The sequence below is a fragment of the Oncorhynchus clarkii genome, chromosome 10, assembly GCF_045791955.1.
Source record: "Oncorhynchus clarkii lewisi isolate Uvic-CL-2024 chromosome 10, UVic_Ocla_1.0, whole genome shotgun sequence".
In the NCBI taxonomy this organism is placed as follows: Eukaryota; Metazoa; Chordata; class Actinopteri; order Salmoniformes; family Salmonidae; genus Oncorhynchus; species Oncorhynchus clarkii.
In genome coordinates, this window is record NC_092156.1 from 34291961 (window position 1) to 34363745 (window position 71785).

Genomic DNA, 71785 nt, shown 5'->3' on the forward strand with positions numbered 1-71785 from the left:
CATGCCCATTAGTGGTTAGACTGATCAGTTGGTGAGAAGGTAAAGGGACACAGACATTGCATGCTAAAACAAATCTCATGGGGAGAACCTCAATTTGATTTCCTCGATTCCTTGCATCGTCTCCTCTGTCCTCTCCTTGCCTCCTTTTAAAAAAGGTAAAAAGTAATCGGGGAGAAGAGGCGAGAAGAGGAAATGTAGAAACAAATGCGCTTGTATGAAATGAGACTACTTCGCCACTAGCGCGTCATCAGGCAAATTACATTTACAGAGGTGGAATCCCCAAATATACGTGTAAAGAAATGTATAGTTATGCTAGACATTTTATTGATAAAAAGAAAAGTAGCGTATTTAAATTTAAAAAACAGCTATTTCAAAGGGGGTGTGTGGATTTCAAAACTCTTCCGCGGTATGATACACCTGAGCATCCTCCACTAGAGAAAAAAATGATTGACACTCTCCTACATATGGCAACCACTTATCGGTTTCCGTTTCACTGGAGGAGAGGAGAGGAGGTAGGAGGAGTCGAGGAGAGAACAGACCTTTTCCCAATTAAGAATCTCTGATGGGCTTTGATTGGTTTGGTGTCCCTCCTTGTTCACTCCCCTGTTCTTTAGCTCCGCCCGACCGCCTAACAACTGGATTGGCTGTGAGACATAGCGAAGGGGATTTCCCTTCCTGAAATGGATAAGTATAGCTTCCTTTGTCATCACACCAAATCAATTACTTTAAGATCTTGATTGCATCCTTTTGTTACACTATCACACAGTTTGCCATTTGTTTTATTCATTGTTTACTTAATCTACTGTTCATGTGATGTCTGAGTGCCATTTACAGGTGGTTACAGAATAATGGCAGAGAGGAGACAACTGAGGATGAGAGGGGGGCTTAAGGAAAGAAAAACAGCTTATATGCAAGGTACAGGTAGAGAGCTTTAGTATTGTTTAAGTGGTATTTAGTATGAGAGGATGTTTTGTGAGAATCCTCTCATAATATGCCATTATATATAGAGGACAATGTTCAAGGAGGTGACAGTGATAAAGCTATCAGTAAACAGACATATCTCACTGGGCACAGATGTCAGTTCAACGTCTAGTTTGGATTTACATTTGGTTGAGTTGTCATGAATTCAACGTGAAAAAAATAAAAAAATCACCATGTCATTGGATTTAGGTAAAAACTTGGGTGAAAATAATGTGAAATTCCCTGACGTTGATTAGTTTTCAAATCCAATTAGGGTTGAAATGACATGGAAAAAAATGTTGATTCAACCAGTTTTTGCCCAGTGGGATGGTCCGACCACATAGTGGGCTGAAAATACATGTCATTTTTTTGACACAGGCCAGTCCACAGATGCAGCAATGTACATGGTAGGTACATGGCTACCTGGAAATGGCCTGCTATACAGCTGGATTTCCTGGAAAACCAGAGGGGTGGGGTGAATGGCACCGTTTATTGGACTGTGATTGACTGCTTCTTAGAGAGAAAAAATCTCACACGCACACATACACACACATATCATGAGAATGCTCTCACACAGCTTTCTGATTGTATGATCACAAGTGTCATGTGTCATGTGCTAACCACATGGTCTGTATGACTGTGTGCTCTTCTATCTAGAAATTGATAAGAGTCCAGTTGACCTAATAAGATTAGTCCGATGGGGTCCTGCTAAACTGGGCCACTACCTGCAAGCCTCTTAGCAGTATGTGAGACAGGCTGACAGCACTGACAGAGATCGCCTCAAAGCAAGGTTACACTTAGGGATAGAGCCTCCCACAGATAGCAAAGCCCTGACACTGACCCTTTCGCTATAGCTACCACAGAGAGAGCACCCAGGACCGAAGGGCAAGGAGAGAACACACTATTTTGACACATGAAGAGCCTCTGGTCAAAGTGTAATTTGGTCTTCATACAGTCTCGTAATAGCACTGTAAAGTCAGATCATCGAGGGCAATGAGAGTACCAATGCACTCTACACACATCCATCTACACTCTACACACATCCATCTACACTCTACACACATCCATCTACACTCTACACACATCCATCTAAATCACAAAGTGAAGCAGTAGCAAATAGTGCAAAGTGATATTGGAAGGCAACGCTCTTTAAAATCAGAGAACAGTAAAGGGCTGACGAGCGGTAGTAGCCAAAGGCATGGTCAATTGACAATGGGTTTGGTTACAAAAATCCTTGGATGATCTGTCTTGGACTGCCTTCTCTTTTCGTCTTCTCTCCTTTTCTCTAAGCTTTAAGTCAAATAGAATTAATCAATTGGTTGCTATTAAGCAGACCTGTAGAAGGAAGGAACACGAAAGCAGCTTAGGTACACGGCAGACAGCCCCCATCACCCCCCCCCCCCCCCCCCCCCATATTGATCGGGTGACTCCATCAAAGATCTTAATGAAGTAATAGGAGCTATTCTAGGAGCTATGCATTTTAGGGCAATTCAAATTACAAACTTTAGAATCTTTTTTAAAGCTTGAATAGACTGCAAATTTGCATTTCCTGCTGCAGGAAAATTCCTGCAACAAATGGATGACCAAATTAAGATACGGCATCTGTAGGTTATGAGGAATGACTCAACAACGAATAAGCAGGCTAAAACTACTATGTGATTGTTTGAGTGAGTTTGCGTAATTCATTATGTAGGTTGAACATTATACAGTTAAGTAGCAATGCAATTATATACTGACATGCAATGTTGGAGTAGAACTACAGGGAAATGGTTTAACTGTTAAAGGGTCACAATGAGGGTCTAGGGACCTACATTCATGTTCAAGGCACCATCGGGACACAATTGGCATCTAAAGATTCAGTACTTCTTCGTAAGGTTAAGAGTAAATCAGAGGTCGATACTGATTCCCAGCAAGATTAAATGGGCAGAACCAGTGTATCTGTATTAAGGTCGCCATAAGGTGAGTACAGCCAGGACTTCCAGGGGCCTGTCGCATAAATCCAGATGCGTGTTTCAGGGCAGAGCAGAGTGGAGCAGGCTGCTGAAATCAAGTGGGTCAGCCAGCTGCCTGGTCTCACTCCATAAATATAGGCTTTGTGAAACAAACTTAGAGGGACTTCACAATTAGTAGACTTTGCTCAAAAATACACACATATACACACATATTACTGCAATGTAAACTTGCAAACTTGTCACGTCTCAACCACCACCTCCGGAAGTAGCGCATGACACTCGCTGGACAATTGCCCCCCTCTAAGCAGGACAGTGTAAACAGAATTGTATTGTTGAGCCAACACTCTTACAGTACAAATTGAAACAGCTTAAATGTACATACATTTTCCTTATTGTTAAGATTTGTTTTATTGAGTTTTTACCTGAAATTGTAATAACAGCCTGTAACATTCTGAAATTGTCACCGTACCTTTAAATCTCAACTGTATTTTTGATGTTTCTTTGCTTGACTGCTTGACTAGCAGGAGTTAGCTGTGTATTGTCAGCTAATGCGTACAGAAGAGAAAATAAACCCTTTAATTATCTGCACATGCTTGTGAATTGTGGTATTATTCAAGAGTGAAATATGGTTTGGCTGCATTATTCAATTGTGTAATAGCTATGTTTTAGAAGAAAAGTTGCTTGGATTGGTAAATAGTTTTTGCTTACTGGCTAGAGGCTACTGTGATATTTACACTGCGGTCAAGTGAGCCGACACTCGCAAAAAGCAGTCAAGCCATCAGCGCTTCGTCTGTTCTTTCAAAAAATTGATTGGTCGAAAATGTTAAACGTCTATTTTTCCATATATAGACAATACCCTATGTGTTTTAATAAAATAAACTATTGAGCTTCTCTGACACTTTAAGCTCACTGTTTGATGAAATTACACACACATTACTCAAGAGGGAGCCAGAGATCCCGGCCATTCTCCTCCCACTCCTACTGGCTTTTGTAGATTCTGCCATTACTCTCCTGAAGTTGCCGGTAATAGGCTACACAAGGAGTGGGTAAACTTTCTCATGTGGAATGCCATCCATCTTACCATTTCTACTGATATGTGTGCCAGTTATGGTTTTCATATGCACATTTTCGTGGAACAGATTCATTCAATTTATAATAATGTCTTCGTATCTCAAAATGTCATGTGGTTAATCAAAATTCTGTCCAAATCTAAATGAAAATGATACAAACCTAAAAAGTTACTTCTACTGCAATTGCCAATAACAGTTTGTAAAAAATAGCCTATAAAGCCAATAAATAAAAACATTTCAGCCTGCAGGTAGACAATATCCTGATAAAAATAAATATCACATTGTCTATAAATGGCCTGTCTGCGATGAACTTAAAACATATCAACTATTAACTTGGGTCCAGCCTAAAGCTGCTTGCAACATTGGGATCCCTGGACAGACAAAGCTGTAGGCTATTTGTTCAAGGGGTAAGAAGTAATCAGGTAGGCCTATTTTATGATTTTTCCACTGGATCAGAGCATGACATTTTTCCCTTTCATACTGAGTGGTTATCAAAAGGGAAAAAGAGGACAACAATCAGTCGTATATTGCACAAATCTGGCCTTTATGGAAGAGCGGCAAGAAGAAAGCCATTTCTTAAAGATATCCATAAAAAGTGTCGTTTAAAGTTTGCCACAAGCCACCTGGGAGACACACCAAACATGTGGAAGAAGGTGCTCTGGTCAGATGAAACCAAAATTGAACTTTTTGGCAACAATGCAAAACGTTATGTTTGGTGTAAAAGCAACACAGCTCATCACCCTGAACACACCATCCCCACTGTCAAACATGGTGGTGGCAGCATCATGGTTTGGGCCTGCTTTTCTTCAGCAGGGACAGGGAAGATGGTTAAAATTGATGGGAAGATGGATGGAGCCAAATACAGGACCATTCTGGAAGAAAACCTGATGGAGTCTGCAAAAGACCTGAGACTGGGACGGAGAGTTGTCTTCCAACAAGACAATGATCCAAAACATAAAGCAAAATCTACAATGGAATGGTTCAAAAATAAACATATCCAGGTGTTAGAAAGGCCAAGTCAAAGTCCAGACCTGAATCCAATCGAGAATCTGTGGAAAGAACTGAAAACTGCTGTTCACAAATGCTCTCCATCCAACCTCACTGAGCTCGAGCTGTTTTGCAAGGAGGAATGGGAAAAAATGTGCAAAACTGAATGAGACATACCCCAAGCGACTTACAGCTGTAATCGCAGCAAAAGGTGGTGCTACAAAGTATTAACTTAAGGGGGCTGAATAATTTTGCACGCCCAATTTTTCAGTTTTTGATTTGTTAAAAAAGTTTGAAATATCCAATAAATGTCGTTCCACTTCATGATTGTGTCCCACTTGTTGTTGATTTTTCACAAAAAAATACAGTTTTATATCTTTATGTTTGAAGCCTGAAATGTGGCAAAAGGTCGCAAAGTTCAAGGGGCCAAATACTTTCGCAAGGCACTGTATATAACACTTCATGTTTTGTGGATAATATTTTGATTTACAGTGGGTGAGTGCCATTCCTGACAGGCTAATAAATCAGGATTCTGCCCAAAAATCCTATTTAAAATCCTATCCTATCCTATTAGAATCCAAAAGAAAATCCTAGCAGATTTTGGAACCTATATGATTATAGGAGTCAAATGGGACTGGTTCCAAAATCTGCTAGGATTTTCTTTTGGATTCTAATAGGATTTTTTTATTGGAATCTTATAGGATTTTTAGACTAAGGTCAAATGTGTTTTTATGAGATTAGAATCATTTTTATTGACAGGACGGATGTGAGAACAGGAAGTGTGGTTAAGGGCACAGACAGTCAGCCGAGCCAGGGATCAAACACACGTCATCAAGGAGGTCCAGCGTCAGGAGCTTAGACCGCTACACTAGACTCCTGCACACTGAAAAACTGTCTATTAGATTATGTTATATAAATCATATAGATTATAATCCCATGGGAGTCCAATAGGGCTGCTTCCAAAATCTGATATGATTTTTCTATTGGATTCTAATTGGCTCATTGAATTGAAATACTATAGGATCCTATAGGATTTCAATGTTTTTTTTCTCCTATTGAATTTCTATTTCTAGATTGGAATTGTATAGATATTTACATTACATTTTAAAGGATTTATCCCCAAAACGTGGCTTTAAACTATAGTTATCTTGGCTGCTTAACATGTGGAGCACCCACCCTCCAAACCTCTTAGACAATTACCTAACAAGGTGGGACAGTGGACACATGTGAACTGTAATAACATCATAAGTGACCAATATTGAACTGCCACCCTTGCCACTTGGTGAAACCCCTAGCACAGTAGCCATCTCATGCAGCTCCATCCCCCCGAGGTCCAAGTGACACAACGTGAGTAAACATTTGCATCTGGTGCATCTGCATCACACATTAAAGTTATTGTTCCAACTGCAACAACAATAGCTGTTAAACCTACTGAGATTGTCTGCAAGGTTGTTTACATTTGTGTCAAAAAGCTGTGGCATTACAGCCAAACAGCATAGAGATATAGTATATTAACAAGTTGATGTAATCTTAATGACACAGGTCTACATTTATTGTTTTTACAACACCTGGATCAGGTGTCCCAAGAGGTCACTAGATGGGCACTGGTAGTTACATCCAGGATGGAGGGAGGGAGGGAGGGAGGGGGGTTTCTACAACACTGGGAAAGAAAGAGTTGGTTGGGGGGGTCTCATTATCTTTAGGTTTTTATTTTCCTCTCCCTATCCCAACATAAAGAGAGTAAAGGGAACATTCCATGTATTGTATGCATAGCTGACTATTATATATTAAATGAAAGAAAAGCTCATATCTGTGTGTTCCTGTTCCTAAACATTTATGTCCCTTACAAATATACAAATATCAGTTATGCAAGCTAACAACCAGCATAGATAAAAAGCTATGGGATTTCTTTTGACATGAGGTCATCAAAGGTCACAGTAATATAACAACTTTTCTTAAATTATTATTAAAAAGATAAAGAATGTGGGGATAGGACAAGTCAAATGTTGTTATTCAACTGTCACGCCCTGACCGTAGAGATATTTTTATTCTCTATGTTTGGTTGGTCAGGGTGTGACTCGGGTGGGAAACTCGATGTTCTTTGTTTCTATGTTTTGGCCGGGTATGGTTCTCAATCAGGGACAACTGTCTATCGTTGTCTCTGATTGGGAATCATACTTAGGCAGACTGTTTTGCCACCTTAGTTTTGTGGGATGTTGTTTTTATACAGCTCTGTGTAGCCTACCGAACGTTACATTCGTTTTCCTTTTGTTGTTTTTTAGTTGTTCATTTTTAATAAAGATAAAATGTACGCCTACCACGCTGCACCTTGGTCCGATCATTTCGACGAGCGTAACATCAAAGCTTTAAAAAAATATCTCTTTCATGATATACAAATAAAAACAAAGGAAAACCTATCAAGCTCACTTAGATCTGGCTGTGAAGATGGCTGTCTGTGTACTGTGTCTGTGTACTATGTCTGTCTGTGTCTGTCTGTATACTGTGTTTGTACAGTTGAAGTCGGAAGTTTACATACACTTAGGTTGGAGTCATTAAAACTTGTTTTTCAACCACTCCACAAATGTCTTGTTAACAAACTATAGTTTTGACAAGTCGGTTAAGACATCTATCTACTTTGTGCATGACACAAGTAATTTTTCCAACAATTGTTTACAGACAAATTATTTCACATATAATTCACTGTATCACAATTCCAGTGGGTCAGATGTTTACATATACTAAGTTGACTGTGCCTTTAAACAGCTTGGAAAATTCCAGAAAACAATGTCATGGCTTTAGAAGCTTCTGATAGGCTAATTGACATCATTTGAGTCAATTGGAGGTGTACCTGTGGATGTATTTCAAGGCCTAACTTCAAATGCAGTGCCTCTTTGCTTGACATCATAGGAAAATCAAAAGACATCAGCCAAGACCTCAGGAAAAAAATGGTCTGGTTCATACTTGGGAGCAATTTCCAAACGCCTGAAAGTACCACGTTCATCTGTACAAACAATAGTACACAGGTATAAACACCATGGGACCACGTAGCCGTCATACCGCTCAGGAAGGAGACGCATTCTGTCTCTTAAAGATGAACGTACTTTGGTGTGAAAAGTGCAAATCAATCCTAGAACAACAGCAAAGGACCTTGTGAAGATGCTGGAGGAAACAGGTACAAAAGTATCTATATCTACAGTAAAACGAGTCCTATATCGACACAACCTGAAAGGCCGCTCAGCAAGGAAGAAGCCACTGCTCCAAAACCGCCATAAAAAAGCCAGACTACAGTTTGCAACGGCACATGGGGACAAAGATCGTACTTTTTGGAGAAAGGTCCTCTGGTCTGATGAAACAAAAATCGAACTGTTTGGCCATAATGACCATTGTTATGTTTGGAGGAAAAAGGAGGGATGCTTGCAAGCCGAAGAACACCATCCCAACCATGAAGCATGGTGGTGGCAGCATCATGTTGTGGGGGTGTTTTTCTGCAGGAGGGACTGGTGCACTTCACAAAATAGATGGCATCATGAGGAGATTAATTATGTGGATATATTGAAGCAACATCTCAAGACAGGAAGTCAGGAAGTTAAAGCTTGGTCGCAAATGGGTCTTCCAAATGGACAATGACCCCAAGCATACTTTCAAAGTTGTGGCAAAATGGCTTTAAGGGCAACAAAGTCAAGGTATTGGAGTGGCCATCACAAAGCCCTGACCTCATCCTATAGAACATTTTTGGGCAGAACTGAAAAAGCATGTGCTAGCAAGGATGCCTACAAACCTGACTCAGTTACACTAGCTCTGTCAGGAAGAATGGGCCAAAATTCACCCAACTTATTGTGGAAAGGTTGTGGAAGGCTACCTGAAGCGTTTGACCCAATTAAACAATTTAAAGGCAATGCTACCAAATACTAATTGAGTGCATGCAAACTTCTGACCCACTGGGAATGTGATGAAAGAAATAAAAGCTGAAATAATCAATCTCTCTACTATTATTCTGACATTTCACATTCTTAAGTTAAAGTGGTGATCCTAACTGACCAAAGACAGGGAATTTTTTACTATGATTAAATGTCAGGAATTGTGAAACTGAGTTTAAATGTATTTGGCTAAGATGTATATAAACGTCCGACTTCAACTGTATATGCCATTCAGCAGATGCTTTTGTCCGAAGCGACTTACAGTCATGCATGCATACATTTTACATACGGATGGTCCGGGAATCAAACCCACTATCCTGGTGTTGTCAGTGACATGCTCTGTAACAGCTACAGAGGATCAATGTTATCCATTCTTTTCTTGGCAGATTTTTGTGACATATTTTTCCAGATCTCTGAGTACAAGTCACAGGGAATAACAGTTCAGGTAAAATACTTTAAAAATGTTGTATCACTTGCACTCCTGTTACAGTATCCTTCCTTGCATCTTTGTGTTTCTTCCAATCGCTTGTGCTTTCTTAATTTCCTCTCCTTTAGTGTGTGGCTCCCTTTATGGTGTCCACTAACATGACCCACAACTTGCCCCCGAACCTGTTGTTGAAGAGTGCCAGTGCTTTTGCCCGTGAAGCTCTGAACACAGTGGGTCACTCTAGCTACACCAGCGGCTGTGTCTCTCACGCTCTTCAAGTAGGAACTTCTCTTATCCACTCAAATATCCAAAACAAACTACTCTATAACGTTTTTGTTACCTTAGCCAGAAATGAGCCATGCAGAATATACTATTAGACTATTTTATGTGATTGTAAATATCTCGGTCTCTCTTTGCCATCTCACAGAACATTGCTCTGTCCATTTTCTTCCCTGATTGGCTACGCCTTTCATCCTACTGTGTGAAGCAGACAGAGACATTTGCACAGAGCATGGAGAATAAAATTGATGAAATGACAGAACGTTCTGCAAGCAAAGAGGACTAAGGAGTGCAACGGAGGTTGCTACTGAAACATTTGTGGTGCTTTAAAGAGGTCATATTGGAAATTGATATGAGAAGTTTTACTTCATATGTAGAGAACTAATTGATCAATGTTACTGTTTTTGCATTGACTGCCATTGAAAGGTATTGGTAATAGGAAAGAGATTGTGTAATGTTGATGTGATGTAAACAAGCTGACCCCAAATCCATCATGAACTACACTGCTCAAAAAATAAAGGGAACACTTAAACAACACAATGTAACTCCAAGTCAATCACCCTTCTGTGAAATCAAACTGTCCACTTAGGAAGCACCACTGATTGACAATACATTTCACATGCTGTTGTGCAAATGGAATAGACAACAGGTGGAAATTATAGGCAATTAGCAAGACTCCCCCAATAAAGGAGTGGTTGTGCAGGTGGTGACCACAGACCACTTCTCAGTTCCTATGCTTCCTGGCTGATGTTTTGGTCACTTTTGAATGCTGGCGGTGCTTTCACTCTAGTGGTAGCATGAGACGGAGTCTACAACCCACACAAGTGGCTCAGGTAGTGCAGCTCATCCAGGATGGCACATCAATGCGAGCTGTGGCAAGAAGGTTTGCTCTGTCTGTCAGCGTAGTGTCCAGAGCATGGAGGCGCTACCAGGAGACAGGCCAGTACATCAGGAGATGTGGAGGAGGCCGTAGGAGGGCAACAACCCAGCAGCAGGACCGCTACCTCCGCCTTTGTGCAAGTAGGAGGAGCACTGCCAGAGCCCTGCAAAATGACCTCCAGCAGGCCACAAATGTGCATGTGTCTGCTCAAACAGTCAGAAACAGACTCCATGAGGGTGGTATGAGGGCCCGACGTCCACAGGTGGGGGTTGTGCTTACAGCCCAACACCATGCAGGACGTTTGGCATTTGCAAAAGAACACCAAGATTGGCAAATTCGCCACTGGCGCCCTGTGCTCTTCACAGATGAAAGCAGATTCACACTGAGCACGTGACAGACGTGACAGAGTCTGGAGACGCCGTGGAGAACATTCTGCTGCCTGCAACATCCTCCAGCATGACCGGTTTTGCGGTGGGTCAGTCATGGTGTGGGGTGGCATTTCTTTGTAGGGCCGCACAGCCCTCCATGTGCTCGCCAGAGGTAGCCTGACTGCCATTAGGTACCGAGATGAGATCCTCAGACCCCTTGTGAGACCATATGCTGGTGCGGTTGGCCCTGGGTTCCTCCTAATGCAAGACAATGCTAGACCTCATGTGGCTGGAGTGTGTCAGCAGTTCCTGCAAGAGGAAGGCATTGATGCTATGGACTGGCCCACCCGTTCCCCAGACCTGAATCCAATTGAGCACATGTCATGTCTCGCTCCATCCACCAACGCCACGTTGCACCACAGACTGTCCAGGAGTTGGCGGATGCTTTAGTCCAGGTCTGGGAGGAGATCTCTCAGGAGACCATCCGCCACCTCATCAGGAGCATGCCCAGGCATGGTAGGAAGGTCATACAGGCACGTGGAGGCCACACACACTACTGAGCCTCATTTTGACTTGTTTTAAGGACATTACATCAAAGTTGGATCAGCCTGTAGTGTGGTTTTCCACTTTACTTTTGAGTGCAACTCCAAATCCAGACCTCCATGGGTTGATAAATTTGATTTCCATTGATACATTTTGTGTGATTTTGTTGTCAGCACATTCACCTATGTAAAGAAAAAAGTATTTAATAAGAATATTTAATTCATTCATATCTAGGATGTGTTATTTTAGTGTTCCCTTTATTTTTTTGAGCAGTGTATATAGCCTGAGTGCAGCAGAGTATGATCTGTGGGAGACGGAACTCTCAAACAGGCTTCTATAGTACATATTCTAGCTATATACATATTAGGGATATAGACTACAACATAACTAAACGCTTAAACATGTTCTGGTTGATTTGGACTTTTAACATGGTACAAGTTTTGGTATCAACCATAACGTCATTTTTGTGATCTCGATTTTCTTAGAAATAAATAGAAAGACAATGACTTTTGTTTATTTTATTGCCTTTTGCCAACCCATTCACAAATGACTGTCAAATTGTTGTTACTGAGGAACATATGTGTAAAGGAAACAGTATGTTATAAAAACGCATGTTTAATGTAATTACTTTGGTTTTTGACATTTTCTATTGAGTCATTTGCTTGGACAGAGTCCTTATTAACTCACACGCAGCCTGTCTGTCACTCACTGATCAGTCCACAGACTCAGTCTGTGTGGCACAACCTGAGAACAGTACATTCTGAGCAGAGTCAGAAATATACAGTAACTTCATAGGACTGTAAAGAGGAAACTATTTCTGCTTTAGCACAAACATCCCACCACAAGTTGTGAAATGTGTAAGCTTTCATATAGCGCCAACTACATGCCTCTAAATTAATAAATAGTTTTCATAGATACCAAACTCCTTGCAGTAACATCGTTTCCAAATCTGTACATAAGAAAAGCATAGCAAGACAGCATAAAAATAGAAATAATTTTCCCAAGTAACAAATTAATGGCATGATCCTTAGCATTTGGTAGAAGGGTGATGCATTATAAATTAGACTAAATACATCAGCAATCCATATTTAGTCTGCCTGCCAGTGGCTTAATGCTTGTGTATTATGACAATATTGTCAAGCATTAGGCACTAATGTAGTTCATAGCGGTTTCAGGAAGTTTGAATTCATGTTCCATCATGGACCACATAGAAGTCCGAAGAAGCAGCATTTCAAGTACGACCAATTGGTGAGTGACCCAAAATCCTAAGAGATCATTTGGTCCAAAGACGCTCGTGAGCTCTCCCAAACTGGGTCACAATCTGAAGAGGAATACACTGGGAAAAGGGATCAATGGAAAGCGATTGTACCAGCATCAAATAACAAATAAAAGAACACAAGAAACAGAAAATTCTAGTTTCCATAGCTAGTTAGCATATGTTGCCCTTTCTGTATTTCAGAATCCATTTTCCCTCCATCACCATTCAACCTATCATATGATTCTTCTTTGGTTCTGTGCCGCAGAACAGACCATTTGATCTACTGACATGTAACATTCACTCACACTGAATCAGTGTCACTCTCAGGCCACACGGTCAATTCCAGAGCGGAGGTTTTTTATGAAAACTACATCTGCTATATCAGGCACAGCATAAATGTACTTATATTATTACCCAACCAACACAACGGCATGAGACAAGTACTCCATTAAATTACAGTTAACAAATAAATATATTACAGAAAGTAGGTAGGTACCACTGTGACTGACTAGGTGTTGAATGTGCTCATTTGAGAAATGGGTGGATGTGTCAATGAGTTACAATACAAGGTGTGAAACTACATGCCTAGGGAACAGAGCTATACTTATAGGTCCCGTTGTGTAGTGTGCCTGTGTGTTTATTTTCTAACTAAAAAGTATGTTATGTAAAGTAGCTCATATTGTAAGCATTTAGACTGCCCTTTCTATCATGTTCAGGATGAAGTTAATTACATGACATTTTGATCCCATAAACATACAGTGACACTCAAAGCTCAGTGCACGTGACTGGGGTGAGACCATGAATCAAGAGGGTTGGGCCTAAACCATAAGTCACAGCTTCCAACTGACTGAGATATGTGTGTGATTGGCTGGAGTGAGCAGGGGGGCGTGGTAAATACAGGAAGCGGACAGCAGCCTCAGCACTGTGCTCCATCAGCATCCTGTTGACTGCAGACTGGAAGTCCTCTGAAAGGGCCTGGGCTGGCTTCGTCAGGCCCTCCAGCTCTGGGTCCTGTGTCTGTTTCTGTCCATAGAGCTGCACCACAGAGTCCCAGGGCACTATCTTGATGGAGGCCCTGATCCTCAGCTTCCTCAACAGCTCCCGGTAGGTCTCCTCTTTAACCACCCAACCCTGGTCGCTGGACTCTGCCTCCACACACAGGAATATTCTCATTTTGGCATGGCGCCATCTGCTGGCCATGTTGAGAACACACGCCATCTGCAGCAGAAAGAGACTGCACACGTCCACGGAGGCTGCAGACGTGCTGCTCGGCTGCAGCAGGTTGAGGGGCCACACGTCGATGATCCTCGTGGCCCCGTCCGTCTTGGTCCCCATGCCCTCTCCCTGCAGCTGGAAGAAATAGCGGCCAAGACACACGTTCTTACTCATCTTGATGGCATCCGAGATGATTCCCACATACTCCTCTGACGTGAGCCAGCGTGGGCTCTCCACATGGCGGACCGGGGGGAAGTGGGCTTGCAGAGAGGGCAGATCCACCCCAAAATCATCCCCTCCAGACCTTTTTGACTCACAGAAGGCAGGGTCTTGGAGGAAGTAGTCCTCAGGGGTGCAACTGTCGTAGAACCCCAAGACCAGAGTGTTGGGCTTCATGCCGCCTTGAAGAGAAGAGTGGAGGAGGATAATCAAATGCACTAAAAAGTATATTGCTTGACAGGTAAAACTGTTTTATGTTCCATTTTCCAAAGTAGTAATATTATAATGAATATGTCGTGTCAATACTCTTCCTGACACCGTTGTGTGTGAAGAGGAGAAATCAACAGGACAACAATACGACCCAGAATGGTAAGCAGGAGGATATGTAACTCACCCAGGCCGGTGATACGGAGCAGATGCTGTGTTCCCTGCCTCACAGAGGGGGACAGAGTCAGATCCACGAAGGCCTTCACCCCCAGCTTATCTACCAGACTCAGCCAGAAGTTATACTGCTGCTGGACAGGGTCAGAGGGCAGGGTGTCTGAAACACAGATGAGAGGCTGGCCGAATGACTGGACTGCCTTGATTCCCAAACAAAAGAAGAGCCTGACTAGTTTCCATAAAATGTTCAATGAATTGTCTATGAATAGAAATGTCATATTTCTAGGAATATCACACTTACTGTAGATTACTAATTTTTGTATCAAATAGTAGAAGCTTTAGGTTTCATGTGGTCATAAACATGACAAGCATTTATTGTAAGTCAATCACGATTCCGCTGGCACCAGAACTCCCGTCACCATCCATATAATATTACCCAGATCTCCCAGCTTCACGTGTCCCAGAACAAACAGCCCGCCCTTCTTCAACTGGTTGACAAAGTTGATGAGCTGGCAGGAGGAGCGAGGGTTGGCCACCATCAACAACACCTGGGGCCTCCAAAACTTCACATGGTCCTTCCTCACATCCAGCATCAGCAGATACTTACGCACCTACAAGAGGTGGAATGGGTGGAAACCAGATTCAAAGCATCAAGTATGACAGCAGTGACACACCCCAGTGTCCTGTTAAGTAGGAAACAGCGTAGAAAAACATTTTGCATCAGAAAATGAAAATTGGACAAGTTCAGGTAGTTCTTCCCCATTGCTAAATATTTTCTCTACTGAACACGACCCAGGAACTGGCCCATACAGTGGGGCAAAAAAAGTATTTAGTCAGCCACCAATTGTGCAAGTTCTCCCACTTAAAAAGATGAGAGAGGCCTGTCATTTTCATCATAGGTACACTTCAACTATGACAGACAAAATTAGAAGAAAAAAAATCCAGAAAATCACACTAGGATTTTTTATTAATTTATTTGCAAATTATGGTGGAAAATAAGTATTTGGTCAATAACAAAAATGTATCTCAATACTTTGCTATATACCCTTTGTTGGCAATGACAGAGGTCAAACGTTTTCTGTAAGTCTTCACAAGGTTTTCACACACTGTTGCTGGTATTTTGGCCCATTCCTCCATGCAGATCTCCTCTAGAGCAGTGATGTTTTGGGGCTGTTGCTGGGCCACACGGACTTTAAACTCCCTCCAAAGATTTTCTATGGGGTTGAGATCTGGAGACTGGCTAGGCCACTCCAGAACCTTGAAATGCTTCTTACAAAGCCACTCCTTCGTTGCCCGGGTGGTGTGTTTGGGATCATTGTCATGCTGAAAGACCCAGCCACGTTTCATCTTCAATGCCCTTGCTGATGGAAGGAGGTTTTCACTCAAAATCTCACGATACATGGCCCCATTCATTCTTTCCTTTACACGGATCAGTCGTCCTGGTCCCTTTGCAGAAAAACAGCCCCAATGCATGATGTTTCCACCCCCATGCTTCACAGTAGAGTAGGTATGGTGTTCTTTGGATGCAACTGAGCATTCTTTGTCCTCCAAACATGATGAGTTTTTACCAAAAAGTTATATTTTGGTTTCATCTGACCATATGACATTCTCCCAATCTTCTTCTGGATCATCCAAATGCTCTCTAGCAAACTTCAGATGGGCCTGGACATGTACTGGCTTAAGCAGGGGGACACGTCTGGCACTGCAGGATTTGAGTCCCTGGCGGTGTAGTGTGTTACTGATGGTAGGCTTTGTTACTTTGGTCCCAGCTCTCTGCAGGTCATTCACTAGGTGCCACCCGTGTGGTTCTGGGATTTTTGCTCACCGTTCTTGTGATCATTTTGACCCCACGGGGTGAGATCTTGCATGGAGCCCCAGATCGAGGGAGATTATCAGTGGTCTTGTATGTCTTCCATTTCCTAATAATTGCTCCCACAGTTGATTTCTTCAAACCAAGCTGCTTACTTATTGCAGATTCAGTCTTCCTAGCCTGGTGCAGGTCTACAATTTTGTTTCAGGTGTCCTTTGACAGCTCTTTGGTCTTGGCCATAGTGGAGTTTGGAGTGTGACTGTTTGAGGTTGTGGACAGGTGTCTTTTATACTGATAACAAGTTAAAACAGGTGCCATTAATACAGGTAACGAGTGGAGGACAGAGAAGCCTCTTAAAGAAGAAGTTACAGGTCTATGAGAGCCAGAAATCTTGCTTGTTTGTAGGTGACCAAATACTTATTTTCCACCATAATTTGCAAATAAATTCATAAAAAATCCTACAATGTGATTTTCTGGATTTTTTTTTCTCATTTTGTCTGTCATAGTTGAAGTGTAGCTATGATGACAATTACAGGCCTCTCATCTTTTTAAGTGTGAGAACTTGCACAATTGGTGGCTGACTAAATACTTTTTTGCCCCACTGTAAGTGTGTGTTTGTATGTACTGGCACATGTCTGTGTGTGTGGTGTGGGTACCTGATGAAAGATGAGAGCCTGGCTGATGTATCCCCAGCTGCTGGTTGGTGATCTGTAGTGCAGGAAAAGCAACAGCAGTAAGAGGAGGACGATGCTGGCTGAGGAGTAGACCGGGTTAATGACAAACATCATCACCAGACAGCTTAGGATGCCCAGCAGACACGTGTGCCAGGAGAACACCTGGAAAGTGGGCCTGGTGAAGACAGGGAGACAGGTAAAACAGGTGAAAGACAGGTGAAAACTGGACATTGATGGTCAAAAGTATTCTAGTTAAACACTACTTCACTAAGGACAGCATCATCACACAATAAGGTCAATGTCTTCTTTTTTTATAACAGATTGTACAGCATGATGCTAGTGTTTGATTACCTGAAGTTGGGGGCCGATGCCCACTCCAGAGCAAGACAGGCCAGGTCGACAGCAGCATAGGCCAGCAGGTAGAATACTGTCACCAGGCCAGCTATGGCATTAAGCTGGCCTGCAAACACCACACACTACACAGTCACACCAAAGACACAGTCTCAGAGCCTGTAGAATATTAAAAGTAGTACTGCATAGCTAAATACGACACACCCATCGCTTCTCCTCACCTGTGCCAACCCCCAGGTGTAGAGCACTGCCACCCATGGGTTGCCTGAGCTGGATGTGATAGCAGCAGGAGCCAATGGAAAACCTATGGGTAACAACATCAAAGCATGCTCTTTATTTTATATTAAACAAAAACATGTCCTTTACTCTGTTGCAGAAATAGCCTGTCTTTTAATGTGAAACTTGTTCAACAACATCTTACCAAAGAGTTGGTCCAGTGCGAGGGCGTGGAGGATCCGGGACGCCCCAATCAGAGAGCACATGGCTGCTGACAGGGCAGAACAATAGATCCCGATGGTGACAAATGGAGGCCAGATGTTTATACGCTGGAAGAACCCGTAATCCTGAGCCAACAGGGTCCTTAACAAAAGACATTCATTAGTTGGCTGTGTTAAACTACATTGTTTTCAGTATGATTAATATGCAGGTATTAAATTATGAGAAAATTAGATAGGTGACAGAGTTCCAACCATTCCAAGCCTCAATAACAGCCCATCCATTCAGACCTTTCACATGTGGAGCTGGCCAAGATGAAGAGCAGGACATAGACTATGAAGGTGTAGAGGACTGCAATAATGGTGCCTTTGGGAATGGCAGCACTGGGGTTCTTCAGCTCTCCTACAGACAACAGATTGAGGGGAAGATGGTGGAACATGTCAAGTTTGAGTCTACGTGAAGCTTAAATAAGATGTGAAGTAATGGAGGGCAATTCTATGGTAACACAATTATGCTAAGACTCAGATTTATCACTTTAAAATGTATACCAAACAAAAACACATTGATTTCCAAGTTGAACAAAACACAAGACTACTCTTAACAATTTCCATAGAAAATTGTACAACTGTGCAGATGTAGCAAAATGCTTGTGCTTCTAGTTTGACAATGCAGTAATATCTAACAAATTCACAATAACTCCTTTACATTAGTATGTATAAAGTAATGAATAAGAAGATGTACATATATAAACGTGATCATTGTGTGTAGAGTTGTAAACTTTGAAATCAATGGTTTTTGTTTGGCATACATTTTAAAGTAAAACTAAATCGGAGTCTCAGGGTAATTGGTTACCGTGGATTTTCCCTGGAACTAAAAGATTCCATTACCTTGATTCAGAATGCATATGGAAAGTTGTTAATGACAACTATTTGTAGTTGTAATATCCACCAGCTGGCATGAGTTTTAATGTGTGTGGACAGTACCTGACATGTTGGCTCCGGCCATGATTCCGGTGCAGCTGGTGAACATGACAGCGAACACAGTGGCGAATGACATGACTTTACCAGTGCTGTAGTCCACAGTGTAGCCCGCTAAGGATAAGAAAGAGGAAGAACACTATTTCTACAACAGCTCTCTCAAACCATAAAACTAACGACTTTTTACACATCCAGTTCAACTTCCCCATCAAGGCTTACTATAACTAGAATGCATCTGAAATAGCACCCTTTTCCCTATACAGTGTACCTAAGTACTATCTCACCATCCCCCCCTGACCTTTGACCCCAGGCAGCCAGTACTCACAGCCCAGGTTGTCCTTCAGCGTGGTGCCGTTGAAGCCTGTGTAGCTGGCATTGTAGGTGAGGGTCTGGTTGCCAGGGCCCTGGTGGGTGATGAGGAACTTTAGGGGCGTGGTCAGCGCCAGGGGGCTGATGTAGATGGACAGAAGGGAGATGGTCACCACCAGCAGGATGAGGAAGGAGGTGCGGGCGAAGATGTGGGCACCCACTAGGCACACCATCAGAACCAGCAGGAGAACTATGGAAGAGTATAGCACTGTGTACCAGTAGCCCTGGGGAAGCACTCGAAACGCAGAGGAGGACGCTGAGGTGGGAGTGGGACATAGAAGTTGATAAGATGTCAGATGGACACATGGTGGAATGACTCCTTTGAATGCTTGAGGCACCAACCTTCTAAGAAACATTCAGTAGATTTTTTTTAAGCAGTACCACAAAACATGGCATGCATGCTAGGAATTATAAGTATTGGGCTGTTAATTATAGAATGTCAAAACTAACCTGGATCCTGACCAAATATGTCAAGTAGTGCCTCTACCAGACCAAGCACATACACTCCACATGCACACACTTTGGCCAGGAAGAACATGAGGCCAATGCTTCCTCCAAACTCTGGGCCCAAAGATCGACTAATCATGACTGGCAGACAATAGGTCAAGGGGTTAAATATCACTGATCTGGAGTGAATCATGTGGTTTTAAAACTATGAGCAGGCAAAAGTCAGCATAGCAACCTGCTCAGTTGGTTAAATCATATGATGCACACAGGGCTGGACTAATGCATTCCGGGGCCCGGGGCACCTACCTCCAGGGCCCCCCAAAAAAATATTTTTGGGAAAACACAAAACACCTGGAGGTCGGGGGCCTCAGGGCATGTCCCCTTCGTGTCTGTTAGGTAATCTGGGCCTGGATGCATCAGATGATGTTTCATTTAGTTTATTAGGATCCCCATTAGCTGTTGAACATGCAGTAGCTACTCTTCTTGGGGTCCACCATGTCTTTACCATGTCCAGATGTCATCAGAAACGGTTATCTTTTTGACTACAAAACATAGAATCCCGCCATTTTCACGATGTTGGGTTGGTGTTGGAGATTATGAAAATGATGTTCAAATCGTGGTGAAATGTTCCTTAAAGATAAGGGCTAGAATTACTGTGTCATCAAGATTGAATAGTAAAAGCATAGCTGTTTTAAACTGCATTAATACTTAAGAGGAATAAAAAACACTTGCTAAAAAAAAAATATGTTTTTGGGGGGTGAGAACAAACCGGTGTTAAGGATACAATAGGCCCCACCTCCCTGCACAGCACCGTTGGTGGAAATAGCACAGATGGACAAGATGGTGAGGGAGATAATGGTGTAGGCTACAAGCAGCATCACAAGACCCTGCAAGAGCCCCGCATGACCAACCACAAACCCTATAGGAGACATCATTACACAGTATTAGTCTTGTTACAGGACCACAATATATTAATCTAATGCATTCACATGCATGCACAGTTACACACACTTTTTAAACATAATCTAGCAAAGCTTGAAGCCAACAGCAGTTTCTGACCATCAGCAAGCATCACTGCACATCGCACTGTAAATAAATTCCACATTCACAGCCTATATTTGTAGTTGTCTGACATTTAGATGCTGCACTCACCGGTTCTGAGGAAGAGGACAATGCTAAACATGGAGAGGACAGTGGGCACCATCACCCCGAAGAAGGTGTTGAGCTTTCGAGGTACAGCATTAGGAGTGCTGGCCTCCCCAGTGCCCTCTGACGCCCCTATGCCACACACTGCATTGTCTGCTGACAGACCACATACCCCATGGGCGAGGAGGGGTGTGTGTTCATTAGACATGGCTTTCAGCAGAAGCGTTTTGTTTTTAGATGGTTCAGACGTCCCCTGAACCTTTTGTAACCCTGTTAAATTGAGTCATTATTTGTATAAGTTCGTAGCAACGCTGACAAAAGGACATATTCCTGAAAACACAGTATGGCTTTATGTTTACAACAACAAAAAAATCAGGTTCAAATATAAGGGGCGAGCGGAGGGCTTTAAATAAAACTATGAGCCACCAGAAAAGCATCAGACATTCTACATAAACATGATGCTTCAAGGTCATGCAACGTTAAGAGTTGCGCGATTGTATCGAATTGATGTTTAATTTCATGTATCCACAAAGGGGAAGTGAAACGGCGATACACAGCGGTTCTCAGCGAGGTCATTCTACAATTCAACCTCGCAATTCCGTAAACTTGTAGTTTGACTAATGATAAAACATTTGTTTATTGTGTTGTTTGCTTTGCGATAATGCCGTATGGTAGGTATAGCCAGATGAAAACAGAAACTCACCTCAACTCCGTCAGCAAGAATCAGCGCGCGCACTTCCGCTTGTTAAAAACCTCCTCAGTCGGCCTCTGTATCTAAGACTGCCCGCTTATTAGTTCACAGCTAAATGATGACGTAATTTAACAGCATTAACACATGCGTGTTTTGTTAGTTAATAGTTGATTTTAGTAGATTTGAAAACTACTGGCCATAGGTAGCATAGGCGACATACATATTATCCAATAGCGCATAAGATATTAAACAGAAATGCCTAAATCTAAACAGATGTAATTCAAATGTACATCTGTATTCTACATATGCCTATAGACATTGAGCAGCTTGCAGATATGATGCTGTCTACTTGCCGCCTCTATTTGTTCGGTGCAGGTCACGGGACAGTATAAACTGTTCATGTGACTGTCAAAAAGGGGAGGGTGAAAATACCACAAATATATGTCACGAATGATTAGAGACCTGTGTTTTGCGCAATCATGTGACATGCTTGGATTTTAATCTTTAGTTTTATTAATCACATGGTACCCTTTTTCTTATGTCAGACGGTCCACCACCATCGATAGACAACTGCTTAAATTTTGGGTGTAATTCTCATCTGGGGCCCTGTGTTTAGTCACGATTGTACAAAACACAGGGCCCCAGATGAGCAAAGCCAGACAGCAAAGGTCGGGTGTATAGTTCTCTGCATCTTGTGATCTGTAGAAAATATTGTAATAACTATATTTAAGATTATGAATAAACTTGGTGTCTTGGGTCCCTTTCAGAAGTTGTTTTTCAAAAGGATCTGACCCTTTTCCCTCAATTTTCACCTAAAATGACATACCCAAATCTAACTGCCTGCAGCTCAGGACCCGAAGCAAGGATATGCATATTCTTGATACCATTTGAAAGGAAACACATTGACATTTGTGGAAATGTGAAATTAATGTAGGAGAATAACACATAAGATCTGTTAAAATATCTTGTACCATCATCTTTGAAATGCAAGAGAAAGGTTCTAATGTATTAATCCACCCCATTTAGGTTTTGGCCACTGTGGCAGCAGTGTATGTGTAACGTTTTAGACTGATCCAATGAACCATTGCATATCTGTTCAAAATGTTGTGCCTACTTGGTTTATTATTACATTTTCAAAGTTCATAATGTTGTACTCTTCTCAAACAATTGAATGGTATTATTTCACTGTGATAGCTACTGTAAATTGTACAGGACAGTAAGATTTACAAGATTTTAAGATTTCTGCCCATTTCAGATACAGTTGAAGTCGGAAGTTTACATACACTTAGGTTGGAGTCACTCGTTTTTCAACCACTCAACAAATTTCTTGATAACAAACTATAGCTTTGGCAAGTCGGTTAGGACATCTACTTTGTCCATGACACAAGTAATTTTTCCAAAAATTGTTTACAGATTATTTCACTTATAACTCAGTATCATTACTCCAGTGGGTCAGAAGTTGACATACGCTAAGTTGACTGTGCCTTTAAACAGCTTGAAAAATTCCAGAAAAGAATGTCGTGGCTTTAGAAGCTTCTGATAGGCTAATTGACATAATTTGAGTCAATTGGAGGTGTATCTGTGGATGTATTTCAAGGCATACATTCAAACTCAGTGCCTCTTTGTTTGATATCATGGGAAAATCAAAAGAAATCAGTTAAGACCTCAGAAAAAAAAATCTAGACCTCCACAAGTCTGGTTCATCCTTGGGAGCAATTTCCAAACGCCTGAAGGTAGCACGTTCATAGCCGTTATAGCGCTCAGGAAGGAGACATTCTGTCTCCTAGAGATTAACGTACTTTGGTGTGAAAAGTGCAAATCAATCCCAGAACAACAGCAAAGGACCTTGTGAAGATGCTGGAGGAAACAGGTACAAAAGTATCTATATCCACAGTAAAACGAGTCCTACATCAACATAACCTACATGTCTGCTCAGCAAGGAAGAAGCCACTGCTCCAAAACCTCCATTAAAAAGCCAGAATACGGTTTGCAACTGCACATGGGGACAAAGATCGTACTTTTTGGAGAAAGGTCCTCTGGTCTGATGAAACAAAAATAGAACTGTTTGGCCATTATGACCATCATTATGTTTGGAGGAAAAAGGGGGAGGCTTGCATGCCGAAGAACACCATCCCAACCGTGAAGTACGGGGGTGGCAGCATCATGTTGTGGGGGTGCTTCACAAAATAGATGGCATCAGGAGGCAGGAAAATTACATGGATATATTGAAGCAACATCTCAAGACATCAGTCACGAAGTTAAAGCTTGGTCGCAAATTGATCTTCCAAATGGACAATGACCCCAAGCATACTTCCAAAGTTGTGGCAAAATGGCTTAAGGACAACAAAGTCAAGGTATTGGAATGGCCATCACAAAGCCTTGACCTCAATCCTATAGAAAATTTGTGGGCAGAACTGAAAATGCATGTGCGAGCAATGAGGCCTACAAACCTGACTCAGTTACACCAGCTCTGTCAGGGGGAATAGCCCAAAATTCACCCAACGTATTGTGGGAAGCTTGAGGAAGGCTACCCGAAAAGTTTGACCCAATTAAACAATTTAAAGGCAACGATACCAAATACTAATTGAGTGCATGAAAACTTCTGACCCACTGGGAATGTGATGAAAGAAATAAAAGCTGAAATAAATTACTATTATTTTGACATTTCACATTCTTAAAATAAAGTGGTGATCCAAACTGACCTAAGACAAGGAATTTTTACTAGGATTAAATGTCAGGAATTGTGGAAAAACTGATTTTAAAATGTATTTGGGAAAGGTGTATGTAAACTTCAGACTTCAACTGTATGTCTATGTACTGGGATTTTTTTTTTGTTACTTACAACCTCATGCTAATCACATTAGCTCAACCATCCCGCAGGGGGGGAAACACATATCCCAAAGAGGTTAAACAAAATAATCAAATAATACTGTGAAAGTGTCACTTTTTATTGGTAAATTGTCAAAAACTTTATGTAATTGCTGTTCAAAATGAACAGGCTAACTCATACAGTTCCATATAAAAACAATACACCAGAATAATAATTTAAAATGCATATCACTTCCCTGTTATGGGCTATTTATGGCATTAAACTGTTGATAATGGCGATGTGATACCAACAAAAACACACCAATGATTTCTGCATTGTGATCCCAACTCAGTTCAAGTATTCTGTATTTCCATTTTATACAAAAAATCATATTTTTAAAGTAAATGGAAATCAACCCTTGATGCAAAATGGCTGTATGAACCTTTCCAGGTGGAATCTGCAAACCTCTCATATCTATGACAACATAATGAACACCCTTTTAATGCCAATTAAGAAAATTGTGAACAAGTAGAAAAGAGAATAAATATGACTCTATACACAATCAGCTTGTCTACATTGTCAATTTAATAATATTAACTTCTGATTAGGATGACCTTAACACAAATAATCACATTTATCAAATGTGTGTATGAATGTGTACCAAATCCATCCTGATCAGGAATCCAGGGACTGTGAGTGGTGGTGTGGCCATGTGTAGGAGGGCCCTGCTTGAAGTAAAGACAGTGATGGGTGGGGTGTGGTGGGAGAAGGTGAGTGGGTCAGCCTGTGCTTCTTGAGCTGGCCCAGCTCCCTAAAACAGCAGCCACACTGGGCACAGCGGTAGGGCCTCTCCCCAGTGTGGATGCGCTGGTGCTTATGCAGACTGTCCAGGTGGCGGAAACGCTTCTCGCAATACCTGCAAGGATATGGCCTCTCACCCGTGTGAATGCGCTGGTGTGTCTTCAGACAGTAGAAGCGACGGAAGCCCCGGCCACACACGTTGCAGCGATGCACCTTATCTGAGCTCTCCCTTCTGACTTCAAAAGCCCCAACAAGACCAGGGCCTTCTACAATAGGTGGGACAAAGCCCATGAAGTTACCATCATTGTCATGGTTATCGATGTGAGTTGGCATCTGTGGCGGCAGTTGTGATGATTCAGGGAGGTGTGACTCCAGCATACTAGGTAACTCAGGGTCGTTTTCAATTTTAACTGTTCCTTTGACTTCTTGCACCTCATCCAGCACCTGGATCAGGCCCAGGTCATTCACATTGCCTGCTGGGTGACTCGGACCCATCTCAAATTCAAAGTTGGTAATAGAGGTTCTGTGAGGGACCTCTACTGCCACTGTATCCCCCTCCTGCTCGTGTGGAATTCTTCTAGAGTCCTCTAATCCACTTGCCCTGACTTTGTACTCTGAAAGAGATGAATGACATCATCATGACCAGTGAGCAGGAGACTTTTCACTTATTGAGTGCATGCAAGTATTGATGTCTGTGTCCGGCGTAAGCCTACCTTTCTCTACAACTCCATCATCCGTGATGTAGAATTGATCCTCTGCATCCTCCTCAGTGTGTTGAGGTGAGCTTTCAACCTCTACATGTGGCGCTTTGGATGTTTGTGAAGAATTGGAGCAAGAGACAGTGGAGGAGGATGTCCGTATTCCTCTCAAGCTTGAGCTGCTCCTGGGCCATTCATGCTGCACTGTTGGTAAGCAAAGACCTACACTAGGGAGTGACTTCGAAAACTGGGATCGTGTGGATGAGGCTCGAAACGACTTGGGCACACGGGTCGTGCCCCTGTTCAGCATGCTGGATGGACTCCCCGTACCAGGACCTAATGTACCTGATCTAGGATGGTTGTGATTAAGGAGTAAACACTGTTTGATGTTGTTCTCGGCTGCTGTCATGTAGTACCGTACAGCGTTGAGTTCACCCTCCGATAGCTCAAGTCTCTCTCTCAAACTTTGGTTCTCACGATGAGACTCAGCAGCAGCAGTCCGAGCTGCGGTCATTTTGATGCCGACTACCCTGGCAGTTTCCTTTAAAACGGTTTCAACAGCACACCTTACTGCCCCTTCGATGGTCGATGCAAGTTCATATTGAAGGAAAGAGACACTGGCCTCCATCGTCAGACTCATGGTAGTGATTAGCTAGTAATGGGACGTTTCCCAACAGTTCTAATAAGCAAGCTACAACAAGAGGCTCAGGATTCAGTCCTTGTTTTGTAAGCAAGGTAGCTAGCTAGCAACTGCGTTGGCTACGCAACTCCGCTACTTAGCTAACGTTAAATGTCCAGAAAGCCGCTCTGGCATGATACACAAGTGACAGTCATTTTAAAGAGTTTTTAAATCAAACAAACTGAACGACTCAATTACTCATACATTGAGTCAACTTGTTTCTCGGATGTTCTTACTCAAAAACGTGGTAATAACTTGTGTTAAATGTTTTGCTAGCTCACCTTTCTTCTTCTCTGAGGTTTTATGGCAACCAGGCAGACTACAAATTGTGGTCCACAACTATAAACTGTATTTCCGCCACCTACTGTACGGAGTAGTGAATTTGGGGGAAAAAATATTCCAGGAAAAATTACATATAAAAAAAACAAAAATAAATAATAGCGCATCCCACTCCTTCAGTCACATACCGATCGATATCACATCCCTGCACAGGCTCGGGGGCCTGGGAGAGGGAACATTTGCGGCCAGTAGGCCTAATCCCTGCAATGTTTTAACCGTTCCTTCCTGAAGACCCCAAAACATTTCTGCGCAGATTATGGGCGCGTTCCTCTTCCCAGGCTTTGCTGACGCATACAGCTAACCACGTCATATGTTATATCAATCTGGTGCCCGACCGCACAGTCGATGAGGCTAGTAGCGTAGCAAAGTCTATATATTTTTTTATAACTAACCCAATTTTTATAATAGACCAGAGCCTCTGGTTTCAAATGGGAGCAAATTAATCATAGTGGGCAGAACAAGCAAGGGGGTCGGCAGAGCCAAGCACGAGCTAGCGAGGTCCTATTTGTGCGTTCTAGCATTTATTTGCATATTTCCGTTGGGGAACGCCTACGCTGTGAAGTGCGCGTTTGCAATAACTCAATTCGCTCTTGCGCTCCTTCTAAACAATGCAATTTTTAGAAACAAAGGGTAAAGTCTACAAAACTCAGTCCACTCGGTTTGTTACAGATTCTACTTTTGGAAACAGAAAACTGTGTGGAGATCAAATGTTTCATCAATTAATTTGCAGAATGTCCGCCAAAATCCCATTTCGCCACATCTTCTTCCACTGCTTGCCACTGGGCTTCCTTTTTTCTCTCTCTTTTTTTGACACTGGGCTTCCTCTCATCGCCATATTTGGTAGGGTGTTGAAATGCCGACCAGATGTTTCAAATATTTCATCCGGTGAAATATCTGGCTCATTGTTGTATCTGTGATTATATCCTGTTTCTTGGACTTCTTGTTTGCAAACTCACCCAGAGAAGAAGTGGAAGAGAGACGCCCAACTCGGTGTAAATTCTCTCTCCCTCCAGCAGGTGGCGGTTTTTCGTTGTTTCTCCCACCAAGCAAGGAGTTTTTAGATGGAGGTGTCGAATTTGGTCAACAAAAAAATTAATGGATTATTTTTTTATTTACTTAACCTTTATTTATCTAGGCAAGTCAGTTAAGAACAAGTTCTTATTGACAATGACGGCCTACCCCGATCAAACCTTAACCCGGACAATTGTGCACTGCCCTATGAGACTCCCAATCACGACCGGTTGCGATACAGCCTGGAATCAAACCAGGGTCTGTAGTGACAACTCTAGCACTGAGATGCAGTGTCTTAGACCGCTGCACCACTCGGGAGCCCTATTTGCTAAGTGAGATTTATTTGATCAAATAGAAATGTCCTAATTTTTTTATTGTTAAGAGTGTACTGATATAAGTAGGACACGTGTCATCCCGGCAACTTTGAGAAAAAACACTTTATAACAGTTATCTCGAGATGGCTATGCATATTATGAAATGCATATTATGAAATGAGGCTAGTAACATAGCAACTCTCTCCATTGAATACAAGCGGTTGAGGTCAACAACCCTCATCGAATATTCAAATAATGATTACAATAATGAGATGTATTTGGCACGCCTCACCATGCATCAACTTCTGTGTGTCGCTTAGTTATGCCGTCAAATGAGGTACAGTGAAGGAGGAGCTTTGTGGGCCTTGTAGTTCTAGCAGAGGGCAGACAGACCCCATGTCATGCAATGACCATACAGTCATTTTAACCAGCATTACTTACATAACAGCATAGAGAGACAGCTAAAATAGGGGAAAGTATAGTATAGGTCTAGTACTGACAGAGGGTCAGATGTTACGAGTCTAGAATGATAGGTGAGATTCTCTATATCCTTTCAAAAAAGCCCAAATGCACCTAACATAACTAGCTAGCTCCTCAAATATCACATAGAAACATTATTTGATGGACTATGACACTGTCATATCATGTTTTTTAATCCCTCCAGGTGAGAATGGCTTCCAAACATGACAATAAATGAATGGTATTCTTCAATATTGCTTCTTTTTAAGGTCACAATTTTCCAGATCGTTGTTAAATAACTATGTGGCCTATGTGGCCAATAATGACTCTGTTCATTTGTTTTGGAATTAGCCATTCCCAGAGCCGTATATTTAGAAAGCTGGGCCAATGCAGTTTCTGCATTATGATACATTTACATGTGTTAGGTTCTTATTTTTCAGAGTAAATAACTCACGGACATTAGCGAAGCTTAACCAAGTTTAATTCTTCCCAAAGGGTCGTTACAGCTGTAATTCAGACAAAGACATGTTCCCATCATCACAAGTATATATACTCCAGTTTAGACACTCCTCCTGCTCTCCAATCCTTACATCTTATGGTTCCACAGGAAGAGGGTAACATGATAATATAACCATTATTTCTCCCTTTAGGAGATCTGACCTGACCTCTTGACCTCAACCCCTCCTTCGCCTAATCCACAGATGTCCTCTCGTATCACCTATCGCACTCCCGTGACTCTCTCCCGTCCACCCAGCACATTCCACAGCCACTCGGTCTTTCTACAGATCTCTCCTTTATGCGTCTGATCTTTCATGTCTTTAATATATCAATGTTCAAAGTTTAGCCAGAATCCAACACATGACACTTCAACACTGTATGGCAGCCATGTTAGCTCCCCATTAACATCACATGAGGAATATTTAATCAATGATATTTAACTGAATGTCTAGAACTAGAACAATATTCTAGATTCTAAAAGTTGGCCCAACTCTCTAAATACATGGCACGGGCCATTCCTATCATACCCTTGCATTCAGTGTCCTTAGGAACAAAGCTTCATATTGATGTGACCCAACAACGGCTCCAAGGACTAGTAGGTGACATTCTCTTAAAATGGGAACACATTATATTTTAGGACAATTGTGGTCTCTATGTTTTGTTAAATGTTCCACTGCCACCCACTGTTTAAGCAAATAATTGAACATCAAATCAGCCTCTTGGACTTCGGACATTTCTTGCATGCAAAAAATGGAGCGCAAAATGCACAATTGTGTTTATCTAAAGGTTTAATCAGGAAAAGCTTTATGGTCCAAAGATAAGAGCGGTCACCCAGTTTTGGAATTTACTCCAGCTAACCATGCCTTTTTACGTAAAGCATTTGTACTGTTGTGGGCTAAATCAGGGTCACACAGAGTGTTTCCTGGTAGCCTCAAACAAATCTACTTTGAAACAAAAGTGTACACCTCACACACGTGGTTATGGGCTTAAAATAAAAGATGACACCTGTACCATATACAGAGCATTCGAAAAGTATTCAGACCCCTTGACTTTTGCCCCATTTTGTTACATTACAGCCTTATTCTAAAATGGATTAAAAGGTTTTTTCTTTCTCACCAATCTACACACAATACCCCATAATGACAACGCAAAAACAGGTTTTTCAAAATTTTTGCAAATCTATTAAACATAAAAAACGGAAATGTCACATTTGCATAACTATTCAGACCCTTTACTCAGTACTTTGTTAAATCACCTTTGACACCAATTACAGCCTCGAGTCTTCCAGGGTATGATGCTACAAGCTTGGCACACCTGCATTTGGGGAGTTTCTCCCATTTTTCTCTGGAAATTCTCTCAAACTCTGTCAGGTTGGATGGGGAGCCTCGCTGCACAGCTATTTTCAGGTCTCTCCGGGCTCTGGCTGGGCCACTCAAAGACATTTAGAGACTTGTCCCAAAGCCACTCCTGCGTTGTCATGGCTGTGTGCTTAGGGTCGTTGTCCTGTTGGAAGGTGAACCTTCACCCCAGTCTGAGGTCTTGAGCTCTCTGGAGAAGGTTTTCATTTTCTCTCTGTACTTTGCTCCATTCATTTTTCCCTCAATCCTTACTAGTCTTCCAGTTCCTGCCACTGAAAAACATCCCCACAGCATGATGCTGCAACCACCATGCTTCACCGTTGGGATGGTGCCAGGTTTCCTCCGAACATGACGCTTGTCATTCAGGCCAAAGAGTTAAATGTTGGTTTCTTCAGACCAGAGAATTTTGTTTCTCAATGTCTGAGAGTCCTTTAGGTGGCTTTTGGCAAACTCCAAGAGGATTGTCGTGTGCCTTTTACTGAGGAGTGGCTTCTGTTTGGCCAATCTACCATAAAGGCCTGATTGGTGGAGTGCTGCAGAGATGGTTGTCCTTCTGAAAGGTTCTCCCATCTCCACAGAGAAACTCTGGAGCTCTGTCAGAGTGACCATCAGGTTCTTGGTCACCTTCTTGACCAAGGCCCTTCTTCCCTGATTGCTCAGTTTGGCCAGGCTGCCAGCACTAGGAAGAGTCCTGGTGGTTCCAAATTTCTTCCATTTAAGAATGATGGAGACCACTGTGTTCTTGGTGACCTTCAATGCTGCAGAAATGTTTTGGTACCGTTCCCCAGATCTGTGCCTCGACACAATCCTGTCTCAGAGCTCTACGGACAATATCTTTGACCTCATGGTTTGTTTTTTGCTCTGACATGCACTGTCAACTGTGGGACCTACCTGTGGGATAGGTGTGTGCCTTTCCAAATCATGTTCAATCAATTTAATTTACCACAGATGGACTCCAATCAAGTTGTAGAAACATCAATGGATGGATGATCAATAGAAACAGGATGCACCTGAGATTAATTTCGAGTCTCATAGCAAAGAGTTTGAATACTTATGTAATTAAACATTTATGTAATTGTTTTTGCTTTTTAATAAAAAACTGTTTTTGCTTTGTCATTATGGGGCAGAGGGGTGTAGATTGATGAGGGCAAAAAATATTTCATCCATTTTAGAATAAGGCTGTAACGTAACAAAATGTGGAAAAGGTCAAGGGGTCTGAATACTTTCCGAATGCACTGCAGAGTTAAAATATATCTAATTTTGAGTTTGCATGCCAATATTACACTGTATATACATCACAGGAGACTGAAATGTAACAAAACTGTTTGACATAGAAACACTGGATTTCCAGCATTAAAAATAAATACATGTTTATTCATTATGAAATTATGAAAAATGTTAATGACATTCCACCCATGAGGCCACTAAAGGTCATTTGACTGCAGAAAAGGGCTATGTGTGGACTTTGCTCTGATTAAGGGGAACCCCTATTGGAACTAAAAAATCTGACGATGTATGCTTATGAGTAGTTCAAGTAAGACATTTTTGGTGGCACGTATAATATGTGCATGCATGCGTCTTTTCAATCTGTGGATGTATGGCTCCTTGTGTCCATCTCTTTGCTCAAGCCCTTGCTGTTGCTAGGCAACCTATCCTCATTTACTACAGTCCCTTATGGGGCCTGCAGAGGGACAGGGCAGGTGGGATGTACCATTGCCTTACTTTGTGTAGGGGGATGATGCTTGTCCCTGCCTCTAATATTGCTGCCTTGCTGTTTCACTAACTTGCATGTACAAGCCCTATAACCCCTTTGTCTGAAACAGAGTGCACTGCAACCAGACCCAAAGAAGGTAGTCTACTGTATTATGTTGAACTTCAAAGCACACCTTTCAGCTTTTCCAATTACTTTTTGGAATGCACTGACACACAAAGTGTCAAAGAAAGCAAATCATGCGTTCCCTTTAGATGTGTGTTGATCATTAACCTATCTACAGACTATGGCAGGTCTCGACACCAATTAAACCAAAACCAGTCACTGGGTTTCTGGGGTAAGCCCGCCCCAAAAAATATTGTTTTAGCTGGGAGTAAGCATACTTATGTAGAAATTGAGAGCTTTTTTGTTATTGTTTTGTTGATTAAAATGCATTCTCTCAGAAAGTCCAATCTTTTTTTTTGTCTTTCTTTGAAGAAACAGCAATTTTGACTGATCGAAGGCCTAGGTTTCCCCCTACCCTGGGGTCATTATTATAAATAAGAATTATTGGTTTGTTTGGTCCAAATTTGAACAATGCTCTACTCCAGTTAAACCATAGAATATATTTATCAGGCCTATATGGCCATTTAGAACCAGCTGCTTGTTTCTAGTTTACTCCTGTCTTACAAATGCATAACAATATAAGGATATAATGATTATGCATATTGTGTTTGTTTGTGTGTGTGCGTGCTTGTGTCTGTGTGTGTGTGTGTGTGTGTGTGTGTGTGTGTGTGTGTGTGTGTGCATGTGCACACCTCTCTGTCTCTCTATCACACTCTAAAGTGTATACAGTTCAATGACAGTTTAAAAATGCATTATATAGCCCATAAGAATATAATTATTATGCAAATTATGTGTGTATTCTGTATTGTGTGTGTTTGTGTGGTGTGTGTGTACGCACAGGCCTCTGACCTCTCTATTGCACTGTAATGTTCACACAGTCAATGACAGTAAATAAAGCGAAAGTAAAAAAAATAAAAAATGTGACAGACAGATGATTTCGAAATTAGCGGATTACTCCCTATCATGAATATAAAATCATGGCTTGATAAAACCCCAGCAGCTCTCACCAGCCTATGGCCTTGCACTTTCTCTCTCACACACACACACACATCTGTTAATTATAAAAAATAATTAAAGGAACCCTTAGTTACATCTCCAGAGTAATTAGGCTACTCTGAGGTATTAATTACACAAGTAGTTTAATCAAAAAGTGAAGGGGAAGAAGTAAGAAATCGGCTATGCTGAGTGATGAGTTGAGGCCCAATGGAGCAACTTCAACAGTTATGTGGTTCTTGGTGGGTGGGCAGTCATTTTCCTATAGGCTAGTGGAAGTAGTTAACGCTATATCGCACACTGCAGTGAGGGACAGTCTGATTAGTCAATAACTAAGACGCGAAAGGGTTATCATAGAGTAGACAAATGCGACCCTGTGATGATCTAAATCTGCAGTAGGCCGAGGACCTTCTGACAGTCATCCCACCCGTATCCAGTAGACACCAGAGGGGGGTTCTAAAATGGTACAGCCCGAAATGGGTGTGGTTGAATCGTGTTTATGAGATCTAACGTTAGCAAGCGCAGATTTCATCTGAAATTACGTTATTGTGTTAGATCTATTATAATTCTGCAATTTAGAGATAAAAATAAAATAACACCTCATGTGAATATACATTATTGCATGCTATTATTTTATTTATTTATTTGTGTACCGATGGGTGGGTTTCCTGTACCTCCGGCAAGATAGCCTTTTTTAAATTGTATTTATATTTTTCTCTCAAGAGCTTAAGCCTGTGTTTTGCTATTTATTTAATAATTCATTTTTGACGAGGAGGCGGCGGTCATTACGAAGCGAGGGAGTGAGAGGAGAGAGGGAGGAGGAAGAGATCCGCGAACTAGCAAGGGAGGAAGGAAGCGAGGATCAAGAAAAATACAATCAAGAGAAAAGCGGAGCATAGAAAACCCATTTATTAATTTCATAAGGTTCAGTGCATTTTCTTTGATGCGTGGACAGACTGCAATTGTGTTCAACTCGCTCCAACAAAGATGTTTTCGAGTTTATGAAGGTCTCGGGCGTAGAAAGGCAAACCATTCTGAAGAGGAAACGGGAACACAACAGCAGATCTCATCTTTTCAAGAGGTCCAATCAAACGGAGATATGGTGTCTCTGTACTTCGATCTTTAATATTTATTTGTACAGCCTACATTGGAGATACTCTGAGCAAGAATCTAGAAGACAAGGAGCAGAGAGGATATTGAAAATATCTACATATTTTTGTCCCTATTTTGTTTTCTAAAGAAAAAAGGGGCCAATAAACACCCCCAGCCTTTTTGAAACATTGCATCCAGATATTTTTTTCGAGAAAGACCAGCAACCTCATCGGAAGCATTAACTAACAGGTAGCCAGCCATCCATTATAAAATGCTGTCAGAATTGTCTTGGATGTAAGATGGCTGGATGATGATGGGCCTATTCATGACTATGCTCATCATTTCGATGAAATAGTTTTTCATCTGTATTTTTTGGTAAATATATACATATGGACAAACATCCCCACTGTACAAATTGTTTTATATCTGCGTATAGCATAACTTGCTGTACATTATTACGATAACCTATATTAATAGAAAACCCCTTAAGCGTTTGCATATTTAGCGGCTTCGAAAAATGCCAGGGTTGCCAGGGTGTCAGTGCCATTAACCGTGAATGCCCATGGCTCACTGCTATAATAATCGAATTAGGGCCTTAAATTCATCAAGTTACTGCTACCTATGTCAAGTAGCTCTATACATTTGTAGGTAGCCTAGGCTACTGTTGCTTGCAGTGAGGGAGTAGCCGTCTGAGTTGCGCCGCAAGGCCGATGTAGGCAACCTATTTGTTGATCAGGGAGGGCTGTATAACATTGTCTGTGCTGCTATCTGACCTTAAAATGGATTTCACATGCAATTTGTTTAGATTTCTAGAAAATTATACCGAACGTCAATCCAATGACGCTAATATAATGTGCTTAATATGAGTTTACCAGTCTTGGTTCTCTGTGAAATATCAACCGAATAGACCAGTAGTAGGCCTATCATTTACTGTGCATGAACATAAGGGGTGTGGCCACATTGTCATTTTGCATAATTCTTCCAAAGCAGAAGCATGTCTTTGACCCATAGTTTAGGTCAATTATCATTGGTTATCTCTTGTCTTAGAGAAAAGGCTTAAAGAGCTATTATGGTTACATTTTAGCCCACATATTCTAAGCACTGGACACGCGGGTTGTTCGGTACAATAAATCATCATCACTATTCAGCAGTGTTCCATCATCTGGCCTTCTGTAACAATCTGTCTCTTTGTGATGGGCGTCCAGGGCCCTGCGCACATGTGGATTGGAATAAGATTGGCTACAGCAGCACCATTTTAACAATTATTACATATACAGATTAAAGTGAGCGTTAAAATATAGCATTCCATTCCCAGAGAATTCACTGTGTGGAACACATCCTGGCCTAGATGGGGCACTTTAAGGTCTTGTCTGCTGTGTATTTTACAATTGTTGTACATCTGCAATAGGCTTACAACACAAATTTATGTAAATTATGCCTTCAGTCCACAGCATCAAGAACAACCTGTGCACCCCTGTAACCCCCCCCCCCCCCCCCCCCCCCCTCCCCACACACACCTGAGTAGAGGTCCACAACCAGTTGTACTCAATAAGGAACATTTCATCCAGTTGTACTCTGTGATTTGTGTCCTTTTATACAGCTTTCTAAATGATTTTTAACAGTGGACAAACACTTCAATTCTACCAGAAGTCCTTTCATACAGTGATGTTCTTGCGGAAGGGTTAGGAACAGGAATTTGTGTCCAGACAACATGGGATTGGTTTGGTTACTACCTGGTGAGGTGAATTGCATTGTGATACCAAAGTCCAAGAAAGCATGTGGAAAGGTGAAACCAAAAATGGGGCATTTGATGATGTCAATGGGCGATTGCGTCTCATCACATTTCATGATGCCCACTCCTCTCCTCTCCCACCCTGGTGTCTGGTGATGATGCACCACCACCACCCCCCTTAGTGCTTTATTGGCTAAATGAGCAGCTGTGCCAGGAGACTGTGACCCACTCATTTCCTCCTGTCGCCTTCCATTAGTGCTGTGTGATCCATCTGGTTGGAGGTTCCCCCAGGGAACAATGACCCAGCTAATTGCTCGTCTCCCTAGCCTAGTAGATGGCGATGGTGTGGATGTTTCTGGTTGTTTGTGCATGTGAAGTTGGAAGCTTTTAATAACATGGAGTGTTCGGTAATGCTAACTAACTATGAGGCACTGGGATTAGAGGAATATATGAAAAATGTGAACACTACCTGTGACACTACCTGTGACACTACCTGATACATGCAGTCTACAGTCTACCTGTGAACACTACCTGATACATGCAGTCTACAGTCTACCTGTGAACACTACCTGATACATGCAGTCTACAGTCTACCTGTGAACACTACCTGATACATGCAGTCTACAGTCTACCTGTGAACACTACCTGATACATGCAGTCTACAGTCTACCTGTGAACACTACCTGATACATGCAGTCTACAGTCTACCTGTGAACACTACCTGATACATGCAGTCTACCTGTGAACACTACCTGATACATGCAGTCTACAGTCTACCTGTGAACACTACCTGATACATGCAGTCTACAGTCTACCTGTGAACACTACCTGATACATGCAGTCTACAGTCTACCTGTGATACTACCTGATACATGCAGTCTACAGTCTACCTGTGAACACTACCTGATACATGCAGTCTACCTGTGAACACTACCTGATACATGCAGTCTACAGTCTACCTGTGAACACTACCTGATACATGCAGTCTACAGTCTACCTGTGAACACTACCTGATACATGCAGTCTACCTATGAACACTACCTGACACATGCAGTCTACAGTCTACCTGTGATACTACCTGATACATGCAGTCTACAGTCTACCTGTGAACACTACCTGATACATGCAGTCTACAGTCTACCTGTGAACACTACCTGATACATGCAGTATACAGTCTACCTGTCATACTACCTGATACATGCAGGCTACAGTCTACCTGTGATACTACCTGATACAGGCAGTCTACCTGTCTGTGAATGCATGTTCTTTTTTAATATCTGTGTTTTACAAGTACCGGTGCACTGCCACCGACAGAGGTATAGTGTTGACAGTGATGCAAATCTAATGTGCAAAACAGAGTAGAATGGTTAGAGGTATTTCATCGGTGTCTAACGGATTTGAATAGGCCCACCAACTCATGTAAATACTTGTGCCCAATTTGGGATAGAATTTGAATGTGAAACCTCTCTCTCTCTCTCTCTCTCTCTCTCTCTCTCTCTCTCTCGCACTCTCTCTTTTTCTCTTGTGGGGTTGGATGTAGATGGGAGGATTACTTATTACCCCTGGGTCCAATTTCTAATTCCATTGATGTTGGGCGATTAGGCCTGGCTCACAGTCGGTGTTCCAATTCATCCCAAAGACGTTCGATGGGGTTGAGGTCAGTGTTCTGTGCAGCCCAGTCAAGTTCTTTCACACTGATCTCAACAAACCATTTCTGTATGGACTCCGCTTTGTGCACAGGGGCATTGTCATGCTGAAACATGAAAGGGCTTTTCCTAAACTGTTGCCACAAAGTTGGAAGCACAGAATCGTCTAGAATGTCATTGTATGCTGTAGTGTTAAGATTTCCCTTCACTGGAACTAAGTGACCTAGCCCAAACCATAATAACAGCCCCAGACCATTACAGTGCCTTGTGAAAGTATTCGGCCCCCTTGAACTTTGCAACCTTTTGCCACATTTCAGGCTTTAAACATAAAGATATAAAACTGTATTTTTTTGTGAATCAACAACAAGTGGGACACAATCATGAAGTGGAACGACATTTATTGGATATTTCAAACTTTTTTAACAAATCAAAAACTGAAAAATTGGGCGTGCAAAATTATTCAGCCCCTTTACTTTCAGTGCAGCAAACTCTCTCCAGAAGTTCAGTGAGGATCTCTGAATGATCCAATGTTGACCTAAATGACTAATGATGATAAATACAATCCACCTGTGTGTAATCAAGTCTCCGTATAAATGCACCTGCACTGTGATAGTCTCAGAGGTCCGTTAAAAGCGCAGAGAGCATCATGAAGAACAAGGAACACACCAGGCAGGTCCGAGATACTGTTGTGAAGAAGTTTAAAGCCGGATTTGGATACAAAAAGATTTCCCAAGCTTTAAACATCCCAAGGAGCACTGTGCAAGCGATAATATTGAAATGGAAGGAGTATCAGACCACTGCAAATCTACCAAGACCTGGCCGTCCCTCTAAACTTTCAGCTCATACAAGGAGAAGACTGATCAGAGATGCAGCCAAGAGGCCCATGATCACTCTGGATGAACTGCAGAGATCTACAGCTGAGGTGGGAGACTCTGTCCATAGGACAACAATCAGTCGTATATTGCACAAATCTGGCCTTTATGGAAGAGTGGCAAGAAGAAAGCCATTTCTTAAAGATATCCATAAAAAGTGTTGTTTAAAGTTTGCCAGAAGCCACCTGGGAGACACACCAAACATGTGGAAGAAGGTGCTCTGGTCAGATGAAACCAAAATTGAACTTTTTGGCAACAATGCAAAACGTTATGTTTGGCGTAAAAGCAACACAGCTGAACACACCATCCCCACTGTCAAACATGGTGGTGGCAGCATCATGGTTTGGGCCTGCTTTTCTTCAGCAGGGACAGGGAAGATGGTTAAAATTGATGGGAAGATGGATGGAGCCAAATACAGGACCATTCTGGAAGAAAACCTGATGGAGTCTGCAAAAGATCTGAGACTGGGACGGAGATTTGTCTTCCAACAAGACAATGATCTAAAACATAAAGCAAAATCTACAATGGAATGGTTCAAAAATAAACATATCCAGGTGTTAGAATGGCCAAGTCAAAGTCCAGACCTGAATCCAATTGAGAATCTGTGGAAAGAACTGAAAACTACTGTTCACAAATGCTCTCCATCCAACCTCACTGAGCTCAAGCTGTTTTGCAAGGAGGAATGGGAAAAAATTTCAGTCTCTCGATGTGCAAAACTGATAGAGACATACCCCAAGCGACTTACAGCTGTAATCGCAGCAAAAGGTGGCGCTACAAAGTATTAACTTAAGGGGGCTGAATCATTTTGCACGCCCAATTTTTCAGTTTTTGATTTGTTAAAAAAGTTTGAAATATCCAATAAATGTCGTTCCACTTCATGATTGTGTCCCACTTGTTGTTGATTCTTCACAAAAAAATACAGTTTTATATCTTTATGTTTGAAGCCTGAAATGTGGCAAAAGGTTGCAAAGTTCAAGGGGGCCGAATACTTTCGCAAGGCACTGTATCCCTGGGCGCCGAAGACATGGATGACGATTTAAGGCAGCCCCCAGCACCTCTCAGATTCAGAGGACAGACGATTTTTACACGCTTCAGCACTTGGCGGTCCTGTACTGTGAGCTTGTGTGGCCTACCACTTTGCGGCTGAGCCATTGTTGCTCCTAGACATTTCCACCTCAGAATAACAGCACTTGCAGTTGACCGGGGCAGCTCCAGCAGGGTAGAAATGTGCAGAACTGATTTGTTGGAAAGGTGGCATGCTATGATGGTGCCACGTTGAGCTCTTCAGTAAGGCCATTCTACTGCCAATGTTTGTCTATGGAGATTGCATGGCTGTATGCTTGATTGTATACACCTGTCAGTAACGGGTGTGGCTAATTTTGAAGGGCTCAACACATACAACACATACTTTTGAATATATAGTGTATATATACAATACCAGTCAAAATTCTGGACAGCTACTCATTCGAGTTTAAAAAAAAAATAAATGTTTAAACTATTTTCTACATTGTATAATAATAGTGAAGACATCAAAACTATGAAATAACATACATGGAATCATGTAGTAACCAAAAAAGTGTTTAACAAATCAAAATATGTTTTATATTTGAGATTCTATATGCCATGATGACAGCTTTGTACACGCTTGGCATTCTCTCAACCAGCTTCATGAGGTAGTCACCTGGAATGCATTTCAATTAACAGGTGTGCCTTTTTAAAAGTTACTTTGTGGAATTTATTTCCCTCTTAATGCATTTGAGCCAATCAGTTTTGTTGTGACAAGGTAGAGGTGGCATACAGAAAATAGCCCTATTTGGTAAAAGACCATGTCCATATTATGGCAAGAACAGCTCAAATAAGCGATGAGAAACGACAGTCCATCATTACTTTAAGACATGAAGGTCAGTCATTCCGGAAAATGTCAAGAACTTTGAAAGTTTCTTTAATTGCAGTCGCAAAAAACATCAAGCGCAATTTTTTAAATTTTACCTTTATTTAACTAGGCAAGTCAGTTAAGACCAAATTCTTATTTTCAATGAGGGCCTAGGAACAGTGGGTTAACTGCCTGTTCAGGGGCAGAACGACAGATTTGTACCTTGTCAGCTCAGGGATTCGAACTTGCAACCTTTCGGTTACTAGTCCAACGCTCTAACCACTAGGCTACCCTGCTGCCCCGATGAAACTGACTCTCATGAGGACCGCCACAGGAAAGGAAGACTCGGACTCTGCTGCGGAGGAAAAAGTTAATTAGTGTTAACTGCACATCTGAAATTGCAGCCCAAATAAATGCTTCAGAGTTCAAGTAACAGACACATCGCAACATCAACTATTCAAAGGAGACGGCATGAATCAGGCCTTCATGGTCAAATTGCTGCAAAGAAACCAGTACTAAATGATACCAATAAGAAGAAGAAGAGACTTGCTTGGGCCAAGAAACATGAGTAATGGACATTAGACCGGTGGAAATCTGTCCTTTGGTCTGATGAATCCTAATGTGAGATTTTTGGTTCCAACCCCTGTGTCTTTGTGAAATGCAGAGTAGGTGAATGGATGATCTCCACGTGTGGTTCCCACCGTGAAGCATGGAGGAGGAGGTGTGGGGGTGCTTTGCTGGTGACACTGTGATTTATTTAGAATTCAAGGCACACTTAACCAGCATGGCTACCACAGCATTCTACAGCGATATGCCAGCCCATCTGGTTTGCGCTTAGTGGAACTATCATTTGTTTTCAACAGGACAATGACGCAACATCCCTCCAGGCTGTGTAAGGGCCATTTGACCAAGAGGGAGAGTGATGGAGTGGTGAATCAGATGACCTGGCCTCCACAATCACCCGACCTCAACCCAATTGAGATGGTTTGGGATGAATTGGACTGCAGAGTGAAGGAAAAGCAGCCAACAAGTGCTCAGCATTTGTGGCAACTCCTTTAAGACTGTTGGAAAAGCATTCCAGGTGAAGCTGGTTGAGAGAATGCCTGGAGTGTGCAAAGATGTCAAGGCATAGGGTTTCTACTTTGAAGGATCTAAAATCAAAAATATATTTAGATTTGTTTAACAGTTTTGGTTACTACATGATTCCATATGTGTTATTTCATTTTTTTGTTTGTTTTTTTGTCTTCAATATTATTCTACAATGTAGAAAATGTAAAGAAAAGCCCTTGAATGAGAGCTCAAACATTTGACCGGTACTGTATATGTATATAATGGTGTGTACTGTAGAGAGTATGGACCGTATATGAATAGATAAAATGTGTACAGCAGTAGTTATATAGGATGAGCCTTGACTAGAACACAGTATATACATATGACAGTAATGGTAACAATGTGATGGTAACAATATACAGTTGAAGTCGGAAGGTTACATACACTTAGGTTGGAGTCATTAAAACTCGTTTTTCAACCACTCAACAAATATCTTGTTAACCAACTATAGTTTGGCTAGTCGGGTAGGACATCTACTTTGTGCATGACACAAGTAATTTTTCCAACAATTGTTTACAGACAGATTATTTCACTTATAATTCACTGTATCACAATTCCAGTGGGTCAGAAGTTTACATACACTAAGTTGACTGTGCCTTTAAACAGCTTGGAAAATTCCATAAAATTATGTCATGGCTTTAGAAGCTCCTGATAGGCTACTTGACATCATTTCAGTCAATTGGAGGTGTACCTGTGGATGTATTCCAATGCCTACCTTCAAAGTCAGTGCCACTTTGCTTGACATCATGGGAAAATAAATCAGCCAAGACCTCAGAAAAAAATGGTAGACCTCCACAAGTCTGGTTCCTCCTTGGGAGCAATTTCCAAACGCCTGAAGGTACCACGTTCATCTGTATAAACAATAGTATGCAAGTATAAACACCATGGGACCACGCAGCCGTCATGCCGCTCAGGAAGGAGACGCGTTCTGTCTCCTAGAGATGAACGTACTTTGGTGCGAAAGTGCAAATCAATCCCACAACAGCAAAGGACCTTGTGAAGATGCTAAAGGAAACAGGTACAAAAGTATCTTTATCCACAGTAAAACGAGTCCTATATCGACAGAACCTGAAAGGCCGCTTGATACGGCAGATTGAACAAATTGACATTTTTGTGTCCACCAGAATTGACCATAATCGTTGGAATGTTGAATCATTAACAAGTCGTTGTAAAATATAGTAAGAAACAGGCAATAACATGGTAGTTATGGAAAAATTCCACTGCCAAATTCTTTGAATGACAGCTATGCTAAATAGAGATTCAAAACTGCTTTAACAATGGTTGTTCAATGTGTCTGTAATAAATAACAAATGCTGCCTGCAGTAATCCTAATCTTGTTTCCGTGCATTAAGTCGTTTGTGGATATTAGAGAGCCCACTAAATGATGAAGCGCTTTCTCAGATTATACCAGATTAGAGATTATTCTCCACTGATAAACCAGACAAGGCTGTACAACCATAAACATACAGATTACAAGCTTTCCATATTTTACATGTGCTATGTTGGTAAACCATGCACTTAAAATACTGAATTAAGTATTATTTTACAATTTATACACCCAATTTACTCAATCTAGCTGCCGCTCCGCAGCCATGTTTGTGATGGTGTAAAACAACTAGCCTCCGGGTGAAATATGCCAAAATGATTATGATCAGATCACACCCATTGATCAGGTTGAGACCAGCAGAGGACCACAAGACCTCTGATGTAGTTTGAGTCAATTACTCACCATGATAACACTGCAATCAAATCATTCAACCTGATACTCATGCTATGTCATTACATTACAAGCAGATGATTGGTTTGTTCTGACGCAGGCACTGTCCATCATTCTATTTTGACGTTTCTTCTCTTTGACGGAATCCTAACTTTGAACTCTATCACTCTCCTGGTAATCTGCATGAATGTTTTAAGTTTCACCTTTCATCCTATTTTCCATCCTTTGTTCCCACCAGGTGACTGTTTGAGTGACAGAGGATATCGTCGAGGCCAGGGATCCAAAATGAGCGAGCTGGAGCAGCTGCGTCAGGAGGCGGAACAACTTAGGAACCAGATAAGAGTATGGCCGCGTTCTCCTGCTCACACGTTGCATGCATCAACCAATGGTTGCGTGTCTTATCAATGTGCACTGTAGTCGGGCACTAGATTACTATACATATGATGTCGTTAGCTGACACATAAAATACCTATCCAGACGAAGTAAGATCAGGCATGCGTCAGCAACGTCTGAGCAGCGGAACACGACCCAAGCGTTGTAGAGAGACTGCGTTTACACAGGCAGCCCAATTGTGATCTTTTTTTGCTAATTTGTCTTTTGACCAATCAGTTCAGCTCTTTTGCCAATAATTGGGCAAAAGATCAGAATTGGTGTGCCTGTGTAAACGCATCCAGAATGTCACTGATCTGGGCCCACATTTACAAAGTCCCAGAGCCTTGGAGTGCTGATCTAGGATCAGTTTTACCTTTTACTGTAGAGCATAAAGAATGAGATTACAGGATATGGACAGAAGGACCTGAACCTAGATCAGCAGTCCTACTCTGACGCTTTATGATCTCAATTAAAGCAGTAAAACCATTGGGTTTAGGAGAGAAGGGGGATGGTGGAAAAGGGAGTTGGCCTAATGAACCATATGGAGAGGTGGGGGGTTGACCTGGGTAAGATTGACTGTTTCTCTGTCTCTTAGGATGCCAGGAAAGCATGTGGGGACTCAACCCTAACACAGGTAAGTAGCACACATGCCCACATAAAAGACAACATGATTATAAACACATAGCCACATAAAAGACAGTATGATTGGTATAGATGTGTCTTGTGTCTGGAAGCCCCTTAAGAACACAGTCAATAAAAGTGTTTATCAATGCCTTAACCGACATACAATATAGCCGACAGTACATTACATTGCCACATTAACCCTGTGATGAACTTGTCTTGACAATACTTTTCTGTGTGTTTGTGTGTCAACCAGATAACAGCAGGTCTGGATCCAGTGGGGAGGATTCAGATGCGGACGAGGCGCACTCTTCGTGGCCACCTGGCTAAGATCTATGCCATGCACTGGGGCACAGACTCTAGGTGGGTTATGCCAACCCCTTAGGGGGCTCTCTTCACACTCTCACTCATGGTGGTACAAGCTGTGCTTGTTTTGAGTAGGTATAATACAATGGTTCTACCTCTTTGTCTCCACAGACTCCTGGTCAGCGCCTCTCAAGATGGAAAACTGATCATCTGGGACAGCTACACCACTAACAAGGTGAGAGCTGCACCCAAATAACAATAATAACAACAACAATCTCCCCAAGAGGCCTGACTAGGTTGACTCACTGTCTGCCTTCAGGAATTGGAAGTTAAATGGGAGCATACTAAAGACCTTCCTTTACTAGGAATATGTGTTTGACTCATCTCATAATCTGCTTACATCATAACCACCCAGAGTCACTTTGACATTCAAACATTGTAAATTACATTATGCAACGGCACCCAGAAAAGACCCCCACAAATCAGTATAGGGGAAGCACAATGGACTATTATTGTGCTACTTCTGCTGTGTCTGGATTTGGACTTGGAGCAGGACTCATGCCTGGCCCCAGTTGTGATGCTACTCTCCTCCATGGCCATGCCTTTATTCTGTGACACAGTGACCAACTCTTATCCCCCCCCCCCAGATGCATGCTATCCCCCTGCGCTCCTCCTGGGTGATGACTTGTGCATATGCCCCCTCTGGTAACTACGTGGCCTGTGGAGGTCTCGACAACATTTGCTCCATCTACTGCTTGAAGACCCGTGAGGGCAACGTCAGGGTCAGCAGGGAATTACCTGGACACACAGGTGAAGAAGCACTACTACACACACATACCTATGTGACAAAAAGCTTGAGGGATTTTGTGTTCATTTTCCTTTGAGAAATCATGGAAATGTCTTAGCTAACTTCCCCTGTGGCACTACATAAGGTTGTGTATGCAGTTCAGTTGTGTATTCCTACCTGTCCCTCGGTGAGCCCCAGGTTCCAAACAAGGATGACTTTAATTCACTTGGCTAATTAGTCACAGAGCAACACAATTATAACGACCTGAGACATCCGCTAGAATGTCCCTTAGCTGCGTTACAGTGCTAGCTCACCTGTGGCTTCAAATGAGTCATTCTGTAGCATGAGTATTGTTGTAGTTAAGTCTCTGTAGGAGTAACATGCATTTATATGCTGCAGCCAGTGTTCTAATAGATGTTTTTATTTGTGCTACAGGTTACCTGTCCTGTTGCCGTTTCATCGATGACAATCAAATCATCACAAGCTCAGGAGACACTACCTGGTGAGTCCTGATGGATTAGTTACCAAGGCTGATGGAGAATGCAAATATAAATATACTATACCTCCCACATTTTAGCGTCCCCCTCGTGAAAGCGAAGCTATTTTTTTTTTACATTTTAAAGTTAATTTCCTGCAATTCCTACACATTTTTCCATAGGGTAGAGGAAGGTGTTTGCAGTTTTTATATGATAACTGATGATCAATTAGTCCCACCACGGTCGGTAATTCAATCATTCTTACTACAAGTTTAGATTGGTAAATTAGTTTAGCGGCCAGCTAAAAAGTTTTTGCTGACATGGGCTAATTGCGCATGGCCACAACCACATGTCCCAATTGCACCTTGTGTATTCTAACTCTCAACAGTAAGTTGAGACCCCGACCTGAGTTCCAAAAAAGATATACAGTAACCAGTCAAAAGTTTGGACACACCTACTCATTCCTGGGTTTTTTCTTTATTTGTACTATTTTCTACATTGTAGAATAATAGTGAAGACATCATATAAATATATTTTGATATGTTTAACACTTTTTTGGTTACTACATGATTCCATATGTGTAATTTCATAGATTTGACATCTTCAATTATTATTCTACAATGTAAAAATAAAGAAACCCTTGAATGAGCCGTTGTGTCCAAACTTTTTACTGGTACCCTATATATTTTCTTGGTGTAAAATTGGTCCACGGGCCTACAAAAGGGCCAGTTGCCCATCCCTGGTCTATACTGGTACTAGTTATGAGCTAACCCAAACTTGCACTTAAAATGGTCTAATAACAGCTGTTAAATCCAGTGGGTCCCTGTTCTGTTCTCTCCCCCAGTGCGCTGTGGGACATCGAGACCAGCCAGCAGACCACAGTGTTTTCGGGCCACAGCGGTGACGTCATGAGCCTGTCTCTGTCCCCAGACTTCCGCACCTTTGTGTCCGGAGCCTGTGACGCCTCCATTAAGCTGTGGGACATCAGGGACAGCATGTGCCGACAGACGTTCACGGGCCATGAGTCTGACATCAACGCAGTCTGTGTGAGTGTGCTGAAAAGCTGGGGGCCACTGGTGACCTGCTTTCTGGTTCATGTCATGGCATTAAGCCAGGATACCATAGTCATGTCACTGTTCCCAAAGTCCTTCATGTTAGCTGCACTAGCTAATGCTAGTGTTTAATGTACCTAATGCTAGGTGCATGGCTAGCTGATCTACCATGTCTGTCCCTCCCTCTCTCTTTCCTCCCCAGTTCTTTCCAAATGGCAGCGCCTTTGCCACTGGCTCCGACGACGCCACCTGCAGGCTGTTTGACCTGCGCGCCGACCAGGAACTCAGCCTGTACTCTCACGACAACATAATCTGTGGCATCACCTCCGTGGCCTTCTCCAGATCCGGACGGCTGCTACTGGCCGGCTACGACGACTTCAACTGCAACATCTGGGACGCCATGAAGGGAGATCGAGCAGGTCAGTGGAGTATTAGGGAGTGGCTGTCATTTAGGTGGCAGCCATTGTTGTTTCTGACTATTCATCAGACTGATATCAGAACAGACAATGGTATATCTTCTGATTTTATTGAAATGTTAAGACTTCAATTCACAAGCTGATCTCAGTAAAGTTTAATTCAACTCTCCACTAAGGGATCCCTGTGTTAAGGGGTATTGATAAGATGGCTAACTATGACACCTGATGACATTTGTTTGTCCCTCTCTGTGTCAGGAGTGTTAGCTGGCCATGACAATCGTGTGAGCTGTCTAGGCGTGACTGATGATGGCATGGCTGTGGCCACTGGGTCCTGGGACAGCTTCCTCAAGATCTGGAACTGACAAGTTACCTGAGCCATGCGCGCGCACACACATTATTGATCATACAAAGTATTCACATCTCACATTTTGGTACACATAGTTTGCACACTGTATTCACACTGTACGTAAAGATGTACACATACACATTGAAACATTGTACATAATATATATATAACGGCAATTAGGTATGAGTTTACACAGACACACATGCCACTTGCAATTTGACATGTTACCAATCCCATTGTATGCAGGAAGAGTCCACCAGAATTACAAACAAATGCCAACACTACCCACAACTGATATGTACACAGCACACACTCGAGTACCATATGTCATTGGAGCCACCGTGAAAGATGTGACCAAATTCAATAAAATCCTCACATCTGCTAAACTAAAACACGCACATACATGCACACACACATATACAGTACATGTTTATTTCTGAGAGAAACTCTATCCCTTGAGCTAAATGGGGGAAGAGGTAGTTATTGGACAATTCTGTTTTTCGTTTGTTTACTCAGTCCCAAATACCCCTAAAATGGATTTTCTGTGCTACAGTAGATGTGTGTCTCTGTGACAGGGTGAAAAAAGTGACAGTAGTGGGAATAGGCTGATGGGCTGGAAAAGCAAGAGAATAAGTGAATCCATTAACACTCGAGAGACTACAGACAGGGAGATAGAGCCGACTTTCCAGTGACACTGTTAAAGGAAAATCAAGATAAACCATCAATTCTTAAAGTTTCTCCTGGCTCAAACAAAATGCTATCATATAGTTACTGTTTTTATAGATATGTACACCCACATAAGTAAATATGATAGTTTTGGTTTTGATGTTTTTGTTGTATTAATTTTTATTTTATTTTTTACGCTTATTTTATTCATGTTTTCCCTGTGTGCCTCAGATACACTTTAAGGATAATTAGAGGATAATGAAATTAAACTAAATGAAATCAATAAAATGAGAGATTCATAAGATGAGTGAGAAATGGATTATCAAGAGACAACTCTCAAATAAGCAGGGGCAATATTCATACTTTGACTTTGTCAATATATTATGTCAACTTTATGATGGTATACATTGTACATACTATTAATAAATACATGTAGCCTCTTGCCAGTTTTCGGCCAGTTGTGTGTACTTTATTTTTTAGCATTGCGTGTTTAAAATGATGCATGCTAGTTTAAGGGAGATATGGGGATCATGTTTAGCACAAAACAAACAGTGAATTTGAAATGCTTTGATGAACCAATTTTAACTTTTATGAAACCTACCTGACGCCCAGATTTCTGTTCCAGTTTCTAAACAAACTGATTCATAATATAGTGTCAGGTCATTTTTTAGAATAGTCAGATGTATTCATGAAAATCATGGCTTCTATATGATTCTCTACCCTTCTTCCAGGAGCGTTCACTCCCACAGATGGATTTTAAAGGGATTGGATTGATGCATGCAAGACCAAGGGAGTTCACCATGTTCTTTACACCAGTCTATTCCCTAATTCCACAAGGGGGAGTGTACATGTTCACTTCAGGGATATGGCTGATTAGCACGGTTTCCCAAACTCTGTCCTGGGGCCCACCCCTGGTTGCACGTTTTGTCCCTGAGCACTACACAGCTGATTCAAATCACCAACACATCAAGTTTAGATTATTTGAATTAGCTGCGTAGTGATAGGAAAAATAATAATAATACATGCACCCAGGGTGGGCCCCAGGACAGAGTTTGGGGGACCCAAGCCTGGTAAATGTGTTGGTTGGAGTGAAGGCCTGCATGATAGTAGGAACTCCTTATAGAAGACTGGAGGTCAATTATACAACACATGCTTAGCCCATTCTTTCATTGGGTGTAAAACATGAACTATGAATAAAGGCACAGTAATACAAACAATTTTAAGATTAGATCAATGTAGTTTTATTTTTCAAACAACTCTGCATTAAGACTTTTACAGACTCATGAGTCCATTCAACATAATCTTGAAAGTTCATCAGTCTATGAAATACAATCTGGAGTTAACCCCTCAAAAACAGAAACACTAAACATTGTAAAGACATTTAATTTCTTAACTGAAAAAGGATAAGAGATTATAGACCCGTCCAAAGATTTCAGCTTTCCGACCTTCACCGGTCCTATTTCCAACAACAAGCATCTATTAAAAATCACAACTCCATTCATACTTTAAATGTTATTCTACAAGGAGATCCAAGATTTTGTACAGTCTGACTATATACTATCTCTGAATAGTGTCTTGATTAAAGTGTGACTACATTGGGTGAAGCAGGTCATTGCCTCCATAGCAACAGGCAGAGGCTCAGAGACAGTATGCCTAAAACACTTACTACACAGAAGCAGAAAACCCACCCAAATGAGAACAGTGTATTATCCTTCATTTGGGCTGTTTACACAGCCACCCTAAGAACACAATTCTGCATTTTTTCTTCTGACTGTCCACACTGTTTTACATGTGCACATATCAGATTTTTGCATTCAGACGGATGTGGGAGAGGCTATAAGGATATTCCTGACCTGTAATCAATCAAATGTATTTATAAAGCCCTTTTTACATCAACAGATGTCAAAGTGCTATACAGAAACCTAGCCTAAAACCACAAACAGCGTAGAAGCCAAAGTCTAACTGACCCTTACCTCATTTTAACAAATGTTTAAATTAAATATGGTTTTGCAGGTCAGGAGTGTCCGTATAGCCTTTTTCCACTGATGTAACACACAGATGCAATGCTTATTTCTGTCACTGTTCCTTTAAATGTAGCTGTGGTTGTCATGGTAATGGCAGGTAAATGTGCAAAAAAAACAAATCTAAATCATCCAGACAGGTCACATACGGAACATCAGAATTATATCATGATTGAGATCCACATGTTGTATAAATCGGAAGTCAAAAGATCAGATTCAAATGTGTTTTTGTTGTTTACACATTGGGGAAAATATCAGATGGGTATCAGATATATCAATAATTTACCCATGTTAAGCTCTGCCCCCCTTGGTTACTGTTACAACCTCTGACAACATTTTCCCTGGAAGCCCAATTCCCTTGTCAACCACTGGTGAAATCCCCTCGCAATGATGTCAAACTGTTTTAATACACAACAATTAAATTAAAACAGACTACCCCTGGCTAATCAGGAATCTCTTGGGTATGTTGTGGTGGACTGTCATTATAATTGCTTTACGGGAACCTGGTAAAAAAAAATCAGTTCCAGCCATTATTATGAGCAGTCCTCCCCTCAGCAGCTTCCACTGGTTTGTAGCTAGTGTGGTTAGCCACTGAATGACTCTGAATTCACTGTCAGCATGCAGTCAAAGCTACTAACCACTTTTGGAGTTAACTTGTTAGTGCTCTCAAATCATATCCTGATGTCAACAGCAGATGGGAGTTGTATTAATAGCATGGATAATTTCGCTAGCTCACATACATTGAGAAAACAAGTTATATTACGTTAGGTTGTCAATAGATGCGTTCACACCGCTCCTTAGCCCAGGGCTAAGGAAGATTTTAGCCCAAGGCTAAGAACATTGCAGTTTAAAACGGCCTAGTGCGACAGAGCTAACCTTGGCTAGCCAACCAGTTGATCTAACAAACAATGGAACAAAAGTATAATTTCAGATTAATGCTCCAACAGGCTCTGCATTTCAGGAAACTACGTTTTTCCTCCACTCCCCTCACTGGCGTTAATGTACCGCTTCGACGTCAGCACAGCACAAATTTGCCTAGCTGCGGCCCCCAATGTAGTTTTAACCCACGGCACACGGGCCCTCCCATTGTGCTTCTCTGCCTGTGTTCTCCAACTCAGAATTTACGGGGGGAATTAGCTCGGAAACTCGGTGGCAAAACACCAAATGCAGCCTGAAATTAAAAGTAACTGAATTTGTCGCTAGCCTCTTCCCAATAAGTCACTGAAGGGACCCTTTCAGGCTGCATTTTTAAAACAAAAGTAAATCGCTACACATTGCGACAAAGTCACTAAATTGGCAACACTGGCTAGGCTTCGACGACAGTTGCTGCGATTGCTTGCCCAAAATTCTGGGGCGGGACTTAGCGAAAGGAAATTGACAAGAGCTGAATTGAGCTGCCTGTGTAAACACAGCCTTATGATCCACCTTATAGTTCATCAAAAGGCAATAACTGGATTAAAGGAATGAATGCAAAACTAGAAAAGCATCATAACTGTTAAAGTGATGTATGAGTATTATGCAGACTGTGGATTAGAAGGTATATTTTCTTGTGATTAAGACCCCACATTTTTTTATTAAACAACATACGGGTATCTCCTTCACTAACGAGACAAGGACAAACAGTCCAGCTTAGATTCAGTCTGCCAAAGGCCATGACAAACACCCTCCCACAAGTCTCAGACAGACAGCAGAGAATTTAACTTCATCTGTTCTTAACGCTCATATTGCTTATGAAGGAGAAACGTCACAACATTTGATATGGCAAGGACAGCCTTTGTGATATACCGATGTTCTGTGGGGCGAAAACATTAAACAAGCCCGTTTTACTGTTAGAACTTCGTCGTAACACTACACTTAACTGATAATGAATTTAGATTGGACAATACAAAGTTAATGACAACTGTTGACCCTCTCCATTCACCAACCTTTCTGTCTCAGTTGACTATTCCCCCATCTCACAATGACAATACATGTCCTCAATATCAGACTGGTCCCTCCCTTTCTCTCAACCAACAGTATGACTACTAGTTAGGCAGTATCAAGAGGAATCTGCACTTCCACTGGAAATACATACAGCTCCACCATCACGCTCATGCGTCACACCCACAAAAACAGTCCAAACATTTATGTAGACACCCACATTTATAGCTTTGCTCTCTGTGCCGTAAATTAGAATACATTGTGCTTAGATTAATTCATATACCAGACCGTAAAGTATGTTATACAAATCTGTTTTATAATGTACATTCATTTAGTTAAATCTCTCAATATAATTTACATATGCTTTAATAAAATAGTCCTTTCAGAATATATTAAATTAGTTAATTTCCCACTGCATCTCACCCAGTCCACATATCTGATCACTCAAGAAAAACCTGCATCTTTATCTCCATTTCAAGCGCCTCGAACATCACATCCCAGGTCACTGGCTTAAGTTTCATTTGAACATACAAAATACTATCAAATTATTCTCAACAAATGTGGAATACTCCTATGGCTTTTATATGGTATATTGGCCCCCCTCCCACTGTCTAGAGGACTATCACATCAACCTCTGACAAAATGTATCTTTATAGGCATATAATCATTTTCAAAATTCCAAATTTGGTAGGTTTGCTGCCATGAACTGCACATTTGTCCTGTGCCAATATTGTAGATACATGAATGGGTCATACAAGGATATTGTATGCATTTAATACTTCACTGAAATGAAATGTTGATTAAAATTCTATAGAAAATGCCTACAGACTACATGTGTAATATTTCCTCTACACTAACTCTTCCACATGATGGCAACAGATCTACAGTCACTGTAACTGCTGAGAGTCTATTACATTTAAAAAGCAGTAGGCAAACATTGAGGTGATTACAGAATCAAATCTAGTCGTTGACAATGTTACAAATGTAAAAGTAGTTGAGTCATATAGGGATGTTCTGGTTTCTATGTAAGTGCACTTCATTGGCACAGGACACCAGTAACAAAGGAGGCAACTATTTATTATTGTAAACTGTCCTTCAGTATAACCTCTTCTTCCTGGAGTTCAGTTATAAGAGCGAGTGGAGGGTCATATTCACTACTCCCCTTTAACCCTCATCACCCAGTCTCTTCCCTACTCCAAGGCACTGCTTAAACTGTAAACATGGCAGTTTGGCTTACTAAAATAGGAGGACCATTTACATGACTTGCAGAGCTACTTGTGGAGTGTGTAAAAACGTGAGATATCAGTCACAATGTCACACAGCTGATATTCAATAAAGTAGGCTAGGGGGAAACTAATCTAAGAATTGATACTGAATTGTGATACAGGAGGAATTGCTCATATATGTGCATGCAAGCATGCTCAGAGTAAAATATAGACATTTTAACTGTACTAAGTGCTTTCATCCATTTACAATCAATTCTGTTCCGTACTCTCCATTTTAATATACAGTACCAGTCAAAAGTTTGGACACACCTACTCATTCAAGGGTTTTTATTTTTACTATTTTCTACATTGTAGAATAATAGTGAAGACATAACGATGAAATAACACAGATGGAATCATATAAACTCTTTCAGGACCCTGTCTTTCAAAGATAATTCATAAAAATCAAAATAACTTCACAGATCTTCATTGTAGTGTTTAAACACTGTTTACCATGCTTGTTCAATGAACCATAAACAATTAATGAACAGGCACCTGTGGAACCGTCGTTAAGACACTAACAGCTTACAGACGGTAGGCAATTAAGGTCACAGTTATGAAAACTCAGGACACTAAAGAGGCCTTTCTACTGATTCTAAAAAACAAAACAAAAGAAAGATGCCCAGGGTCCCTGCTCATCCACGTGAACGTGCCTTAGGCATGCTGCAAGGATGCATGAGGACTGCAGATGTGGCCAGGGCAATAAATTGCAATGTCCGTACTGTGTGATGCCGAAGACAGCGCTACAGGGAGACAGGACGGACAGCTGATCGTCCTCGCAGTGCCAGACCACGTGTAACAACACCTGCACAGAATCGGTACAACCGAACATCACACCTGCGGGACAGGTACAGGATGGCATCAGGTACAGAGTGCTCAGACTGTCCGCAATAGGCTGAGAGAGGCTGGACTGAGGGCTTGTAGGCTTGTTGTAAGGCAGATCCTCACCAGAAACAAAGTCGCCTATGGGCAAAAACCCACAGTCGCTGGACCAGACAAGACTGGCAAAAAGTGCTCTTCACAAACGAGTCGCGGTTATGTCTCACCAGGGGTGAAGGTCGGATTTGCGTTTATTGTCGAAGGAATGAGCATTACACTGAGGCTTGCACTCTGGAGCAGGATAGTTTTGGAGGCGGAGGGTCCATCATGGTCTGGGGCGGTGTGTCAAAGCATCATCGGACCGAGCTCGTTGTCATTGTAGGCAATCTCAACGCTGTGCGTTACAGGGAAGACATTTCATTTTAATTTTTTAATTTTACCTTTACCAGGCAAGTCAGTTAAGAACAAATTCTTATTTTCAATGACGGCCTAGGAACAGTGGGTTAACTGCCTGTTCAGGGGCAGAACGACAGAACGACCTTGTCAGCTCGGGGGTTTGAACTTGCAACCTTCCGGTTCCTAGTCCAACTCTCTAACCACTAGGCTACCCTGCCGACATCCTCCTCCTTCATGTGGTATCCTTCCTGCAGGCTCATCCTGACATGACCCTCCAGCATGACAATGCCACCAGCCATACTGCTATTTCTGTGCGTGAATTCCTGCAAGACAGGAATGTCAGTGTTCTGCCATGGCCAGCGAAGAGCCCGGATCTCAATCCCATTGAGCACGTCTGGGACCTGTTGGATCGGCGGGTGAGGGCTAGGGCCATTCCCCCCAGAAATGTCCCGGAACTTGCAGGTTTCCGGTGGGGTAACATCTCACAGCAAGAACTGGCAAATCTGGTGCAGTCCATGAGGAGGACATGCACTGCAGTACTTAATGCAGCTGGTGGCCACACTAGATACTGACTGTTACTTTTCATTTTGACCCCCCCTTTTTTCGTCACGTCTGTGGAACTTGTTCAGTTTACGTCTCAGTTGTTGAATCTTGTTATGTTCATACACATTTTTACACGTTAAGTTTGCTGAAAATAAATACAGTTGACAGTGAGAGGACGTTTCTTTTTTTGCTGAGTTTAGTAACCAAAAAACGTGTTAAATTAAAATATATTTTAGATGTAAGCTTCTTGAAAGTAGCCACCCTTTGCCTTGATGACAGCTTTGCACACTTGGCATTCTCTCACCCAGCTTCACCTGGAATGCATTTCAATTAAAAGGTGTGCCTTTTTAAAAGTTAATTTGTGTAATTTCTTTCCTTAATGCAATTGAGCCAATCAGTTGTGTCGTGACCAGGTAGGGTTGGTATACAGAAGATCGCCCTATTTGGTGAAAGACCAAGTCCATATTATGGCAAGAACAGCTCAAATAAGCAAAGAGAAATGACAGTCCATCATTACTTTAAGATATGAAGGTCAGTCAATTTGGAAAAATTGAAGAACTCTCAAAGTTTCTTCAAGTGCAGTTGCAAAAACCATCAAGCTGTATGATGAAACTGGCTCTCATGAGGACCGCCACAGGAAAGGAAGACCCAGAGATACTTCTGCTGCAGAGGATGAGTTCATTAGAGTTAAATGCACATCAGAAATTGCAGCCCAAATAAATGCTTTACAGAGTTCAAGTAACAAACACATCAACATCAACTGTTCAGAGAAGACTGCATGAAATCAGGCGTTCATGTTCGAATTGCTGCAAAGAAACCACTACTAAAGGACACCAATAAGAAGAAGAAACTTGCGTGGGCCAAGAAACATGAGCAATGGACATTAGACCGGTGGAAATCTGTCCTTTGGTCTGATGAGTCCAAATTTGAGATTCTTTGGTTCCAACCGCTGTGTCGTTGTGAGACGGAGAGTAGATGAACAGATGATCACTCCATGTGTGGTTCCCACCGTGAAGCATGGAGGAGGTGGTGTGATGGTGCTTTGCTGGTGACACTGTCTGTGATTTATTTAGAATTCAAGGCACACTTAACCATCATGGCTACCACAGCATTCTGCAGCGATACGCCATCCCATCTGGTTTGCGCTTAGTGGGACTATCATTTGTTGTTCAACATGACAATGACCCAACACACCTCCAGGCTGTGTACGGGCAATTTGACCAAGAGGGAGAGTGATGGAGTGCTGCATCAGATGACCTGGCCTCCACAATCATCCAACCTCCACCCATTCGAGATGGTTTGGGATGAGTTGGACCGCAGAGTGAAGGAAAAGCAGGCAACAAGTGCTCAGCATATGTGGGAACTCCTTCAAGACTGTTGGAAAAGCATTCCAGGTAAAGCTGGTCAAGGGAATGCCAAGAGTGTGCAAAGCTGTCATCAATGCAAAGGGTGGCTACAAATATATTTGCATTTTTTAAAACACTATTTTGGTTACTACATGATTCCATATGTATTATTTAATAGTTTGTCTTCACTACTATTCTACAATGTAGAAAATAGTAAAAATACAGAAAAACCCTTGAATGAGTAGGTGTTAATAATATTTGCTTCTATACTAAATATATTTATAATATATAGAATCCATTTAGAGTCAAGTACATAAAATACCCACAGCTTAAGCATTTCCCCTGATCTCTTAAAGAATCAAAGTAGATTCATAGTATGTTCAGAGAAGTATTGTGAATTTTGGTAGGGAAAACAACAATACCAATAGATTCAACAACTTGTTGCCTTATTTTTGTCTTACTACTAGTTTAGTATGATACATAAAAGTCCCTAATGAGTTTGAGTCCTCTAGTACAGTATTGCAGAGCCAAAGATGCCACAAAACTGGGACTGCTAAAGCATCACTCAGTGAAGTTCAATACTGGCTCAAGAACCACACAGCTATTGCTTGAAACCACAATAATAGTTCAGTATTATCCACTGCAGCCCCATCCCTACAAACGTTCACACACACACACACCTTTGCATACAAACACACATACCCAAATCCATACCAATGAACATAAAATACATTAAAAACGTAGGTTGCGGACAGAGTAGGTCTAGTAAGAGAAAAGGGAACTATATTCAACTGGATAACATCCGCAAGATGAAGAAAACCTGACTTCCATTATAATATTCTTACAACTACATCTCTCTCTCTTCCAAATCCGCTATGTCCTCTTTATTACTGTGAATTCAAAGCCTTCATACTTCATCACCCCTCGACCCCCACATCTTAACAAGTCACCTCACTCCCTTCCACTGGTATATTTTACACACAACAAATTAACTGAACTCCCTTCTCCGAACAAGAATTGCACTAGAACAGCATATATATTGCAATATAACGGCAATATAACAGTAGAGATAAAAGTAAGAATACCAGTTAGGCTAATACCAAATACAGAAACCGTACAGATATCAAATCTTTGTAGCGATATTAGCGATATTGACAAGAAACAAAGGTAGAAATATCTAAAGCCAGTTGGAAAGCCTCCTAAACGGTGAGGAAGTCCCATCTCCGAGATGTAGCAAGGGTATAATAAAGGAATAGAAGGTGTATAGCTAGAGCACAGCAATGTGTTCTCTTTAACTTCTCTGGATTTACTAAGGAATAGAACAATAGTATGTTCACGTCATAGATAGTCCATCTTCCTAGGAGGTTTTTTTAAACCTACATCCCAAAAAACATCAAAATAACAAACATTAAATCAAGTTTTAATCAAACGACACTTCTTATTTTTAAACAATGAGTTGAATAATGATGTCATAGGGAATCAGAAGCTTAGCATAGTGAGTGAGCTTCTATGGTGAAGTGTTGCAACAATACTTCAAACCTCTAGGGTGTGCCAGTACAGTATATATCAGGTCCATGGTAACGCCCCAAATGGAGGTGTAATATACAGGTCTGCCAGTGACTTCAATCTACCCATGTTCTCTTCCATGTGAACATGTTAGATACTGGCTATTTACAATTCAATCTTGACTTATATTGGTTCAATCTTGCCTTCTTCCAAATGTATTTCACCAGTAAGGAATGTGTTTAACATAAGAAGGAACTAACTACAGTAGTTACGACTAAACACAGGTCCACCAAGTGACTGAGGTACAATAATACAGGACAGGTATATATACACAGTAGAGTAGAGATGATATTACATGAGAATCCTGTGGTGATGTCTCATAGTTAGCTACCATTTCAGAGGGAGCTCAGTCAGTTTAGGGGAGTCAGCAGGTGGCAGGTGAGAGACTTTGTCATGAAGACTTTAGGCTGGAATGGATTTACAGTAGGCTTGTGTGAGCTGTATGTGTGTGATGTGTTTGTGTTGAGTCTGACTGTGTGGTGTGTCCTCGTATGGGGGGGGGGGGGGGGGGGGGGGGGGGGGTTGAGTGTCTTTCGCTTGGCCTGGTGGTTTCCATACACTGACTTACTACGGGACATAGTTGTATGGGACAATGTTGTTTCACCAGTTCATGATGCAGTTCCTGTTCAGGGTCATGAAGTAGACCTGGCTGCTGCCCCCGGAGCGCACCGAAGCAAAGAACACCTGAGATGCAAAACAGAAGATTACAACCACACACATATAGATTGGGTACATTTCTGAATCCATGTGTGTGCGTACCTGTTTGTGTGAGTGTGTGACCCACCTTGTCATTCCTCTCACAGAGGAACTTGAGCCTCTGGGCTCTCTTGTGCATGAAGACTCCGTCCAAGTGGCCCGTCTCTACAGCACGGATCTCTATGGCCTTCTCTCCCCAGCCCATGATCTGGTTAGAGCAGATATGGGCTGAACAGAGAGAAAGAGAGGGAGATAACTCAGAACACAGCAACTTTAAGAGGAAGTGTAGTGTGTGTGTGTTTGTACACATGTGCCATACCAACGGAGGTGGGCATCTCGCCCCACTGAAGCACCACATCTTTGATGATGCGTCCGTAGGTATTTACATAGACGCCCTCGTCCTCGTAGCACAGCAGCATCTCCATGCCGTCCGAGCTGGGCAGGAACACGATGGCATGGGGCATGATCTGGCACTGGATCTGGACACACAGAGAGGAGTAGTATAATATTTTTTGACCTAACAGTTAAATGCACTGATTCTCATTCTGAATAAGAGTCTATGAAGCAGTGTTGTAGTCGAGTCACTAGTCCCTACGGCTAAGTCCAAATCACCAATAGCCAAGTCACTAGTCCCTACGGCTAAGTCCAAATCACCAATAGCCGAGTCACCAGTCCCTACGGCGAAGTACGAATCACCAATAGCTGAGTCACCAGTCCCTATGGCTAAGTACGAATCACCAATAGTCGAGTCACTAGTCCCTACGGCTAAGTCCAAATCACCAATAGCCAAGTCACTAGTCCCTACGGCTAAGTCCAAATCACCAATAGCCGAGTCACCAGTCCCTACGGCGAAGTACGAATCACCAATAGCTGAGTCACCAGTCCCTATGGCTAAGTCCAAATCACCAATAGTCGAGTCACCAGTCCCTACGGCTAAGTACGAGTCACCAATAGTCGAGTCACTAGTCCCTACGGCTAAGTCCAAATCACCAATAGTCGAGTCACTAGTCCCTACGGCTAAGTACGAATCACCAATAGTCGAGTCACTAGTCCCTACGGCTAAGTCCAAATCACCAATAGTCGAGTCACTAGTCCCTACGGCTAAGTACGAGTCACCAATAGTCGAGTCACTAGTCCCTACGGCTAAGTACGAGTCACCAATAGTCGAGTCACTAGTCCCTACGGCTAAGTACGAGTCACCAATAGTCGAGTCACTAGTCCCTACGGCTAAGTACGAGTCACCAATAGTCGAGTCACTCGTCCCTACGGCTAAGTCCGAGTCACGAGAGTCCCTATGGCTGAAGTCTGAGTCTCAGTGTTTGAGTCCTGGTCTAAGTGCTCAAGTCTGAATCACTGGGTCTGAGTTTTGAAGTTCGAAGTGGTTCCGATCTTCTCTATTTTTCTGTTATATATTTGACATTGCGCCACACTCTTTGCACCATCTGCTGAAAAACTTTGGAAAGCAAAATTAATGATTCAGGGTTTGGTAGTTGGTTACTGCTGTTTGCACACTCGTACTGATGGCTCGATGCTCGTCTGTTGCTAGATATTCGCGCCTCTATTGATTTAGCTCAGATGAAGTAGAAGAAATCTTCCCAGCAACAACTAGTGGTGGGATGGTGGGAAGATTTTAATGTGAGCATTGAGGTAACGTAAGATTTACCTCCCGTTGCCCAATGGTGATAAATGGCTGCAATATGCAATAGACTATGAAACAAATAAGTAATTCATACACAGGCTCACACATTTTATTTTAATGTAATGTTCAATAGTTATGTCAAGTTAGTAATGGATGAATGTTCTCTAGATGGAATTGGCTATTGCTCCTGTCAGATTGCAATAATTGTAACAGGCTCTCAGCTACTTTTTTGTAAATCACCAACTGATATTTGTGTAGGTTTTTTAACGCAGATTGAAATCTTAAGACTAGTCAGAACCTAGCTATAGGTTGCAGGGGGGAAATTAGAAGGGTGGAGTGAGACGACACATTCAAAGAGCCTACTTTTCTATGCTCAATGGGAGAGAAATAGCTAGACTGTTTTACTCTTAAATTCAATACTATGGTTTTCAATTTCATAAAGCAGTTGGTGTTTCTTAACCAGGCAAAGCTAAATAGTAGTCTGGTGGTTACGGGGACACAGAGCCTGCCTTGCCTGTCTGCCCACACTCATTGCTTGCATCGCAGCAGCTCACCAGCTGATGTAGGCTGTGGCGCATCCTTCCCACTGCTAGAGAACAGAAGCCTCGCTGCTCTGCGCACACAGTTCTGCTAATATTCTGCTTATCCTAGTAGCATACTCAGTCCAAGTGAAAATACAAGTCACAAAAAGGCGAGTCAGTCACCAATGGTCGAGTCAGAAGTCATGAAAAATTGGACTCCAGTATTTCCACACTGCTGTGAAGTGACAAAAATGTATAGCTAGCAAGAAGTGGGTGAAAACTGTGGAGGAGGTTTTTACATCAATACCTGTCAAGTTTGGGCATCTAATCAATAAAACAGGTTATTATTCATGTTCTGTAGCTATTTTAGGTGTGTATGTATTCGATCTGATTTGGAAGAACTTGTGGGGGCTTAAGGATACTCTGCCCCCATAGTTTCTGTCTGGCCCTGTTTATCTGTGTGTGGTGTCACTAGGAACTTATCCACTTACATGCACTGGGATGTATATGTCATAGTTGTTCCCAGAGTCAACGTCGATGGCGTGGAAGCCAGCAATGGAGCCATAGATGACTTTCAACCTCTGACCTTCCTCCACTGTGAGGTCTACCAACTGGGGCCTGTGGGGCAGGTCACCAAAGGACTAGAGGAGAGTAGAGAGAGAGAGAGATGGGAGACGGAAAGAGAGAGGAGAAAGAGGGAGAACATAAGGGGGTTTGAATGTTGTTCTGGTTGACTGGCTGAGGGGAAATAGAACACCTGGCACTCAGAACAATGAGGCAGGAAAAGTGAGACCTACCTTGAAGGCCATGAATTTGTGATAAGGCTTGGGAGCCCAGGCATATACCTCCACCGCATTCTTCATAGCTATCACCAAGAACTTGATCCTCTCATATTTCACTAGACACAAACAACAAAGCGGGATTAGAGCCTTTATATTATACTATAAATAAACACTACCAAAAAGGCAAAAAACATTTGTGTAAATATACATGGTTGGAAAATGCATTGATAATAGATACACGGTTCAATAACGGGTCACATCACTGTTACTCTGTCTCCATCCTTCCTTTACTCACCCACTTTGTAGTGGACACATCCCTCCATCTCCCCTACAGTGGTCCAGCCCTGCTTCTTCTCCACCTCCGGGTCATTGTGGAGGATCTTGTTCCTCAGCCAGGCCAGGTAGTACACACGCACCTTGTTCTTCTTACCTGGGACGGACACACACACACACACAGGAAGAGGTTATACAGTGGATAAGAAAAGGGTCTGAGTAGCAACAGATGGAGTTTGTGATGCACAGGTCCTTGTCAAATCAAATCTCATTTTATTGGTCACATACACATACTTAGCAGATGTTATTGCGGGTGTCGTGAAATATTTGTGTTCACAGCTCTAACAGTGCAGTAATATCTAACAATTCACAACAATACACACAAATCTAAATGTAAAATAATGGAATTAAGAAATATATAAATATTAGGACGAGCAATGTCTGAGTAGCATTGACTAAAATACAGTATATACATATGAGACGAATAAAGCAGTATGTAAACATTATTAAAGTGACCAGTGTTCCATTATTGAAGTGACCAGTGATTCCATGTTTATATACATAGGGCAGCAGCCTCTAAGGAGCAGGGTTGAGTAACCGTGTGGTAGTGATGACTATTTAACAGTCTGATGGCCTTGAGATAGAAGCTGTTTTTCAGTCTCTCGGTCCCTGCTTTGATGCACCTGTACTGACCTCGCCTTCTGGATGATAGCGGGGTGAACAGGCCGTGGCTCTGGTGGTGGATGTCCTTGATGATCTTTATGGCCTCACTGTGATATCGGGTGCTGTAGGTGTCCTGGAGGGCAGGTAGATGCCCCCGGTGATGCGTTGTGCAGATTGCACCACCCTCTGGAGAGCCCTGCGGTTGTGGGTGGTGCAGTTTCCATACCAAGTGATGATACAGCCCGATAGGACGCTCTCAATGGTGCATCTCTAAAAGTTTGTGAGGGTCTTAGGAGCCAAGCTACATTTATTCAGCCTCCACTGAGGTTGTAGAGGCACTGTTGCGCCACACAAGTCTGTGTGGGTGGACCATTTCAGATCGTCAGTGACGTGTACGCCAAGGAACTTGAAGTTTTCCACCTTCTCCACTGCGGTCCTGACGATGTGGAGAGGGGGGTGCTCCCTCTGCTGTTTCCTGAAGTCCACGATCAGCTCCTTCGCTTTGTTGACATTGAGTGAGAGGTTATTTTCCTGGCACCACTCTGCCAGAGCCCTCACCTCCTCCCTGTAGGCTGTCTAGTCATTGTTGGTAATCAGGCCTACTATGGTTGTGTCGTCTGCAAACTTGATGATTGAGTTGGAGGCGTGCATGGCCACGCAGTCATGGGTGAACAGGGAGTACAGGAGGGGGCTAACCCTAACCCTAACCCTAACCCGTGTTGAGGATCAGTGAAGTGGAGGTGTTGTTTCCTACCTTCACCACCTGGGGACGGCCCGTCAGGAAGTCCAAGACCCAGTTGCACAGGGCGGGATTGAGACCCAGGGCCTCTAGCTTAATGATGAGCTTGGAGGGTACTATGGTGTTGAATGCTGAGCTATAGTCAATGAACAGCATTCTTACATAGGTATTCCTCTTGCCCAGAAGGGATAGGGCAGTGTGCAGTGTGATGGCGATTGCATCATCTGTGGATCTATTGGGGCGGTAAGCAAATTGAAGTGGGTCTATGGTGTCAGGTAAGGTAGAGGTGATATGATCCTTAACTAGCCACGGGTGTATTCAGTTGAAATGAAACGTTCAGAACGTTGCAGATAGAATCTGTTAGCTCTACATTTTGCCTTTCTATCTGAAGATTTTGTGACAATCCTGAACGGACCCCAAGTGAGCGCAGAGTGTTGTTCAAGTGCTGAGCAGTACTAATCACCTGATATGGTGATGAGCAGGTTCAGTCCCTCCAGGACATCCATTTGTTGAAACCTGCGGGAATTGATGAGGGGGTAGACCTTCCCCTGACCACTACGGTCCAGCAGCTTCAGACCGTTCTCCGTCCCCACCAGCAGATTCACACCTGGGAATCACACACAGATACAAATATTCCCAAAATGCAAACAATCAGGACCTACAGGAAATATGTAAAATATGCTCATGGTGGATGGAATAACATGATTACAGTGTTGGCTATAGCTTAGACCAGCTGTCTGTCTCACCCCAGAGAGCAGCACAGAGGATCTCAGAGTTGAACCTCTTCTTGTACTTGCGAATCTCGGGGGTGTCGCTGTGGGGGCGTGTGTTGGTGGGGTTCACGTTCACCATGGAGCCCTTCCTCACCTCCATCTTCAGCTGCTCAAACCTGGAGCCCAGGCCTGGACACAGCAGGAGGGAGGCAGAGAAGCAGGCAAAGTTTAGAGGGAAGAGGAGAGAAAACTTCCTTAAGGGAATGATATTGAATCAAGCTACTGTGGGCAAATGCTGCCCTCCTGCTGTGAGACATTTCCATGACTCAGATTTACTAACAGCAGTAAAGTAAAAGATGCTGGATTGTGAGCCGAGTAATGAAGCTAGAGACTAGAATAGGGAACTAAGGAATTGAGGGTGTATAGGGGAACCTCATTTAACCTCTTGATAATGAGACATTCTGTCTGTACTTACTGCCCACAGAGATGGCATCCGCAGTGTCACCTGGTGGTTGGTACATGCCCAGGTCAACAAAGGTGGTGAAGGAGGACTTGCCACTTGACGCCTTGACTAGACCCCTGGACTGATACTGGAGGAAACAGGAAGGAAGGGAGAGAATGGAGTTTTGGGCAGAGAACCATGTCCATGATTGTACTTGTATTCAGGGAGACAGTCAGAGAGACAGTCAGAGAGACTCACATCATAGACAGAGTCTTTCCCAGGGGAGGAGTGGGAGGCGGAGTCAGTGGGGGAGTGGGAGGGCTGCACCACATCAGGCAGGTTGGTGTATCCATTGTGGCTCCGCTTCTCTGGTGTCTGCCAGGCAACGGGGACAAACCAGTCACAATGGCCCAACACAACCTCCTACATAAAGAGTAACCTGACCACCCACACACATTTATACAACTCCACACACATGCATGTATACATATGTGTGTTTAATACAGATGACTTCTCTCTAGTCCAGTAGGCTACTTCCTGAAAGACATAACTCACCCTCTGCACCAGCATGGTCTGGTCCCTGTAGACTCCAGCCTGCCCCTCCTCCCCTCCTTTTCCCTCCTCCTCCTCCTCATGAACCACCATGGTGTTGACCGAGTCAGTGTCGGCATCCCGGGGACTAAAGACAGACAGGAGAGGATGTCAAGGAGGAAGGAAAATGACAGAACAGCAGAGGATATGAAGTAGACAGGAAAATGAAAGAAGGGAAGGTGAGGGTGGCGGTATAAAGAGGATAAGAATGGGCTTTCGATGGCTTCTTGTGTGAATAATGACATCTCTCCTTTCAATGTCATTATTTACACGAGAAGACGTCTCTCCTTTCAATGTCATTATTTACACGAGAAGCCGTCTCTCCTTTCAATGTCATTATTTACACGAGAAGCCGTCTCCCCTTTCAATATCATTATTCACACAATAAGCCGTCTCTCCTTTTTTCTCCTTCCTGTTTGTCAGTGTGTGTGTTCTTCCACCCTGGTACTGACCGGTCTGTAGGGCTGTCCTCCTCCTCATTCCCCTCTCCACTCTCACTCTCCTCACTGCTCTCACTGCCTTCTGAGGATGAGGAGTAGTCATTGGCCTTCACCGGAGGTCTGGGCTGCTCCTCAGGACGCTCCTTAGCATACAGCCCATGGTCCTGAACACACACACACACGACACACAGACGACAGGTTTTGCCAGCATACTAGGACTATGACAGGCATGTGTAACTTAACACAGCAGCCTGACATAATGAAACCAATACATGTGTATCACAGCACACACACAGATACTAACCTCTCCTATAGCTCTCTTGTAACTCTGTGCATTGGAAGAAGCAGTGGACAAACAGGGAAGTGAGCGGTGTAGGAAGAGAGAAAAAGAAAAGTGCAGAGAATAGGATATGAAAAAAAGAGAAACTGTTAGTGTAGGAGTCAATATCCAGAAAAAGATCTGCTGTAGGGTTGGGGAGTGAGTGCAGGTGTTACAATAGTGCAGAATAGTCAGTGAAAATTCATTTAAAAAGTGATAAGCTGAAAAGAAGATGCGTGTGAACAGCTGACAAATGGGAAGGGTGTGTAAAGTGTCTGAATATCCTTCATGCAGTGTTCATAGTGAGGGTGTTCTACAGGTGAGGGGTACTTACAGCAGGGCGACTGGGGCGGGACGACGTGCGAGACTCCCCTGGCTTGTGCCCCGCCATGCGCCCGTCATGGCCTAGTATGGGGGAGTCTATTTTGGAGGAGCCTGAAACCAACATTCTGAATGTCAACATGGAATTGCTAACATCATTGCTGGGACTTGTTTTCATCCCATAAGAGGGATCAACAGAAAGAGAAGGAGATAGATAAGCAGAATCACAGAGAATGTGATAGACTCACTGAGTATCCGGTGCCTCTCCAGAGAGCCAGTCTGGGGTAGATTGGATACGAGGTTCATGCTATCTCCTCTCTCCCAGCGGTCATTGCGGCTGAGGTCTGGGTTGCTGTTACAAGGAAGAGATAAGATTACTAGTTATTAAAACCTCAAGAGGTGAATATCATAACTCTGTCATGATCTACCATCATCCATGCGTCATTATTGGAATCAGAATAGTCTTCTGACACGTGTTTAAAATGTGAATGTATTGCCAAATGAGCTCATGAGTGAGACAGGGAGTAAAACTTTCTGTTTGGTGCATGATTTCGGAGTGTTGTTTAGGTTGTTTAATTCTCTAAACACTGCTTGCCCGCAAAATAGTTTCATCGAAAACGTTGCCAGATACCTCCACGCTAGCATGTAGTGCATAAAATAGGAATAAACACGTGCCCTTTCTGAAGAGAGAGGGAGAGACTGGGAACAGGCTTTGGCAGAGGGAGGTATGGACTTCTTTAAGACAGATTGGAAAGTGTTTGCCGCCAAAACCTAAATCAAGTAGCGGGAGATTTGGTTCTAGGAGCCGGAATTAGAACGAGAGTAGCTTAGATTTGTCCGTCTGAGTTACCTGGCTCTGACTGGATGCCTGATGCCAGACGATAGGTTGGTGTTGAGAGCTGTGGCAATGGAGGCGGTCCTCTGGGGAATCTGCGAAAGATAGAGAGATATCCGACATGACTAAATACACTATATGACCAAAAGTATGTGAACACCTGCTCGTCGAACATCTCATTCCAAAATCATGGGCATTAATATGAACTTGGTAGCCCCTTTGCTGCTATTACAGCCTCCACTCTTCTGGGAAGGCTTTCCACTAGATGTTGGAACATTGCTGCTATAACAGCCTCCACTCTTCTGGGAAGGCTTTCCACTAGATGTTGGAACATTGCTGAAGGGACTTGCTTCCCTGCAGTGCCAGGCCTCATGCACTGCGGCCTGGCACGCAGTTTGCATTCCAATTAATTCCAAAGGTGTTTGATGGGGTTGAGGTCAGGGCTCTGTGCAGGCCAGTCAAGTTCTTCCACACCGATCTCAACAAACCATTTCTGTATGGACCTCGCTTTGTGCACGGGGACATTGTCATGCTGAAATAGGAAAGGGCCTTTCCCAAACTGTTGCCACAAAATTGGAAGCACAGAATCGTTTAGAATGTCATTGTATGCTGTAGCATTAAGATTTCCCTTCACTGGAACTAGGGGCCTAGCCCGAGCCATAAAATGGTGCATTCTCCTGGCATCCGCCAAACCCAGATTTGGCTGTTAAACTGCCAGATAGTAAAGCATGATTCATCAATCCAGAGAACGGGTTTCCACTACTCCAGAGTCCAATGGTGGTGAGATTTATACCACTCCAGCAGACGCTTGGCATGGTGATCTTAGGCTTGGAAGCTCCCGACGAACAGTTTTTGTGCTAACGTTGCTTCCAGAGGCAGTTTGGAACTCGGTAGTAAGTGTTGCAACCGAGGACAGACAATTTTTACACACCACACGCTTCAGCATTCAACGGTTCCATTCTGCGAGCTTGTGTGACCTACCACTTCACGGCTGAGCCGTTGTTGCTGCTAGACATTTCCACTTCACAATAACAACACAGTTGACCGGGGCAGCTTTAACAGGGCAGAGATTTGACACACTGACTTGTTGGAAAGGTGGCATTCCATGATGGTGCGATGTTGAAAGTCATTGAGCGCTTCAGTAAGGCCATTCTACTGCCAATGTTTATATATGGAGATTGCATGGCTGTGCGCTTGATTTTATACACAGGTCAGCAACAGATGTGGCTAAAATAGCCGAATCTACAAATTTGAAGGGGTGTCCACATACTTTTGTATATACAGAACCGGTCAAAAGTTTGGACACACCTAAACATTCAAGGGTTTTTCTTTATTTTTACTTTTTATTTCAACTTTATTTAACCAGGTAGGCCAGTTGAGAACAAGTTCTCATTTACAACTGCAACCTGGCCAAGAAAAAGAAAAGCAGTGTGACAAAAACAACACAGAGTTGCACATGGGATAAACAAATGTAGTGTCAATCTGTATACAGTGTGTGTAAATTAAGTAAGGAGGTAAGGCAAAAAAATAGGCCACAAAGGCAAAGCAATTACAATTAACACTGGAGTGATAGATGTGCAGATGAGGATGTGCAAGTATAAATACTGGTGTGCAAAAGAGCAGAAAAAAACTAAAACATATGGGGATGAGGTAGGTAGTTGGTTGGATGGGCTATTTACAGATGGGCTGTGTACAGCTACAATGATCTGTGAGCTGCTCTGACAGCTGACGCTTAAAGTTAGTGAGGGAGCTATAACTCTCCAACTTCATTGATTTTTGTAATTCATTTCAGTCATTGGCCGCAGAGAACTGAAAGGAAAGGTGGCCTAAATGCGGTGTTGGCAATGGGGATGACCAGTGAAATATATACCTGCTGGAGCGTGTGCTACAGGTGGTTGTTGCGATGGTGACCAGTGAGCTGAGATAAGGCGGAGCTTTACCTAGCAAAGACTTATGAATGACCTGGAGCCAGTGGGTTTTGCGACGAATATGAAGCGTAGGCCAGCCAATGAGAGCATACAGGTCGCAGTGGTGAGTAGTATATGGGGCTTTGGTGACAAAATGGATGGCACTGTGATAGACTACATCCAATTTGATGAGTAGAGTGTTGGAGGCTATTTTGTAAATGACATCGCCGAGTCAAGGATCGGTAGGATAGTCAGTTTTACGAGGGTATGTTTGGCAGCTAGAGTGAAGGAGGGATTGTTGCGAAATAGGAAGCCGATTCTAGATTTAATTTTGGATTAGAGATGCTTAATGTGACTCTGGAAGGAGAGTTTACAGTCTAACCAGACACCTAGGTATTTGTAGTTGTCCACATATTCTAAGTCAGAACCGTCCAGAGTAGTGATGCTAGTCAGCCGGGCGGGTGCGGGCAGCAAGCGGTTGAAAAGCAAGCATTTGGTTTTACTAGCATTTAAGAGCAGTTGGAGGCCAAGGAAGGAGTGTTGTATGGCATTGAAGCTCGTCTGGAGGTTTGTCAACACAGTGTCCAAAGAAGGGCCAGAATTATACAGACTGGTGTCGTCTGCGTAGAGGTGGATCAGAGAATCACCAGCAGCAAGAGCGAAATCATTGATATATACAGAGAAAAGAGTTGGCCCAAGAATTGAACCCTGTGGCACCCCCATAGAGACTGCCAGAGGTCCGGACAACAGGCCCTCCAATTTGACACACTGAACTCGATTTGAGAAGTAGTTAGTGAACCAGGCGAGGCAATCATTAGCGAAACCAAGGCTGTTGAGTCTGCCGTTAAGAATACAGTGATTGACAGTGTCGAAAGCCTTGGCCAGGTCGGTGAAGACAGCTGCACAGTACTGTTTTTTAAAATCTATGTTAGTTATTATATCGTTTAGGACCTTCAGCATGGCTGAGGTGCACCCGTGACCAGCTCGGAAACCGGATTGCATAGTGGAAAAGGTACGGATTAGAGATGGACGATGATCTGTTTGTTCACTTGGCTTTCGAAGACTTTAGAAAGGCATTGTAGAATAATAGTGAAGACATCAAAACTATGAAATCACACATATGGAATCATGTAGTAAACCAAAAAGTTTTAAACATGAACATGTGTTGGGGTTGACATCCAAAAACAAGGATTATACTCAAATTTTTACCTCAACATTGTGTGAAACACACAAACAATAACCTAAACGTAGACTAATTTTGCTGGCGGGCAAGAAGGAGATGTGGGATCTTTCTCCCACGTATTTCCATGGCAATTCCATTGTTTTGGTAGATTTCGATTGACCTCTTTACCGCATGTATAGATGCATGTTCATGTCATCGTCACCAATCAACTGCATTAGTTAAAAATGACGGACTACCACCACTGTATGCTGCCTATGCTACCAGCTTATATGAACGAGAGTTAGCATTTAGTAGTCACTTCTTCTAAACCTGAAAATAAACTTCTAAATGTTATGCAGTGAAAACTGCCAAATCTGACCACATTGTTGGCCTATTGCAATACATCAATCATGACGGATGACGAATATCCACTTTGTTAAATCTGATTTGCTAATGTGCTCCAATGCGAAGTCCTTCTATCCCCTACAGTCTGCGTTCCATTGGCCTCTAACGCATGTACACTAGGTGTACAAAACATTAAGTACATCTGCAATTTTCAGGTAGATCAGCTTTAATATTTCAGATAGGTTGTACCTCTCATCAATGTAATTGTCTGCATCATTTTCATTCCCCCATATATTTTGTAAATATACAGTACCAGTCCAAATTTGACACACCTAATCATTCAAGGGTTTTTCTTAATGTTTTACTATTTTCTACATTGTAGAATAATAGTGAAGACATCAACACTATGAAATAACACATATTGAATCATGTAGTACCCAAAAAAGTGTTCAATCAAAATATATTTTAGATTCTTCAAAGTAGCCACCCTTTGCATTGATGACAGTTTTGCACTCTTGGCATACTCTCAACCAGCTTCCTAAGGAATGCTTTTCCAACAGTCTTGAAGGAGTTCCCACATATGCTGAGCACTTGTTGGCTGCTTTTCCTTCACTCTGCGGTCCAACTCATCCCAAACCATCTTAATTGGGTTGAGGTTGGGGGATCGTGGAGGCCAGGTCATCTGATGCAGCACTCCATCACTCTCCTTCTTGGTCAAACAGCCCTTGCACAGCCTGGAGGTGTTTTGGGTTATTACCCTGTTGAAAAACAAATGATTGTGGGACTAAGCGCAATCCAGATGGGGTGGCGGATTGCTGCAGAATGTTGTGGTAACCATGCTGGTTAAGTGTGCCTTGAAATCCAAATAAGTCACACAGTATCACCAACAAAGCACCTCCAAACCATCACACCTACTCCATTCTTCACGGTGGGAACCACACATGTGGAGATCATCCGTTCACCTACTCTGCGTCCTCTTCTTATTGGTGTCCTTTAATGGTGGTTTCTTTGTAGCAATTCAAGCATTAAGGCCTGATTCACGCAGTCTACTCTGAACAGTTGATGTTGAGATGTGTCTGTTACTTGAACTCTGTGAAGCATTTATTTGGGCTGCAATCTGAGGTGCAGTTAAAACTAATGAAAGTATCCTCTGCAGCAGAGGTAACTCTGGGTCTTCCTTTCCTGTGGCGGTCCTCATGAGATCGCTTCATCATAGCGCTTGATGGCTTTTGTGACTGCACTTGAATAAACATGGAAAGTTCTTGAAATGTTCCAGATTGACTGATCTTCATGTCTTGTAGGAATG

At 42.4% G+C, this 71785-nt stretch overlaps 4 protein-coding genes across 7 annotated transcripts in view; 1 reads left to right on the forward strand and 3 right to left on the reverse strand.

Moving 5' to 3' along the window:
- Window positions 1-11886: 11886 nt before the first annotated feature.
- Window positions 11887-21727, reverse strand: LOC139418319 (solute carrier family 12 member 9-like). Of its 2 annotated transcripts, XM_071167685.1 has the most exons (15): window positions 21369-21727; window positions 20672-20935; window positions 20304-20438; window positions 19523-19660; window positions 19029-19328; window positions 18710-18817; window positions 18017-18128; window positions 17713-17870; window positions 17513-17595; window positions 17292-17416; window positions 16923-17115; window positions 14893-15067; window positions 14470-14616; window positions 14174-14257; window positions 11891-13991 (listed from the first exon to the last, which is right to left on the reverse strand). In XM_071167685.1, exons 2-15 carry the CDS (start codon window positions 20871-20873, stop codon window positions 13759-13761), a joined length of 2193 nt encoding a protein of 730 aa, XP_071023786.1. In that variant the 5' UTR covers window positions 20874-20935; window positions 21369-21727; the 3' UTR covers window positions 11891-13758. The 2 variants fall into 2 exon arrangements, with proteins under 2 accessions (XP_071023785.1, XP_071023786.1); XM_071167684.1 differs by having other exon boundaries at window positions 11887-14257.
- A 2563-nt stretch (window positions 21728-24290) lies between these two features.
- On the reverse strand, window positions 24291-26869 carry LOC139419519 (uncharacterized). The gene is made up of 2 exons (XM_071169478.1): window positions 25680-26869; window positions 24291-25580 (listed from the first exon to the last, which is right to left on the reverse strand). The coding sequence occupies exons 1-2, from the start codon at window positions 26302-26304 to the stop codon at window positions 24841-24843; spliced, it is 1365 nt and encodes a 454-aa protein (XP_071025579.1). The 5' UTR covers window positions 26305-26869; the 3' UTR covers window positions 24291-24840.
- Window positions 26870-33605: 6736 nt separating this feature from the next.
- Window positions 33606-48661, forward strand: LOC139418321 (guanine nucleotide-binding protein G(I)/G(S)/G(T) subunit beta-2). The gene is made up of 10 exons (XM_071167686.1): window positions 33606-34472; window positions 43412-43515; window positions 44141-44179; window positions 44423-44529; window positions 44644-44707; window positions 45120-45282; window positions 45695-45761; window positions 46580-46781; window positions 46990-47206; window positions 47459-48661. Exons 2-10 carry the CDS (start codon window positions 43459-43461, stop codon window positions 47563-47565), a joined length of 1023 nt encoding a protein of 340 aa, XP_071023787.1. The 5' UTR covers window positions 33606-34472; window positions 43412-43458; the 3' UTR covers window positions 47566-48661.
- An 8313-nt stretch (window positions 48662-56974) lies between these two features.
- LOC139418327 (misshapen-like kinase 1) overlaps window positions 56975-71785 on the reverse strand; it is a 54747-nt gene continuing 39936 nt past the window's right edge. Inside the window, exons 17-32 of one of the 3 annotated variants that reach the window (XM_071167696.1) lie at window positions 67081-67160; window positions 66479-66582; window positions 66244-66344; window positions 65895-65918; window positions 65603-65754; window positions 65115-65238; window positions 64818-64934; window positions 64593-64707; window positions 64151-64306; window positions 63868-64011; window positions 62025-62159; window positions 61745-61845; window positions 61439-61588; window positions 59107-59266; window positions 58876-59015; window positions 56975-58775 (exon numbers count right to left, since the gene is read on the reverse strand). In XM_071167696.1, the coding sequence (XP_071023797.1) occupies window positions 58692-58775; window positions 58876-59015; window positions 59107-59266; window positions 61439-61588; window positions 61745-61845; window positions 62025-62159; window positions 63868-64011; window positions 64151-64306; window positions 64593-64707; window positions 64818-64934; window positions 65115-65238; window positions 65603-65754; window positions 65895-65918; window positions 66244-66344; window positions 66479-66582; window positions 67081-67160 (1887 nt within the window). In that variant the 3' untranslated portion in view covers window positions 56975-58691. The remainder of the gene's footprint in view (window positions 58776-58875; window positions 59016-59106; window positions 59267-61438; window positions 61589-61744; window positions 61846-62024; window positions 62160-63867; window positions 64012-64150; window positions 64307-64592; window positions 64708-64817; window positions 64935-65114; window positions 65239-65602; window positions 65755-65894; window positions 65919-66243; window positions 66345-66478; window positions 66583-67080; window positions 67161-71785) is intronic. The other 2 variants (XM_071167698.1, XM_071167697.1) reach the window with 2 other exon arrangements.

Excerpts from the sequence above, each read along its gene's own strand:
- LOC139418319 (XM_071167684.1), bottom strand. The coding sequence starts at position 20,873 with ATGTCTAATGAACACACACCCCTCCTCGCCCATGGGGTATGTGGTCTG. Across the intron at positions 19,661-20,303 it reads GCAGGGAGGTGGGGCCTATT|TCATGATTAGTCGATCTTTG; the intron begins GTATCCTTAACA and ends ATTGTCTGCCAG. Across the intron at positions 15,068-16,922 it reads AGGCTCTCATCTTTCATCAG|GTGCGTAAGTATCTGCTGAT; the intron begins GTACCCACACCA and ends CACCTCTTGTAG.
- LOC139419519 (XM_071169478.1), bottom strand. The coding sequence starts at position 26,304 with ATGAGTCTGACGATGGAGGCCAGTGTCTCTTTCCTTCAATATGAACTT. Across the intron at positions 25,581-25,679 it reads TGATGGAGTTGTAGAGAAAG|AGTACAAAGTCAGGGCAAGT; the intron begins GTAGGCTTACGC and ends CATCTCTTTCAG.
- LOC139418321 (XM_071167686.1), top strand. The coding sequence starts at position 43,459 with ATGAGCGAGCTGGAGCAGCTGCGTCAGGAGGCGGAACAACTTAGGAAC. Across the intron at positions 44,180-44,422 it reads GGGACTCAACCCTAACACAG|ATAACAGCAGGTCTGGATCC; the intron begins GTAAGTAGCACA and ends TGTGTCAACCAG. Across the intron at positions 44,708-45,119 it reads ACAGCTACACCACTAACAAG|ATGCATGCTATCCCCCTGCG; the intron begins GTGAGAGCTGCA and ends CCCCCCCCCCAG.